The 55,906-nt window shown below is 34.6% G+C and overlaps 5 protein-coding genes and 1 pseudogene across 6 annotated transcripts; 5 read left to right on the top strand and 1 right to left on the bottom strand.

Moving 5' to 3' along the window:
• The first annotated feature begins 15,748 nt into the window (after positions 1 to 15,748).
• LOC130722504 (probable indole-3-pyruvate monooxygenase YUCCA10) lies at positions 15,749 to 17,790 on the top strand. The gene is made up of 4 exons (XM_057573248.1): positions 15,749 to 16,360; positions 16,807 to 17,040; positions 17,249 to 17,374; positions 17,601 to 17,790. The coding sequence occupies exons 1-4, from the start codon at positions 15,749 to 15,751 to the stop codon at positions 17,775 to 17,777; spliced, it is 1,149 nt and encodes a 382-aa protein (XP_057429231.1). The 3' UTR covers positions 17,778 to 17,790.
• Positions 17,791 to 20,253: 2,463 nt separating this feature from the next.
• Positions 20,254 to 28,114, top strand: LOC130724445 (eukaryotic translation initiation factor 2 subunit beta-like). Its single transcript, XM_057575672.1, has 10 exons — positions 20,254 to 20,393; positions 20,998 to 21,054; positions 21,273 to 21,381; positions 21,489 to 21,544; positions 21,669 to 21,723; positions 21,865 to 21,953; positions 26,834 to 26,979; positions 27,094 to 27,236; positions 27,328 to 27,413; positions 27,876 to 28,114. The coding sequence occupies exons 2-10, from the start codon at positions 21,010 to 21,012 to the stop codon at positions 27,951 to 27,953; spliced, it is 807 nt and encodes a 268-aa protein (XP_057431655.1). The 5' UTR covers positions 20,254 to 20,393; positions 20,998 to 21,009; the 3' UTR covers positions 27,954 to 28,114.
• A 2,417-nt stretch (positions 28,115 to 30,531) lies between these two features.
• LOC130724598 (eukaryotic translation initiation factor 2 subunit beta-like) lies at positions 30,532 to 32,582 on the top strand (annotated as a pseudogene).
• A 1,456-nt stretch (positions 32,583 to 34,038) lies between these two features.
• LOC130722440 (protein NETWORKED 4A) lies at positions 34,039 to 36,308 on the top strand. Its single transcript, XM_057573163.1, is given in 1 exon segment — positions 34,039 to 36,308. A coding segment is annotated over 1 exon segment (1,692 nt). The 5' UTR covers positions 34,039 to 34,227; the 3' UTR covers positions 35,920 to 36,308.
• A 528-nt stretch (positions 36,309 to 36,836) lies between these two features.
• LOC130722441 (DEAD-box ATP-dependent RNA helicase 20-like) lies at positions 36,837 to 43,901 on the bottom strand. Of its 2 annotated transcripts, XM_057573165.1 has the most exons (15): positions 43,468 to 43,897; positions 42,578 to 42,670; positions 42,284 to 42,448; positions 42,052 to 42,147; positions 41,787 to 41,861; positions 41,208 to 41,369; positions 40,514 to 40,594; positions 39,977 to 40,075; positions 39,436 to 39,531; positions 39,062 to 39,193; positions 38,453 to 38,527; positions 38,130 to 38,219; positions 37,967 to 38,041; positions 37,381 to 37,612; positions 36,837 to 37,087 (listed from the first exon to the last, which is right to left on the bottom strand). In XM_057573165.1, the coding sequence occupies exons 1-14, from the start codon at positions 43,714 to 43,716 to the stop codon at positions 37,436 to 37,438; spliced, it is 1,665 nt and encodes a 554-aa protein (XP_057429148.1). In that variant the 5' UTR covers positions 43,717 to 43,897; the 3' UTR covers positions 36,837 to 37,087; positions 37,381 to 37,435. The 2 variants fall into 2 exon arrangements, with proteins under 2 accessions (XP_057429148.1, XP_057429149.1); XM_057573166.1 differs by lacking the exons at positions 36,837 to 37,087; positions 37,381 to 37,612; positions 37,967 to 38,041 and having other exon boundaries at positions 38,124 to 38,246; positions 43,468 to 43,901.
• Positions 43,902 to 46,972: 3,071 nt separating this feature from the next.
• LOC130722603 (trans-cinnamate 4-monooxygenase) lies at positions 46,973 to 51,849 on the top strand. Its single transcript, XM_057573381.1, has 3 exons — positions 46,973 to 47,895; positions 48,092 to 48,225; positions 51,044 to 51,849. The coding sequence occupies exons 1-3, from the start codon at positions 47,111 to 47,113 to the stop codon at positions 51,640 to 51,642; spliced, it is 1,518 nt and encodes a 505-aa protein (XP_057429364.1). The 5' UTR covers positions 46,973 to 47,110; the 3' UTR covers positions 51,643 to 51,849.
• Positions 51,850 to 55,906: the final 4,057 nt, after the last annotated feature.

Here is a 55,906-nt window from a genome sequence, read left to right as displayed (position 1 = left end):
AAGGATTGGTAGTATTGTTGCAAGCCAAAGCGTTGTTAGCTATAGGTAGAAGGCTGAAGATAATTAGAATTGTGAAAACATGGGGTAGTGGTGAAAATGCAAAAGTATTGGAACCCATTGTTTTTTCTTGAAAATATTGTGAGTGTCCTCGTAATTTTTTTTAAATGAATTATTATTACACGTGGACGCTATGTCAGTTAATGAAGGGAGAACCGTTTGGTCAACTGACAGAACCAAACAGTTATTGACGGAAGGGCATCAATGTCACAGTTTAGATACATAAGGGAGCTTGACCGCACATTTTAGATACGGGGGGTGCAGATCGCACATTCCTGAAACCTCAGGGATCCAAATTGGAATTAAGCCTAAAAAATAAATAATTCATAGTTTTTAATTTATTTGGTTACAAATAATTCATAATTTCTTCATATTAAACCTATTATAAAATAGGATGAAATCAAGTTAAACCCGTCTAAATAAAATTTCCACAATCTAAGTAAATTTAGACCTTCCCACTTTTTTTAGAAAAAAATCAGAGAAGTAGTAAGCTATAAATACTTATTTGTCAAAAAGGACATCTAAAAGTTAATTCAGAAGAAAGCTTGCATATATGCAATAGGCATTTTGGGGATTGTGAGTGTCTGTGGCTATTGAGGAGAACGATGCAATGCAGAGTACAATAATGAAGAATGGAAAAAATAGTAAAAATCAACATGGTATTAGGGTAATCCATTTAAGGAAGCAATGTTAGAGGTAAGTCATATGGATTATTGTTGTTTAGAAGATGCAATTAGTTGTCTTGTGGTATTATATGTCATTTCTTTTAAAAAATAAATTAGCACTATAAACCTTGATTTCTTCAGGGATGATCGACTACATGAAAATGATGTCAACTATATTAAATAGTACAAAATCATATTTTGCTGTAGGAGTAGTGTCACTTGTAGACTCTTCAGTTTTTGAGATGCCCATTTAAGTAATCTTGTATTTGTGCTTTGTAAATCTAAATTTCCTAGTAGATGCTTGAACCATAAAATTCTGAATCGCATAAACTTGTCTTACACATAGTGTGTCACTAAACTGTGGCATTTGACTCCGGTTAATGGTTGCATGGATCTTCAATTGTGTTTTATTTTCAAAATGAAAAACTACAATTTAAAAAATTCACGTTTGTTATGGTAACAATAGATAGTTTGAATTCGGTACCATGAAAGTGGGGAAAACAAAGAAAGAAAAATACATGTTCAAAAAGTTGAGCAAATCAAAGAGAAAATAATTTTTTAGGTGTTTCAATTTTACATGATGAAATCAAGTTGAAGATCATCATGAAATAAAAAACATGTTATAACATATGTCTAGTACATCAATAATTAGTCGTTGGATATATGTTCTTGGGAAAATGTCTTGAAGCTTGAGCCTTTGAGAAAATAAAAGCAAATACCTCAACAAAGCATATGTAACACATGTTGAATGAGTATTGACACTTATTTATATAGTTGCAGGCAAAAAGGTTAGTTATAATTTTTTTTTCTTTTGGTAAGATCTTATTTAGTATTCAGCATACCTTTTTGAATTTCATAACTTATATAAAATAAATAATAATAAATTTATTTATAATAATTTTGAATTAATAGTAGAAGTCTATAGAATGACATTGATGAAGGAAGTTCAAAATGAAAAGATATGAGTTTTTTTATTGAGTGTCTTTAACTTTTAAAGTTTATTATTAATATTAATTATTGGTTGATTAATATTTCAACAAATCTGAACCAATAATTTGTGTCTTATGGAATTCACAACTAATATCATATTTAATATTAATTTTGACCTATGACATTCCATGACTCATATAAATTGAATAATAATAAATTTATGGCTTAAAGGGTCCAAAGGCCTCTGAGATTACAAAGGGAATCAAATCCAGGACCTAGAAAATTATTTCATCAAATTGGGTCCCTAAAAAAATTTTTAATTTAATTAAGGCCAAATGTTGCCACAACTCAATTTTGTCCTAGTCACCTTTACCATGTGGCTTTTTTGATTTTTTTTTAATTAGAAAAATTATTTTAAAATCCAACTCAATTATATAAGCAGAAAAAAATTAAAAAGCTTAATAAAATCTCTAATCTAAACAAATCCCTAAACTAAATTCAAACTAAACACATAATCTTCATCACTCTTCTTCAATCTCCATCTCAAGAACAAAATCCAAATAAAATGGTCTTCATCTTCTTCACTAATCTTCAGCCTCTTCTTCTTCTTTTCTTAACCCCAACATCTTCTTCCCCCACACTGCCATTCTTCACCACCACAACACCACCAACACGAGAAAACAAGAAAACAAAAAAAAAACAGAGGAAACAACCCCGGATGAGTTCCAAAAAAAAACAACCCCAAATATACGATTACCCAAAACCAGCAAGAAGCACCCACAATACACTCAATTTACCCAGCCACATTGATGCTCAAATCCTAAATCAAGAAGTGTGAAAACAAGGTACATATTCTCAACACGCACAACATGAGTCTCTGCACACAATTCAAGCACATCAAAGGTCTGCTCTATTTTCCCATCAAAATTTGTGGAATCCAAATCATCTTTGTTGGCCATGATCTTTCTTCCATGTTTTCTCAACACGCACAACATGGAGAAGGCACCATTTTCCACTTCAAAATCCCATGGTCATAATTTATGACCCACTTGCATTATAATTCTACTCACCTGCGGGTTGTTTCTGCTCTGCAAGCTTCACTTGAAATGCAGTGGGCTAGAAGAGCCATGTCGTTGCTGCGCTTGCTCAGATGCACAATGACCAGCAGAATGGGAATCACCCAGATCCAAAAAGGACCCAATAACCTAAGAAGAAGGAGCAGTCGTGATTCCATGGAGAGGCAATGGTTGTTTGGTAGCGAGAGAGTTAGCGGCGTGTGTTGAGAGATTTTTCTACACTGATACTACTTTCAAAATCCTCAAGATTCAATTGTAGTATAGCATAGGGTTTTGTCGTATCCGCAGGGAATTGCTAACACAAATGTCGTTCTTTAGTAAAATTACCCAAGCAATAGATTTTCAAAAGGTTGATAATTATTTCGGTGACCAAAGCACATTCAAATTAAACAAAGCGAGAGTAAAACGATTGATATCAAGAGAGAAAGCTGTTGGAATTGGAGTTCACCGTTTAACTATTAGTGTCCTATGATTCTATATGAATATTCATTCCTATCCATGATTCATCTACACCATTTCTACCCTACTTCATTGATTCCTCACATGAGTGGATATCTATAACTTACTTTCCTAAACATTGATTCCTCACATGCATAGAAAAGCTAAGTTATCTTTAAGCTCAGATGTTTAAGGGACTAACAAACCTAACTCTATTCCTAGCAATTAGATTTATTAGATGGTTAACTATAGGTCGGACTCTAGACGCCGTAGCTTCCGCTCTTACGCCGAATCAATCGATATGTTCTAGGTGCGCAAACTAAAACATAGCATTAAGAACAAGAGAAAACCATTGAATCATGTAATAGAAATTATATTTTCATATAGAAATCAAGAAGAACAAATCATGGTTAAAGGCTACATCCAAATCCAACAAAGAAACTTAGCAACCCATATCCATGGATTGCTTACAAAGCTTACAAGAGGAAACTAAGGTGAAAGCGCTGACCCGTGCCGTCCTTGGTGTGTCTCCAGCACGATGGATGGTGGATCAAAGCTCCCAAAGTTCCTTTCCTCCTTCTCTCTGCAATTTTCTCTCTAAGAGGTCCAAAATATGTCAAGAGATCATCCAATTCTGATTTGGTTGAGCTTTTTATAAAACAGGACAGCAATCTCGCTTAAGCTGATAAAGATGTCGCTTAAGCGAGCAGGTTTCTTCACGTTCAGGTAAGGTCTTTGGCTTAAGCGAGACCATTTCTCGCTTAAGCCGAATTGTCTTCCAGAACCACTGCTACTGCCATGTAATTTGGCTTAAGCGAGGCAACATTTGGCTTAAGCGAACTTCAATATATCTGCCACTGCTACTGCCATGTAGTTTGGCTTAAGCGAGCCAACTTTTGGCTTAAGCGAACTTCAATATTTTTAGCCCCTTTTGATCTTCAAATAGTTGGATCTTCTTGACTTTTCTCCTACAATAAAAACCAAAGAGTCTAAATGATAAAACTAACACATCTTACATAATATCTATATATAAACTATCTACTTACTAAATTAACCTATTTGAGGGATAATTTGAAATATAACTTACACATTTAGAACAGATAAGTACCCAAATTAATATAGAAAATCAGGTAAATTTGGCACTTATCAGCGTGGCGACGACACGGTGGTGCACAACGGTAAAGGTGGTCCAAAACAGAAATTGATTGAGGGCTTTTGTTCTCCTTGTGGCAAGGATCATCGTGGTCCAACTCGTTTTCCCATTGATGGCCGGATTTGGCCGGAAAACGCCCTTGAAAGCGGCGGAGAGAGGGTGGTGGCGGTGACACTTCATTCTTTGCATGGTGGCTGCCATTTGGAGAGAAAGAAAGAAGATGATCTTAAATTTAGGGTTTAGTTTAGGTTAGAGATTAATTAGATAATGGATTTTATTTAAATTAGTTTTTGTTTAGGTTATTATTAGATTAGGGATTTTATTATGTTTTTTTCTATTTAAATAAATGATTTGGAATTAAATTTTTTTTAATTAATTTTTCTAATTAAAAAAATTAAAAAAGCCACGTGGTAAAGGTGACTAGGAAAAAATTGAGCTCTGGCACACTTTGATCTTAATTGAATTAAAAAAAAAAATTCTAGGGACCCAATTTGATGCAAACAATTTCTAGGTCCTGGATTTGATTCCCTTTGTAATTTCAGGGGCCTTTGTGTTGGGGGAGACAGGGGAGCCCATGGGCCGAGGAGCAAGACACCAAGAGATCTCGACGCCACATCTTAACCCAAAACCTTAAGGCATTAGGTTTATGGGTCACATCTCTTATAAACTCTTCTCATCACCCAAACTTAACCAATGTGAGACTCCAACTCCGCACTTGAATTCTCAACAATCTCCCCCTCAAGTGCGAGTCACCTCCACATTATCATGGACCCCCTCCGCGGAAACTTATCCACTCTTGCACCGCCGTTCGCTTCACCGCGTCAACGGAACCCGCCGCCTAACCACACCGCTAGGAAGACTTTCGACACAAGAAGCCGTAACTATGGCTACACCAACCATCGGCTCTAATACCACTTGTTGGGGGAGACAGGGGAGCCCATGGGCCGAGGAGCAAGACACCAAGAGATCTCGACGCCACATCTTAACCCAAAACCTTAAGGCATTAGGTTTATGGGTCCATCTTCTTATAAAGTCTTCTCCTCACCCAAACTTAACCAATGTGGGACTCCAACTCCGCACTTGAATTCTCAACACTTTGGACCCTTTAAGCCTAAATTTATTTAAAATAATTTTGAGCTTAATAGTATAAAGTTATAGACTAACATTGATGAAGGAAGTTCAAGGGAAATATTGAACGACTAAGATTAAAAGTCTGTTGAGGATCCAACGGTTCTGAAAAATCACATATGAAATAATATGTATAAAATTGTAAATACCCCCTTGTTCATACTACCCTTCTGATACACAATTGAATGTAAAAAAAATAATTTTTGCATATTGAACTCGAAGTGTCATGCTATTATTACTTAATATTCATACGGCGCAGGCACAGTCTTTCATTTTTTTCTCAGAAAAAAAAAAGAATTACTGGCACCAAGCATGAGGGAATGCTAGACATTTGGTAATTTTTCCGGATGCCAAAATAAAAGATCTCATTGAAGCGGTTAATCCCATGCACATTGTCTGTACAAATTACATAGTATCATAAATAGCTATTCCGGAGATTACCCATCTTTCGAAAGAATTAGTGAACAGATTCAAATGAAACTTTTCTAACTTTCCTCACTCGCTTCAAATTGCCAGTGTATCTTTTATAAGAAAAAAAAAACCATGAAGAACAACCCCATTTATAAGCAATTTAATTTTAAAAAAGTCATAATTTAAACATAGTATCCAGCTATGGGCTCACATATTATTTGATGAACTCACCAACTGAAAGAAAATGACTCAACAAATTTCTCAGAAAATTGTTGCACAAAAACGGTTGTAACTATCCTCAAGCAATTTTTTTTCTTAAAACACAACTGTGAATTTGAGCTTTTTTCTCCCACCTGGGATTACATGGATCCTTCTTTGCAAAATACTTCTTCACCTACAATATCATAATCTGACATTCAATTTAAAAAATGAACTCAGAATCAATTAAACCAATCTGAATAAAACAAAAATGAAAGAAAACCATAATCACTTGAAAATATGAATAAAAAAAATGAAACAAAATGACCGAATAATCAAATGACTGAAGCAAAGTGACTGAGTCATACCTTTATGTCGAAATCGGCTCAGGTTTGGGGAGGGCTGGTAGAATTGTGTTTCTCTGTTGTGCGTATGCTTTGATGTGAGGAAAGCTTGTTGAAGAGATTTTATAGGGTGATAGTTGAAGTTGAAGAGGTAGGTGATAAATGATCAGGTGGAACTTGAGAAGGTGGAAAAGGAAGAAACAATGCCAACCTATTTGATCTTAGGAATGCTCATTAAATAAAAGTAAATTCGTTGGATGGTGGAAAGATTGTTGAAGCTCAAAAGGTTGATGACAATGTGTAACTGTTGAATGTGGAAGAGGAAGAAGCTAGGAAGAGGAATTAAATTGTCAAGATTGAAAGTAATAGATAGCCAAGATTTCATCTTTGATTATTATACCGAGATTTACTGAAATATCCATGGGTAAACTCTAGTTCATGTACAATGATTTATTGAATTCTTGTTTTACCCTCCAAGTTGCCAAAACTTTCCCTTTATATATAGTATAGTATAGATAGATAGATAGATTAATCTAAATTATAAAACTAAAAATATAAAAAAAGAAAAAGTTATAAATTATGATTTGCAAAGTAAAAAACAAAAAATACATCAGAATATTATTAAATAAGTCTTAAAATTTAAAATTGTGAAGGTCGTAGAAATTAATATATATATATATATTGATTATAATATATAAAATTAAAAATATAATCATATAAATTATAGTTATATAGTAGAAGCTCAAAAGGTAAAAATCTTAAGGATTGAATTTAAATCCAACTTGAAAGTGCTTAATCATGACACAATTCAACAAATAAATTCATGAGGTAAAAACTTTTCCACTTCTACAATTTCATTTACATGTGCTTACAATTATATGTAATTTATAAAATTAAAAATTACCCTTACCATGGTACTTCATTTTATTTGTGAATTAAAAAATAAAATTGAACAATAAATTAATTTCAAATTTTAATTTAAAATTAAAAATAGCTAGAAATGTTTTTGAAATTCATCTAAAAAATATATATTGGCTACACATCATTATCATAAACATAAATAAGTTTTCTTTACTTTGCCCACAAAAAAAGAGTGGTTACATATTATGAACTAAGGGTGCACGGGCCGGCTATAGGGGAAGTTCTCGGGTCCCTTTTCTTCTACTTCTGATGAGTTCTGTTGTCTGGTCCATGTCAATGGTTGTGTGCAAAGGACTCCTGTGGATTTCCTTTTTCCAGAGATCGTCCCTTTGCTTCTTGGTTCAGAGGAGGAGAGTTCCCCTGCATCTTCCTCTATGTGGTGCTCTCTCCCTTCTGTTGATGCTCACGAGGATGGAGCGTTTGATGCTGGAGCCAGTCTTGGGGAGGAGATGGAGGATACCTTTCCTGGTCAAGAGGGGGCGGCTTTGCTATTGCCTTGGGGGCGGGGGCGACCCAAAAGTTTGATTTGCAAAGCCCGGTTGAAGATGATTGTTGGCTGTGCAGATGGTGATCGAGGACCAGAGTCGAAGAGTGCCCGTCGTCGAGGTCGGCCTAGGAAGGGTGAGATCAGAGACAAAGAGTTGAGCACGAGCACAACCTCTTTTAGCTTGCCTCCAGAGGACTCATCTGAAGGGCGCCAATTGATGCTTTTGCTGGCGGAATTTTTAGAACCGCGAGGCGTTATGACTAGGGCAAGGAGTGTCATTTTGATGGGGAAACGGTTGGGGCCTTGTATACTCTTGTTCTGATGACGTGACCTTGAATCAGATTGCGGCTTAGATTTCGGCGCGTGGAGAATCATAGAGCTAGCTTTCTTGGTAGGTGATTGCTTGTTTGTTTGGTGCGGTTCTTATGATTGGATGGGTGTTTCTATGGGGTTTTGAGGGTAAAGAGGTTGTTGCTATTTTGAGCCTTGTTCATTTCCATTTGCTTACTATATAAATGACTGTGATTGTTCATCCATCTCAATGTACGTATGAATTCCGTGCTATCTAAAAAAAAATTATCTCACATAAACTATGTATCAATCCAACATCTTCATCAAAATTTGACATTATTTCTTAGCCTTTAACGTTGTTGCATGTGCCCAAATTTCAAAAAGATATTTTACATTGTTTAAGGAAGATGACTTAAAGATAAAGCTTGCACGCATAATCCATTTAGTCGTGATCTTCTTCCAACCACACAAGTAAGTTTAGTTCATATCAATATTAAATTTCACATTTCAAATTATCAATTGCAATATTTCAAAATTCACCATTTTGACATAACATACAATTCTATCTGAGAATCAAATCCTTGAAGCAAAGGAGCCTCTACAAGCAGTGACGGATCCAGAAAATTTATGTTGTGGGGGCAATACATAAATAATTTTATAATATTGTAGGTTCCACCCAAAATATATTAAATTATTATGAAAAATTTATATATATATATATATATATTTTGCAATAGTAAAATTCTTGCACATTTCAAGACCAATTTAAACTACTTAATTATTAATCCACTAGGGTGCTGGGTGCATGCAGAGTGCAGACTTTGCCATGGCATCATGATCAAGGTAATTCTCATCACTTGGAGTCCGTTTGGTAGCTATTTAAAAAAAAATCAATTTAGAACGCATTATTTTCTTATTTTTATACTTTCTAACGATAAACCAAATTAATTTTATGTGATAGTATACAAGCACAAATCCCATGGCAAAACCAAGAGTTGCTCATCCAAGACTTTTTTCAAATATTTTTGTTTCATAAATATATAAAAACTAACATTATATGTATATTAAACAAATGTATAGCATAGTATAACATTTCACTAGTGTTTTTTACCCGCGCGTAGCACGGGGAATTTGTCTATCGTATTTGATACATCGATTAATATTTTAAACTATAAAAAATTTAAGATACTAAGAATGTAAAAACAATCATAATAAAGATGCAGATATTTAAAGAGCATAAATTCAGACACTCAATTCTAGTGTTTTGTAAGCATACACTGAATTAACTAATATAAAGATTTTGAAAAACAAAGGAGTTAATAGGCCAAAATCTTTAAGATTTTGGCATACGTGAGGTATAACTAAATTTTGTTTGTGAAGATGTATACCTGGCATATAGAGTATTGTTTTTGTGGTTTAAATATGTAACAATACATAAATATGTAATCATTGTTTACATTATTAAAAATACACTTAAGTTATAGGAAAATGAAATTTTATTTTTTTTAATTCGGACAAATTTTCATTTTTCATGTAAAATGCTCCTCCCTGTGACATCTCGTAACTCTAATGTGTTAGCACTAATAAATTTAGGTCATAAATTTATGACATTATAATGTCATTAATTAACTTAAGCAGGAGAGATAGCACCCAAGTTATGAAAAGTAAATAAAAAATCAAATTAATGACATTATATTGATTTTTTATTTACAACTCAGAGGAATTAGATTTCGACCTATGAGTTCAAACAATCACTTTTTATCCGTGCGTTGCACGATGAACTTTCTCTTGTGCTTAAGACATATTCAATACCATACTTTAGCAAAATTTTCAAATACTAAAGGACATACTTAATGAGAGATATATAATGTTACATAATGCGTCCCTCTAATTTGATTTCCCTCTATTTATAGCTCATCTCGTCCTAGTACTACGTAACTACTATAATAACATCTAACTAACCTTACAGTCCCAGATTAATTTCCCCTTATGTTACATCATGAGTTTAAATTTAAGTAAACACACTTTTCTTAAGTGATAAATGGAAACATTATAGAAACAACCGCAGTACGCAGCTAATGAGAAATTATGCCAAATTCACCTAGCAACCATCAAATCTCTGCGTGTCCATGGTAGCTCTGTGGACCCTCAACATCAGATCAATTCTCTTTTCCTGGAATTAACATTAAATAAAAATAAGACAAATTAAGAAAAAATCAAGAAATAGACAACCTAAATCCTAATCAAATCTAAAATTTAAAAATGTACTAATTAAAGATAGATAAAACTACCAAAATCTAGCAAATTACAATAAAAACTCATAAAATCATGAATTAAATAAAAATTCAAAAATTTAATAAAAATACCATAAAAATTATTTAATACTCTCAAAATAAATAAATAAAAAAGACCCAAGATAAAATCAAGAAATAAACAACCTAAATCCTAATCAAATATAAAATTTAAAAGGTACTAATTAAAGATAGATAAAAACTACCAAAATCTAGCAAATCACACTAAAAACTCATAAAATCCTGAATTAAATAAAAATCCAAAAATTCAATAAAAATATCATAAAAATTAATCAATACTCTAAAAATAAATAAAATAAAAGACCCACAGATAAAATCAAGAAATAAACAACATAAATCCTAATCAAATCTAAAATTTAAAAAGGTGCTAATTAAGGATAGATAAAAACTACCAAAATCTAGCAAATCAAAAATAAAAATTCATAAAATCCTGAATTAAATAAAAATATGAAAATTCAATAAAAATATCATAAAAATTAATTAATAATCTAAAAATAAAATAAAAAACTCACAACAGAAGAGAAAACCAGACATAAATTCTTCCTTTAGATTCAATACAAAATTGTTGGATGAAAAATTAACTTTAATTTTTTGTTTGAATTAAAAAAAAATTGAAAGTTATTTTTTTTTAATTTAAAATTATTTTTCATAGGGAAATAATGCATTCAATGTGTTGAAGAAAACCCAGTAAGAATGCAAGAAAAATATCAAAAAATCATCCAAAAACACAGCAATATGGTTGGTATTTCATCTATGTTCTACCAAATAACAACATCGGTGTTCTACATTAAGTCTAAGCCTACAATCTGAATCAGACACCCATCATATAGTAGGACATATGTTACATTAGCACCCATAATTACTAACTAAACACTTTGCAGACTGTTTATAGAAGATGCATAGAAAGGAACATACAATCAATCAATATAAATGTGGCCAGAAACATAGAAAAAAAATGCCTATAAATGGATCTCAAAACTTTCAGATGAATGAGAAGTATAAGTATCCTTCATCCCCCAACATAAGAATCAATAATAACAATTTCAATAGGAACTGAAAGATCAGATCGTTGCTACACAAATGTTAGACAATTGGACACATGAAAACATGAGACAAACAACGAAATTAAGCAATCAACTATATATTCTTCTTCTTATGCATCAAACTTTCAAATTAACTTCATTGAGAAGCTAACAATATAGACTTTTTCTACTTGATAATCATGTTATTCTTTGAGAAACATATAAGGAGTGATAAGTTTTTCTTTTTAGATACTACAGTCAAACAGATAGGGGAATGAAAGAAGGGAAACAGATAAGCATAATCCAGAAACCCAAATCAAATTCTCTCTCACATGTCCTAAGGAGATTACTACTTTTAAGGCATGACATGAATCTAAAAACTAAATAATAAATGTCATCTAAACCCCAAACCTTTCAATGATAGCATCCCATGCTCCTTCTTCTAGATATCCCCATCAACCTTGACCTGTCTTTGAGCCATCAAAAAAAATTGAAAATAGAAAGAGAAAATGATATCACTTTCCAGAACCATAAATCTAAAAAAAGAGAAAAAATAATAAATGATGAGAATCCAAACATCAATTTTTCCATCATAGATCGTAGCATCAACCTGAGCAATATCGTGAGTCTCAAAGGTAATCACACCGCTCTGTCATGGGATTAACCCCGTCATTACGAATACTTTCTTCAACCTACAAATCAAGGAGAAAAAATCACAAATGTTTTTTAACCCAGAAGTCCTGAAAATGCATAGAAGCCAAAGATATATAAGGACCCTATTAAATATCTGTTAAGATTTAGTTTATTATTAATCTAACAAAGGGATAAAAAGAAATTAAATCTATCTAAACCTATCTCTATTTAAATAGATATTATTTTATGAGAATTAACTTGAGAAATCAAAAATAAATTAAGATAAAATCAAGAAATAATCAACCTAAATCCTAATCAAATCTAAAATTTAAAAATGTATTTTTTTATGAGAATTAACCTGAGAATGACACGTGGAATTTTTTTATGAGAATTAACGTGAGAACGACACGTCACTAAGAATTAACGACCTAAATCCTAATCAAATCTAAAATTTAAAAATGTATTTTTTTATGAGAATTAACCTGAGAATGACACATGAATTTTTTTTATGAGAATTAACGTGAGAACGACACGTCACTAAGAATTAACGTGAGAACGACACGTCACTAAATCAGCTTGATGAGAGTTCTTCTTTTCTAATATATATTGATGTGCGGGTGAGGGGATTCTAATATTATCTACTGCATACTATTGAGCTTTTGCTACCATTGTGCGGTATTGTAGTTGAGTAACAAGGACTACACTTGTTGGGGGCAATTGAAAAATTGTAATAAAACCGTAAAGGCAATCTGGCTAAACACCTATAATATTAAAGAAGTTCCAATATTTGGTGGGGGCAAATGCCCCAATGTAGTTGTACATGGGTCCGTCCCTGTCTACAAGCATTCAACAAATTAATATTACTAATGGTATGTTTCAAATAAAAAATCATCAAATTAAATTTTAGTTATATTATGCCAGAATTCAATTAATTATATTGTTTTTGTATATAATATTTTTAGGAAACACGAGAGGGGATCAAAACACACAAGGGCGTGTCTCTCATGTAAAGGTTTAGGAGAACGTAGTCTGACAACTTGAAGGGTATAGTAGTCATTCAGCTAACTACGGGTAATGAATGTATTTTTTACCATGGTCTGTGTAGATTTTTTTTATAGGAGATCAATCATGATTGTTTGTTAGTTTACATCTTTGTCGTTCTTTGTAACCTTTTAGGAGCTCTATAAAAAAACGTTTAGGATTTAAATAGAAATTAATAAATTTGTAACCTTCAAGAATGAATATAAATCTCACTTCAAAGTACCTAATCACAAAAAAAAAATTAAATTCATAAGGCAAAAAACTTTTCACATCTGTAACTCTATATAACATGTGTAATATTTACATATATTTAATATCTAAAACAAGGGTTCCATATTATGCATTAATATCATTTAGTAATCATAGACCAAATAGAAAATCATATTTTTATGAGTTTAAAATAAAAAAGATCTAATAAAAAATAAACAATGCCATTTTAAAATTAAAAAAAAAAATTAGAGTGATGTTTTATTTTACAAGACAAAGACTTCTTATGTAACGTGGAGATGAGTGTATTTAAAACAAAGATTATATAAAAGCAACACTATTTAAATTAAAAATTATAGTGCAATAGTTTTCTTACATTACTACTTATAATGCTATTGTAGATTTAAAACTTATTGAGGAGCAAATAAAAAAATTTGTTTTTGCAAAAATAACCACTTTATTGCAAATCAAAAACAAGTCATTAATCGGCTTCCCTCAAATGACTCAAATTGATAGGTACTCAATACCAACTTCTCACAATAAGCTTATTATGCATGAGTTATATTATGATAGACAAGATCTAACAACATAGTATGTACATGTTCTATCTAACATGACACCGGAATAAAAAAAATGTTTATGATACGATCATGTCAGCAATTAATTATGATAAGCGAGTATAGTTTTTTTTATGGTTATGGAGGAACAAAGAAAACTTTCACTTGGGGAGTATTAACAACAACTATAATATTTACTAATAAGCACAATTTCAACCAACCTTCTGGAGAAGAAGTTGTGTTAGGTGGAAAAGTTGCAGTTGTGAAATGACAAGAGCAACTGGAAGTTTCAACCTCCATGAAAATATTGTATCACAATTTTCAAGAAAAAAATTAATTCAAAACAAAAAGCTTAAACCAACTCAACTAGATGACGAAACATAAACATAAAATTGACCTTCACCACATCTGGAGGAGGTCAAGCCTTGCCCGGAGGAAACTCCTAGAGGTTGGGCGCATATGAGGTATTTGTCGTCATTAAAAATGGATGCAATGCAGTAGCATGTCACAACAAAGAACCCAATGAAGCGGCAAGATGATGACAGAATATATTATTTTAACCTCTCGAATGGATTGGAAACTATACATGAGGACACTTGCACTACCAACATCAGCCAAGGTAAAAAAAAATCACAAAATCCTGCATATAAGTAATACAATCCATTATATTGACAAGGCAACACGCAAATGACAAGGGTTGTAAAACAAGACAAGTTAAAAGTGTGTGGTGTGTCGTCTCAAGGGAGAAAGAACACCGCAGACACACTAAATCCATCAACATGCCACGACAACAAAAACACCTTTATCACAAAACAAAACTTAAAAAATTTTAATATAAAAATAATTTATTAATACAAAATATATTTTAAAAAATAACGCAAAAATCATAAAAACACACAAAATAAATAAAAATGAATATCCCCGTGCATTGCACGAGTAAAATAGTAGCTCAAGTGGTAAGAACCGGTGACATATGAGTTGGGGATGGGGAATTCCAGGGATCAATTCCTAGAGGGTGTCATTTATTTTTCCGATGTAAAAAAAAATTGTTTAGATCAGATATATCTTTGACAAAACTCCTGTATTTATCACACCATAATTTGGACCAACTTACTCATAGTCTTTTTAAAAAAAAAACCATAAGTATCATCCGCCGGTAAGAATTGCATTTACAGGGACTCAAAACTAAGATATTTGTCTAAGTTAGAACAATCATGTGTCAGTTGATCTACATGCTCCTAGTTGATTTGCCGAACCGATGTTTACTTTTTTTTTAAAACTTAAACTATACAAACAAAAATAATTTTACATACAAACTTTGAGATTATCTTTTTTATTAGTTTTTTTTAAGGAAAGAGATTGACTATATTTTATCTTGAGTATTGAAGATAAGGGTCACAAGTTCAATTCACTGAATTCAGCCAAATAACTCATATGTTGATCTTATTATTTCCTTACCATCTATAATATCAATAATACATATTTAGCACATATAGCATATTTTTTTTAAAAAAAATACCAAAAAATTTAAAAAACAAATTAGCATATGGTAATGCACTTAACACACATGATCAACCCAAAAAATATCATCATTGTTCATGAACCGATACATAGTTATCAATTAACACTTGACATATTGCATTTTTATTTTTATTTTTTGCTTTAAAAAAAATTAGCATATGGTAATTCACTAAACACACATGATTAACCCAAAAAATATCATCATCGTTCATGAACTTAGACATAGTTATCACCTTCCTGACGGGTATATATAAATCTATCCAATCTTGGTCTCAAAATTCACAATCAAACACATTTTTTCATTTTTGGCCTTAGTACTGAATCTCCTCATTATTGTCATCACCAACAAACATAACATGGAGGAAACCACAGTGTTAATTGTAGGTGCTGGTCCTTCAGGCCTTGCAATTTCAGCATGCCTCACACAAAACTCTATTTCTCATATAATCCTTGAGAAAGAGGATTGCTCTGCTTCTCTTTGGAGAAAAAACACTTATGATCGTTTAAAACTCCATCTTGCTAAGGAGTTTTGCTTTCTACCATTCATGCCTCACCCACCTTCAAGCCCAACATTTCTCTCCAAAGCAGACTTTGTTAAGTACATTGACAGATATGTCGAGCATTTCGACATCAACCCTCGCTATTGTCGTTCGGTGGAGTCTGCTTCTTATGAGGAAGGTGGAAACAAGTGGAGGGTTGAGGCAAACAACACGAGGCAAGGGAAAATGGAGGTTTACGAGACGAAATTTCTCGTGATTGCACCGGGCGAAAATAGTGAGTGTTACATTCCTAATCTTCCAGGTCTTGGAAGCTTTGAAGGAGAGACTGTACACTCTAAATACTACAAACGTGGTTCAGACTATGAATCCAAGAGAGTTTTGGTTGTTGGGAGTGGTAACTCAGGAATGGAGATTGCTTATGATCTCTGTAACTGGGGTGCCACCACTTCCATTCTCATTCGCAGCCCGGTAATTTATTAATCAAACTTATTTTCAAATTTCCTAATTATTGTTGCACCAACGATATTCATTCACATTTTGAATAATTGTGACGTAACTGCAAGTGTATTCGCAGTAATTTATATAAAGCCATATATACAACTTTCGTCATCATATTTTAATTCCTCATGTTAATGTTAATTTGGATGTTTATTTTTTTAAAGTACAAGGACACATCCTCTTCAGCTTGATGGTTCCTTGTCTTCATTTCTACCTCATCAATTAAAAGTTAACACATCATTTACATTTTTCCACAGCTCTTAATTTTGACCTGCACATGATAAATTTTAATTGAACTACTAATCTTCCTAAGAGGAATGAGCCCAACTTCCCATCAATACGATTTGGATATCTAAGATCTTGTGTTTCTTTACATAATTTTTTTTAATGAAAATAAAAATATTTTTGATTTGTAGATTAATGTGATCTCCAAAGAATTGATCCATCAAGGCATGCGCATGGTGAAATATTTGCCTGTCAAAGTTGTGGATAAAGTCATTACATTCTTGGGAAGCCGAGAATATGGGGATCTAACACAGTTTGGGATTTATCGACCCAAACATGGACCATTATATGTCAAGTACCTTACTGGGAAATCTGCGGTCATTGATGTTGGAACCGTTGGAAAGATTAAAGAGGGAGCAATAAAGGTAGGTTGTCCTATTAATGTTATCTTAACTTAACTAGTTAAGACAGTGTATATCAAGATCTTATGTCCTAATGTCTTAATTTTTTTAGGACAAAGTGCAAAGCAATGTAAGAACAAATAATTAAATATGTTATATTAATGCAAAACTCTAATATATCGATTAATTAATCTAATTCACTATTTTTCTTTTTTTTTTCTTCCATCCCCAGGTCAATCCTTCAAATATAAAGAGAATTGAGAAAAACAAGGTGGTCTTTGCAAACAATATTGAAAAAGAGTTTGATGCGATTGTGTTTGCTACTGGTTATAGAAGTGTAGCTCATAAATGGCTTAAGGTATAAGATAAAAATCTAATTAACTTCTTAATGAACAATGTTTTTACTTATTTTAAAAAATATGTCAATTGCAATATGTTGCTTGTTCTTTAAAATCAATTTGTGAGGAAATCCGTTTATTTTGTGAACTAAATTTTTCTTAGTGCTCGGCGGCTGAAACTTAACTAGCTTTCATTTTGTTTCTTATTTTCAAACATGCAATCTAAACACATTAAATTAATTGCAGGATTACAACCATATTCTAAATGAATATGGGATGCCAAAAAATGATTACCCAAACCACTGGAAGGGAGATCATGGGTTGTACTGTGGAGGATTAGCAAGAAGAGGCTTATGGGGAGTCAAAATGGATGCTGAGGCTATTGCTGAGGACATCACCCAATCTCTGAAGCAAGACCATTGATAAATAATTAATCTGTTGAAAATTAAATCCTCTGACCATAGTTTTTTAGAATTTGGGCTTTTTGTATAATAGTCATTAGTAAAATAAAGACTTCTTAGTACAACCTAAATTACTGACCCCTGGCTCATGTGAGTTGTTAATAGGCCCAACTAATGATCCATATATTTGGATGTGTATCATATGTATGGCCCTCTCGTTAGTTATATGAGAACTATACCCTCAATATTGTAAGTAAACAATACGAGAAGGTATCCAAAAAGTTGAGTTGTTGCTCTTCCATTTTACTTGTGTTCCTCCTTTCCTCTTTTAACTTCTGAGTTATTTCTTGGTGGGATTATTTCTTCCTGCCAATTTGGAGCTTTCAATTCACTCATCACGCCTCCCAAACTAAATTTTACTATTCCTCTTTTACTAGTGGCTCTAGTTTTATTTCTCATCAAATTAGAGGGAGTCATAAAAGTGAATTACCCACATCTTTACTCTATTTGTACTGAAATTATGCTTATAAATAGAGGGTTGCACTCATTCCTCTTATCAAATCAGGTTTCTGCAGTATTTCTTCTGTAAAATAGAACCCCCACTATTTACCTCCACTCTTGGCCAATTGTATGGAGTAAAATGTATTTCTAGGTAACATAGATACCCTACTTTCTTTCATCATGACATCTAACAAATAGACTTCTTACTGCCATCATAATTGACTGTAAATATGATATTTATGATTTGATTTCACATAATTATTTTATTAGATATGATCTGTAAATTTCTTTTGAATGTGAACCTATTAACACACTTCAAAATCTCGCAACCAATTTTTTTGTTATCTAGATACCAGTAAGATTTGAACCCAGAACTTAGGAAATTTTAATCCATGAAGTACCATTTAGGTTATCCATACCGGTAACCAATCTAAATACATACTTTATAATAATGTATTGTTTTAGTTTTCATAACACTGCAACCTTACAGTCTCATGTTACATCTATTTTCCTTTAAAAGAAAAATTGCTTCCATTCTAATGTTATTTTAATACCATGATAAATTGTTATATTTTTTCTATGATATTCTACATAGGTATAACTTGACATTTTTCAATCATTTACACTAAGTTCAAATATAAGTTCCTTTGTTTTCACATCTCTATATCTCTATACAAGTTCTTTTTTTTTTCTATGTATTTTAGTACAAAATAAGTCTTAATTTTTTAATGGAGTTGTATAGGTTTTTTATTTTAACTAATTTAAATATCAAATTTTGAATGATTTATGACCTCATCTTTCTAATTGGAGTAAAAGAGAGAAATGTAACATTAAGCATTGCATGTGATGGTGCCACTTATAGGGACTTGCCACTTTTTGGGTTCAAATTTATTTTATACTTAATAGTATAAAGTAAGATACGATAAGATAAGATAAAGTAAATCAGTCTCAGTTAAACTAAAATGTAATTTTTTTATGCTTCGGAAAATTACAAGAGCAAGAGAAGAAGACTAAGGCATTCCTAAAGAATCCTTAAGCAAAAAACGTCTCCAAGTGTGGATGATGCTGATCATGTATCTGAATCCCAATAACTGTTGATATCTGAATCCCAATAACTGTTGATACAACGTCGTGTTTAGCTAGGAAATCTGCCAAAGCATTGGTCTCACAGGACACCCTTCTCAACTTGACCTCTCAATCCTGACGCACAAGATTCTTAATATCCACTAAGACCGACACAAAACGCAAGCACCACTTTTTTTTACACCGGAAAGTTAAATTGCACCTGTCAGAGATTAATCTCTAGACCTTCTCATCCCTAACTCATATGTCACTCATCACTTACCATTTGAGTTATACGCAAGCACCCTTTGAATAAAAAAATAAAATAAGTAACTATTTTATAATAATAATAATAATAATAATAATAATAATTCTTTCAAAACAATAATAATGATAATAACAATAATAATAAGGTTAAAAAGCACTTTTGGCCCCTGATGTTTCAAGTTCGTGCAAATTCTACCCCTACTCTATTTTTGTTGATGTTTCTACCCCTCATGTTTTCAAATAGTGTACCGTCTACCCCTCCGTCAGTCAGACGTTAAAAACCAAACGGAATGAGTTGATTTGACTTTTTTTTTATATTATTTGGACTTGTCACGTGGAAATTACAAGTGAAATTGAAAAATGGGGCATGAGAGATTCAAACTCAAGACCGGTGAGTAGCAAAACATGCATTTAACCAGTTCAGTTACATACATAATTGATATATACATTAAGTAAATTTAATTTATATCATTTCCTTGATCATCATCAACTTCATATACTCCTCTTCATCTCTCTAATCCACTCAGGAACCTCTTTTGAGAAAGCCTGACTGTCGGAGGGGTAGATGGTGCACTGTTTGAAAACATGAGGGGTAGAAGCGTCGACAAAAATAGAGTAGGGACAGAATTTGCACAAACTTAAAACATCAGGGTGAAAAATGCTTTTTAGCCTAATAATAATAATATGCATTAGCACGCACCGTTTTGAAACGAGAAAGAAAAGGGTTTTTGATTCCAGAAAAACCAGACACAGCGATAGATAACAGTAAACGGATTTCGCTCACTCTCTCCTTCGATCGCTGAATTTCGTATGCATCTTTTCCCTTCTCCACGCCAAAAATCGAATCTTTTCTTCATCATTGTTCAACCCTTTTGATCTTTTGTTCGTGCTGTGCGTATTCATATTTGATTTTTCTAGTTAGTCTCTGATTATGTATTCATACTCACCCTGAGTTTGATGAAGCTCTTCTTCTTTGAAAATAGCAGCATACCATCATGTTTAATCTTAAAAAGTTGGCATTTTTGATTTGTTATTGCTATTAATCTTAACTTTTAGCTCACTGTTGTTTGTTTTTTTTTTTAATGTTGTTGTTCTTGTTGCTATTGAGTTATTGATCAAGAACAATAGGGATTTCAACTTAGAAGAATTAGAGCTATATGGGTTTGGCTATAGGGGATTATTTCTTCACTGCATTTCCTTGATTTTGATATATGAAGCACGGTCCGTGTCTTGCTTTTTGGATTTTAGTCATGTCGCAGTACCGGTGTCGTGTCCGGTGTCCGTGTCAGAGTCCGTGCTTCATAGATTTTGATTAATAATTTATTTTTTGATATCTGCCTTATTGTTCTACATTCATCCTCTAGCTTGCTACTCCCCCAATATTGGAATTTAATAATTTTCGCTTTTCATAGGTTTCAGTAACCATGGCAGATGAAGCACAGGCTGACCTGAAAGAGGAGGTTCCCGAAGTAAGTTTTCGTTCTTTGGTTTCTGTACTTTAATGCAATGTTACACTTGATTGGTTATGAGCCTTTGTAAACAAAGAGTTCTAAGTTATGTTGTATAAATTGCTGTTTTCTGATCATGGCATTTAATGTACAATGTTCCACCAAACTCCTTGATTTATTGGTACTTCTGTATTTTGGAGCTGTACTTCCTTTTTTAATGCATGGATTTCTTATTGCAGATTGTTCCATTTGATCCTACTAAGAAGAAGAAGAAGAAGAAAATCACAATTGTAGATCCTGCTGATGATTCAGTGGACAAGCTGGCTGAGAAGACAGAAAATCTGTCAGGTATCCAAACTGAAATAAGTTAATTTTCTAATGGTTTTTGACTTATCTACATTGCCGTTGCCTGAGGCATCTGTTATTGTTGATTCTAATAAGCGTTTAGATTACAGTTTCTGAAGGGGTTGAGAGCACATTCACTGGTTTAAAAAAGAAGAAGAAGAAGCCGGTAAGCCAATTGACTTTTTGTGGTTAACAATTTTGTATACCTGTTTAATAGCTTAAGTGTTTAAGATAGCTAGTTTTTTTTATTGGTTGGAAGCAACTTCACATACGATGCTTGTTGATTATAGGTTGAAATGAGTGCCTTAAATGATGAAAGTGTAGATGCTGTTGAAGATTTGGATGGTAAGCAGTCGGTTGAGTGCATAAAAATTATTTGCCTGACCTTTTAAAGGCTTGCATGTTAGGTCCACCAAATTAAAATAATGTCTTAACTCTTAAGTGAACTTCATTGAATGCTGAAGATACGATAAATTCTTTGCTTAGGTCCCATTGAAGAAGATGAAGAAGATGCCATACCCTTGCAACCTCGTTATCCTTGGGAAGGCAGTGATCGTGATTATGAATACGAGGAGGTATAAATCATTTTACATGCTTACTCTAAAGTATTCCTCTCCTTAATTTGTCATTGTAAAACTATTTTCTAATGCTCTTATATTCACCAAGTTCCAAAAAGGTTTCTGAACTGATTTTTTCATTTTATGTGATTCTGAATATATGGATTGTAGTTCTTGCGGATCTTCCCTCTTATGTTGCCATATTAATTTTATAGGCTGTACTTGGGATCTACGACTGGGCTGTTGTTTTAGAATCTTTTGCATGCTTGAGATTTTTTGAACTTGAAAGCTTGTTAGCAATTGGTTTACACCCACCTCAAGTTTACATTTGATTTTATGGAGTCTAAATTAATTAATTTTAAGTGTTATTTATCCCTTGTTAGAAATCATAAGTTAGAACCACACAACACCACAAAACCTTAGGCTTAAGGCAATGGGTGTGTGTGTTCTTTATTATATATGCACTTGTGCACTTGCCAATCTAGGCAATGTAAGACTTCTTTGAGTCACCACTTTATTATCTCTATTACTCCCCCTCAATTGGGACTCCATTTTTTTTTTTGCCTGTGCCTTGCACTCCAGCGGGAACATCAGTGGTTGTTGGACTTGTGCTCCTTCGTTGAGTCTGCCTTTCGACTTTCTTTGTCTGGGCTAGTACTCTAGCGGGAACATCGAAGTTCCTTGGACTTGTGCTCCTTCGTCTGAGTCTGAGGCCTTGGCTTGCGCAAATGGGACTGCCATTTTTGCTTTTTTTTTTTAATTTTTTTTCCGGATTTTTTTTTCATTTTTTTTTGGGAAGCGGAAGTCATGGCTTGCACCTAAGATACCCAGATTGAACCAGATTATTTCCAACTTTACTGCTCACTCAAGCTGAACCAGCTACCACCAAGCAAGCTCTCAAAGATCCTAAGTGGTTAGCTGCAATGAAGGCTGAATATGATGCATTGCTTGCTAACAATACATGGACATTGGTTCCACTTCCCAGGGATAGGAAGCCAATTGGTTGTAAATGGGTTTTTAGGGTGAAGGAAAATGCAGATGGCACCATCAATAGGTATAAGGCCAGACTTGTGGCCAAAGGTTACCATCAAGTCAAGGGGTTTGATTATTCAGAAACCTTTTCCCCTGTGGTGAAGCCTATAACTATTAGGCTAATTCTTTCCCTGGCTATTACTAAGAGTTGGCATATTCATCAACTTGATGTGAATAATGCCTTTTTAAATGGAGCACTTCAAGAGGAGGTATACATGCAGCAACCAAGTGGATTTCAGCATGAAGACAAATCTCTTGTTTGCAGACTTAACAAAGCTCTTTATGGCCTTAAACAGGCCCCAAGAACTTGGTTTGACAGGTTGAAGTCAGCCCTTGTGAAGTATGGTTTTAAACCAAGTAGATGTGATCCATCTCTCTTCACTTTCTACACTCCAACTTGCTGCATCTACATATTAGTCTATGTAGATGATATTATCATTACAGGCAATTCCTTGCCTCTGGTTCAGAAAGTAGTGCAGAACCTCAACTCTGAATTTTCCTTGAAGCAATTAGGCCAACTTGACTACTTTCTTGGTGTTCAAGTGCATCACCTCAGGACAGGTCCTTGCTTTTGACACAAACTAAATATATAACTGACCTTCTTGAAAGGGCAGAAATGGGAGAGGCCAAGGGGATCTCCACTCCCATGGTTAGTGGAGCAAAACTCAGCAAATATGGAGCAGATTACTTTGCTGATCCAACTCTCTATATATCAATAGTTGGTGCTCTCCAATATGCAACTTTAACAAGACCTGAGATCAGCTTTGCAGTTAACAAGGTCTGTCAGTTTCTAAGTCAGCCTCTAGAAGAGCATTGGAAGGCTGTTAAAAGGATCCTAAGATACCTTAAGGGTACTCTCTTTCATGGCCTGCACCTCAAGCCTTGTAGTTTGCACACTCCAGTCTCTCTTGTGGCCTTTTGTGATGCAGATTGGGGATCAGATCCTGATGACAGGAGATCCACCTCAGGCTCTTGTGTCTTTTTTGGTCCAAACCTTGTCTCTTGGAGCTCAAAGAAGCAAACCCTGGTGGCTAGATCGAGTACTGAAGCAGAATACAGGAGCCTAGCTAATACCTCTGCTGAACTGTTGTGGGTTCAGTCCCTTTTGCAGGAGTTGCAGATTCCTTTTCCTCCTCCTAGGGTGTTTTGTGATAACATGGGTGCAGTGGCTTTGACTCATAACCCAGTTCTTCACACTCGCACTAAACATATGGAGCTTGACATCTTCTTTGTGAGAGAAAAAGTTCTCAACAAGTCTCTTTTTGTGCATCACATTCCTTCTGTTGATCAGCTGGCAGATTTGTTTACCAAGGCTCTATCACCACTTCGTTTTGAAACTCTTCGTGACAAACTCAATGTGATTGAGAAATCTCTTTCTCCCCCACCTTGAGTTTGAGGGGGCCTATTAGAGTAATATAGTTACTGCTATATTAGTGTTACTGTTAAGTGTCATTAGGTAAATGCTGACTGTGTTATGTTCAGTTAGTTGTGCCTAGCTGGCAGGTTTGAGGGGGCTTATTAGAGTAATATAGTTACTGCTATATTAGTGTTACTGTTAAGTGTCATTAGGTAAATGCTGACTGTGTTCTGTTCAGTTAGTTGTGCCTAGCTGGCAGGTTTGTTAGAGAGTTAGTTACATGCTTAGCTGTCAAAGCTTAGCTGTCAAGGTTAGTTAGAGTTAGCTTCTTCTGCAAGCTAACAAATCTCATAGTATAAATACTGTAATCTCTCTTGTATTCATCACCTTTTTCAATCAATGAAATTCAGTTGAAGATTTTCAACACTGTTGGTTGGTTCAGGAAGAGTCTTTTTTGTCTCACTTTATATCCAATTTTGTCAAAATCAAGATTTTACTTAGGTTTGTTTATGTGGGTGAAAACTAGTAAATCGCAGGATTATAACATGTACATGTGCATAAAAAATAACTTCGATAAGGAAAATAACCTTTTAATCACCTCATAAAACTAAATTAAAATTTCATTAGCATAAGCTTAAATGCAACTCATTATAGTCATATATAACTCATGTTCTTCATAATAATAAGTAACAAAAGTTCATAACAAATCTTAAGCTCAAGAAAATAATCAACTGTCCAACTCTACTAGAGTAGACTACTACTCTATAATCTAAAATTGTAGATATCTAGCCTAGTATATCTGGGAAGCAAGCCCCAATCAGGATAGTCATTATCCACCTGCTCATCCTTATCAATGGCATCCGCATCTACATCTTCACCTTCATCTACGAACATCCATATGGTCTACAGTTTCACTTGCACCACCAACACTACCACTAGATTCCTCTCTTTCTTCTCCAACTTGAATGTCTTCATCCAAATCCAAATTTGGATTTTTATCATTCTTCTACCCCTATACCTCACCAGAAGCTCAGTATAATGCTCCTCCTATCACTCCATCCATGCCTCATTGCCATTTCTTCCAATAAGCTTTGTGATCATCCAGAATCTGTTTTTTCGTTTCAACTTTTTTTTCAAATATTTAACCTGAATCTCATGGTAGGATGGTGTTTTAAATCCTATACCATGTCGGGCAAATAAGTCACACTGACATGTGTCCTGGAACTCTTCACTTTTTGCCACCTGAAAAGGGACAACATTGTTAAAAAAAAGGAGGCAATTTTTAAGCATGCATCTTCCCTCTAACTCTTTTTGAAATGGAGTTGATGGCAGCTTGAGAGCTCACTCCCCTTTTATTGAAAAGGGTTGCTGGACTCTCAATTTCCTTCCTATCTTGTTTCTTGATTCACCATTAGTCATACCACTGGCAGGTCCTTCACCCTCTTTTGTGTCTGACTTCTCTACGAATTTGTATTGTAACCCAACAACAATGTCCCACATTTGCTTCCTAACATCATAAGGAACAACTGGGCATGCTCCAACGTCTTTCTTAGTTTCTGCTAAGTGATCTTATGATGTATTGATTGTATTCACTCTCCTATATAAACCTTCTCACAGTATTTGCTTTTTATTTTTTTCTCGCATCCCCATTCCCCATCAATAGATACCCCATGGTTCCAGGCCACAACAGTTGTGATTCTGGCGGCATTCTTGTGAATGTTAGATCCTCCTCCAATGGACCCAACCACAGACCCACTACCAGCAGCACTTGAGGACATGATTTCTCCTAAGATAAAAGAAAAAAGCACAAAAGAAAGGCAAACGAAGAGCACAATTTAGAAGCAAAGAGAGATGAAAGAGGTGCAAATATGAAGAGTAAGAATCATATAATTTTGCAAAGCAGAGGAGTAAGGATTATACCAACATGATCTGCGAAACAGAGCACCAAAGAGAACCACGAACTTGTGCGTCAAAGTTGAACCAGAAACTGGGCAGAGCTTTGAACCACTTATGGCTGAGATTAAGGCTTTGAAATTGGGGAACGAGAGTTTCACTTTGTGCAAATGGGAGGGAAGGGGGGAAAGGGAGAAATAGTGAAAAATAATTAGGGATCTAGCAAACAGGGTTGTGACACATCCATCAAGATCGTGTTCCCATGATCACAAAATGAAGATCGCATTGCTGAAGTGATCTGCGGAGGTTGTGATTCCACCTTCGATCCAGCTAGGAGTCTGGCAATAAAAGTGGGATCGTGCGATCTCACAATCAATTGATCTTGACAATATTGTTCAAATCAATATTATGTGTTGAATGGTGTCATATAGTTTATATTTGTTCTTTACAATAGCTTCCTGAATTATTACCTAAACTATTTTTACTTTCTCTAGTTCTAGTTCTGCTTCTGCTTGGTCAAAACAATTTGCAATATCTTCTGATGTCTCCTCTAATATTGTGATATTTTTCTGCCTGTTAATTTTTCCCTTCTGCATTATAATGTTTTCCTGTACAGCTTCTTGGCAGGGTGTTTAACATTCTACGTGAGAATAATCCAGAGCTTGCTGGAGACAGACGGAGGACTGTTATGAGGCCTCCGCAAGTTCTACGTGAGGGAACCAAGAAAACTGTTTTTGTGAATTTTATGGATCTATGCAAAACGTATGTTAATAGTATTATGCACCTGTTGACATATTTTTCTATGTTGCATCAAAACTATTTTTTTCTGGCTTCAAACCTCTCCTTTTGCTGATGTATTGCTGTCTGATCTTTTAGGATGCATCGGCAGCCAGACCATGTCATGGCTTTCTTGCTTGCTGAACTGGGTACAAGTGGCTCCCTAGATGGACAGCAGAGGTTGGTAGTGAAGGGAAGATTTGCGCCAAAGAACTTTGAAGGAATCCTGCGGCGATACATCAGTAAGTATCTGGATGTTATTTGCATTGCTGTGTATGAACTATCAATATCAAGCCATAGGGGTAAATGTTGATCTATATTCTGTTTTTTCAGATGAATATGTCATTTGCTTTGGATGCAAAAGTCCTGACACTATACTTTCTAAGGAGAACCGTTTGTTCTTTCTCCGGTGTGAAAAGGTGAAATTTCTATGTGCCCATAGCCCCTCTTTCTTTCTCTCACTTCTAGGCTCTGAGCCTACACTATTTGCCCCATCCCCAGTCAAAGTAAGACGAAGGTTTCTGGCTTGGTGGTAATTTTACCAAGGTGCCTTCGCTGATTTGAAGGCTTTTGGTTCAATGGTGAATTAGTTTTGGTTCAGCTTCTCTAAATAATGTTTTATGTAATTTTATTCACCAACTTGAATTTTTATCACTCAGACTTAGTCTAGTTCTTAAAGCTTTTAGATACATGGAGTTCTTTCTTACATCTTTTTGTTACAAATAAGAAATACACACAGGAGGTAAATCTAATTATGGAAACTAGTGTGAAAGTGCTTCTAATTTTATCAAATCTCTAGATAGGTCAAAGTAATTGGCCTTCTGATGTAGGTCATTGTAAGTACTCTTGGATATTTTATAATTTTGATTTGTTGCTTGCAGTGTGGATCAGGAAGATCAGTGGCTCCAATCAAAGCTGGTTTTGTTGCGCGTGTTGGCCGTAGGAACGCCGGGACATGATTTTATCTCTTTTTGTTGTTTTTATCTGAACATGTAGACTGGCTGGGGGAATGAACCATGTCCCAAAAAAGTTTAGCCTATGATGCATACGTACTTCAGTTGAGTTTATTTCGGTACATTTTTTGTTTGCTTTCAGTTTACATGATGATTTTCCTTTGAGACGTGTTGGTTATAAAAAATAAAAGACAACTCAGGTTTAATTAATTAAACTAAATCAATTAGCCTTTTGTCTTAAACTAAATTGAAATCTGTAGTACAAACTCAGAAGCATGATGGAGACAGACAGACAGTGAGGTGCTTGGTGATGGTAATTTGGAACTTAGGGACGACACACAGGATAGGGCTATGTTTCTAATGTTTGTAGCTAGGGTCAAGAATAGAGAATTGAACGTCAAAAAATATTAAGAATTGAGGAGTATGTTTCAATATGGCACCCCATTTCTAAGTATGGAGTCTATAAAATTCTTCATTTATACTTCAACTAAAATTCAATTTTATTATTGAAATGAAAATAATTATTCTAGACTAAATTTCCAAATAACGTTCTTTTTTGGTACATTGAAAAGATAAATTGCACCCTACAGGGATAGATCTCTATGCCTGAATATTCCGATCCTAACTCATATGTCACATAGCTCTTACCACTTGAGCTATTATTTGTAACGTTCTTACAAGCTTTAGAAGCGTTTATCATTTTCCTCCATAATGTTTTGCATGCTTATTAATAAAATTAGTGCATGAGCGTTTTACAAGCTTTAGAAGCGTATAAACTAATAATATTATTGTTCGTTTATCAAATTCAAAAAATACAAAAAATTAATTAAAAAAAATCAAGAATTGAAAACCAAAATAATGAGAAGATGATTTTATAAAATAATTTAAAGATGATTCTAGTAAATAATTATAAGATTCTAGAAAATAATAAAATATTTTAGAAAATAATAATCACTTTAAAATTTGAAAACTAACTAAATCCAGAAAGATATATAGAGATGAATCTTATGAGATTTCATCATAAAATTAATTAAAAAAATCAAAATCTTATAAAGTTTCATCACAAAATTCAAAAATAAATCTGAATCTTATCAAATTAGGGAAAAACCAATTTAGGAGAACAATTATAAGGAAAAAAATGCAAGTTATCAACCTTGAAGTTTGACTCACGTGCGACTTACTCTCTAACATTTAAAAAGGTGTATTTATCTTCTTTAACTTACTAAAATGTAAAAAACATTATATCAGTTTTTTCATTACTTTTAAAGAGTTCATGACATGATATGCACATAAAATCTTTTTTCCCTAAATTACCTACCATCTCTCCTAACTTTTCAGTTTTCATGTGCCGTGCCAATGCAATTTCTGTTTTCCTATTCCCTTTCCTTCCAAGCGAGACACAGAAAGAACAAGCCAAGCTCAACTTATTATTGAGGAAATTTTATGACATTTCAACTGGGCAAAAGATCGGAAACTCTTTTTTGTGGTATTGGGAAACTATTTTCTATTAAAAGGCGAGTTTAATTTATCTCTTTATAATTCTAGCGGATAGTTTTTTTTTTTGAGAAAACATCACAACATATCTAAAATTCATAAAAACCAATAATTATATAAGATTCTACAAAATAATAATAGATTTTGGAAAATAATAATTCGTTTGAAATTAGAAATTAACTGAATCCATATCAATAAGAAATTAACTGAATCCAATAGGATATAGAGATGAATCTTATCAAATTTCATCATAAATTCTAAAATAAATTAAAATCATATCAAATTTCATCATAAAATTTAAATGAAATTCAAATCTTATCAAGTTAGAGAACAATAAATCCTAGGAGAACCACTTTAAATAAATAAATAGAGGAGGATTAGAGGTGGAAAAACACGTTAAGATTGTTAGAGTTGGAAACCTCAACTCTGAGAGTAGCGCATAAAGTGAGAATAGGAGCATTCGTCAAGCATACAAAACAAAACTCTAAAGAAGTTTTCTACAACCAAGTAATTATTCATTTTTTCTTTCACTCCTTTATTATTTTAGCTGAATGAACATCACTTGAATGAACTCTTAAGCATGTTACTAGTGTTGTGTTGTTACTGGCGTATGATGAATGGTGTGTTTTCTTCATTATTATTCCTCCCTTTTGATGTTTTGTTCATGTTGTGCGTAATAATTATATTTTCTATTCTTCTAGTCTCTGATTATGTGTTTCTATGAACTACTCGTTCTTCTTCTTTGAAAATAGCATCCAATTATGTTTAATCTTAAAAAGTTGGCATCTTGATTTGTTTTTGGCTATCCTTAACTTTTAGCTTTCTGTTTTTTGCTTTTTGTTTTTTTTTAATATTGTTGTTCTTGTTGCTATTGAGTTATTGATCAAGAGCAATAGGGATTTAAACTTAATTAGAGGTTTATGGGTTTGACTATATGGGATTATTTTTCTCCATTCACATCCTTGACATTGATTATTAATTTATTTTTTTGATATCTGCCTTATTGTTCTACATTCATTCTCTTGCTACTATTTTTTTCCCCTCAATATTGTAATTTAATAATTTTCATCTTACATAGGTTTCAGTAACCATGGAAGATGAACAAAATGATCTGAAGGAGGAGGTTCCTGAAGTAAGTTTTCATTCTTTGGTTTTTGTACTTCAATGCAATGTTTTCCCTATATATGTTACACTTGATTGGTTATGAGCCTTTGTAAACAAAGGCTCTTAAGTTATGTTGTAAAAATTGCTATTTCTGATCATGGCATTTAATGTCCAGTATTCCGCCAAACTCCTTGATTTATTTGGTACTTCAGTTTTTTGGATCTGTACTTCCTTTTTTAATGCCTGAATTTCATATTGCAGATTGTTCCATTTGATCTTACTAAGAAGAAGAAAAAGAAAAAGAACATCACAATTGTAGATCCTGCTGATGAAAATGAAAATCAGCCTGTAAGTCAATTGATTTTTTGTGGTTAACAATTTTTTGTACCTGTTCAATAGCTTAAGTGTTAAGGTAGCTAGTTTTTGTTGTTCTTGTTGGAATCAATTTCACATGATGCTTGTTGATTATAGGTTGAAATGGGTGCTTTAAATGATGAAAGTGGAGATGCTGTTGAAGATTTGGATGGTAAGCAGTCAGTTGAGTGCATAGCCTGACCTTTCAAGGATTGCATGTTAGTTCTACCAAATTAAAATAATGTCTTAAGGGAACTTCATTGAATGCTGATAAATTCTTGGTTAGGTCTCGCTGAAGAAGATGCTATACCCTTGCAACCTCATTATCCTTGGGACGGCAGTGATCGTGATTATGAATACGAGGAGGTATAAATCATTTTAAAGCATAATATTGTAATATATTTCTGGGTGGAGATTTTTTCCCCGTTGTATTGACATGTTTTCCTGTGCGGATTCTTGGTAGGGTGTTTAACACTCTACGTGAGTATAATCCAGAACTTGCTGGAAACCAGAGGAGGACTCTTGTTATGAGGCCTCCACAAGTTCTACGTGAGGGCACAAAGAAAACTATTTTTGTGAATTTTATGGAATTATGCAACACGTATGTTAATAATATTATTCCCAACTAATTTTTTCTGGCTTCATTCCTCTCCTTTTGTTGATGTATTGCTTGCTATCTGATCTTTTAGGATGCATCGGCAGCCAGACCATGTCATGGAATACTTGTTTGCTGAACTGGGTACAAGTGGCTCCCGAGATGGACAGCAGAGATTGGTAGTGAAGGGAAGGTTTGCACCAAAGAACTTTGAATCACTCCTGGGGAAATATAGCAGTAAGTATCTTGTAGTTATTTGTATGAACTATCAAGCCGTAGGGGTAAATGTTGATCTATATTCTGTTTTTTCAGATGAATATGTCAAATGCTTTGGGTGCAGAAGTTCTGACACAATACTTTCTAAGGAGAATCGTTTGTCCTTTCTCCGATGTGAACAGGTGAAATTTCAATGTGCCCATTGCCCCTCTTTTTTTCTCTCTCACTTCTAGGTTCTTAGCCTACACTATTTGCTCTCTCCTCTCAAAGTATGAAGGTTCTGGCTTCATGGTAATTCATCCATTGAATTTATGGTCAACTATTTTGCCAAGTGGCCTTTGGTCATCTGAAGGTTTTTGGTAATTAGATGGTGATTTATTTTATGTTCAGCTTCTCTACATAATGTCTGATGCACATTTTTTCCCTGGTAAATTTAGTGATCTTTATCTTTGACTTTGAGTCAATGAAAATAGTCATACTAGGTTTTCTTCTAGTTTTAAATCTTTCTTGCACTATCACTAACTTGAATTTTCATCAGTATAATATCTTGTTGCATAAGTTTCTTGAGTGAAATTTTTTGGATTGACATAGGTCATTGTAAGTACTCCTGGATATCCTATAATTTTGATTTGTTGCTTGCAGTGTGGATCATCAAGATCAGTGGCTACAATCAAAGCTGGTTTTGTTGCTCGTGTTGGCCGTAGGAACGCCGGGACTTGATTTTATCTTTTTTGTTTTGTTTTTATTTAAGACTGACTGGGGAAATGATCGAACCATTTCCAGAAAAATTAGCTTATGATGTATACTGGTACTAAGTTGGGTTTATTTTAGTACTTTTCGGCTTGCATTCAGTTTACATGATGATTTTCCTTTAAAACGGGTTGGTTATAAAAAAATAAAAAACAACTCAGGTTTAATAAATTAAAGTAAATCTAGTAACCTTTGTCTCAATCTAAATCGAAATCTGTAGTACAAACTCAGAAGGATGATGGAGACAGTGAGGTGCTTGGTGTTGGTAAGGAGGGCGGATCTACATTGAGGCCAGGTGTGGCTTTAGCCACACTGGTTTTTTTATTTTTATTTTTTAGAAAAAATTTATATACCATGGAGTGTCGTGTTGCAAAATAACAAACCCAAATTCTATGTCACTAGAATTGGACAAAAAAGGCTATTAAAGCTCATATCCAATCGTTCTAATGTCTCCAATTTACCAATACTTGCCGGAATTGCTCCATTTAATTTACCAATACTTGCCGGAATTGCTCCATTTAATTGATTATTTTTCAGTGCGAGAAAGCTAAGCTTCCTTAATTTTCCCAGTTCAGTAGGTATACTCCCAGTAAGCTCGTTATAATTAAGTTGCAAAACCGTATCACTTAACAGATTAAAACAATTTTGAACTATCTAATCTATAAAACAAAGAAAGGAAGAAAGAAGTTCAAGACTGTACTTTTACAACTTGCAAAAAATGAGACAATCGAATATTCACATGACAAGAAAAAATAGTAATGCATCAAACTAGAGCTTAAAACGATGGTAAATGAAAATAATTATTAATACACGCTGAAAAGGGGAAGAACATGAGAATTTGGGTTTGTTATTAATTATTTTTCACTTTGCTTCTTTTATTATATTTCGTTGTAAGCCTAGTCCTTCTTGGAACCTAGTCCTTATTGGACTGTAAACTCTTATATTTCCATGAGAAACTTTCTCTCATGGTTTTATTTATAATATTTCTCTTTTTTGAAAAAAAATATTTTCAATACATTTTAGTCTATAATTTCTTTTATATTTAGCCACACTGGTATGTAAGGTCTGGATCCGCCCAAGGACACATAGGATGTGAGATGTTTGTACTGAAGTCTTGAATTTTTTTATCTTAACCACACTTGGAACTTCTGTTAACAATGTTATGGATACCAACAACACATATTGGTTCAGTTAATAAGGACATATCACTTCCACTTAGAAGGTTGTGTTATTGATCCCCGTTGTTGATGTGAGAGTTGTGTTAGTGAACAATTTGTAAATACCTCTGTAAGCGACTTATGGTTTTAAAGGCATGCCCTGATCTGTGGTGATAATTAGATCAAGTCGAACTCATAAAAAAAAGTTTAACAAAGAAAAAGTTGTGGGTAGTTACGCGTTCTAAAAAAAAAGAAAGGTTAAAACAGGTAAAAAATCAACATTGTAACTCCTATTAATGAAGTTTTATCATCTGTTATCTTAACGGCAATTGTAGCTTCAGTCAACAAAATTATGGGTAGTTCCACGTTCTAAACAAGGAAAGGTTAAAACAAGTAAACAAATTAACACTGGTGTTATATTAAGTTATCAACAATCCTTTCAAAACAAAACATAAAAAGTTGTTAACAACATCTTGTCTCATCCTTGAATCAATATACTGGGAAAAGGATTAACCATTCCCAACTTTGCAAAAGTTGGGAAAGGTGATTATTTTCTTTTCATTTCTTCTATTCAAAAGTAATTCACAGGCAATAACCTTTTTTCATCACAATGAAGAAATTGACAAAACGATCTATAACCTTTGAGATGGACCGTAACGTGAGGCAAATGTTGAAGCTGATTGAAGATGATGGAGATTCATTTGCCCAAAAAGCTGAGATGTATTACCAGAAGAGGCCAGAATTGATTTCTCTGGTTGAAGAGTTCTACCGTGGTTATAGATTTTTGGCTGAACGTTACGAACACGCGACAGGTGAATTGGGGAAGAACATGCACTCTGATAGCCAATCCCAAGCTTCATGTATTTCAGACACCGGTTCTGAACCACCCTCTTCTTGGCCATCTCCTTCTCCTAGAAAAGTGGGGCGTCGCATATCTAGCAACCGCGCTGCAGGCTTTGATTTCTTCCTTGGTTCTGGTGGGAACAACAATGCTTATGATTCTGCATCTCAAAAAGATGGAGATGTGTCTTCTACTTTGACAGATTCTGATGAGGAATTTGATGATGCTTCATCTTTTAATAGTTGTTCAGGTTTCTTTGCGAATGCAAGCGAGCACAGCATGAACAGAAGGGTGATGGAATTGGAGATTGAGCTGCGTGAGATGAAAGAAAAGTTATGCATCCGTGAGGAGGAACGTGTGGATGCTTCTTGTAGAGGGGGAAGAATTGAGAATGCTGAAAATAATGTCCGGGCCAAAATTAATGCATATGAACAAGAACTGAGGTATGTGAATGATAAGTTAAGACTCTCGGAGAAGGAAATCTCTAAATTGAAGGCTGAGCTTGAAAAATGGAGAGCAATGGAACCAGATCAGTTTCATACTGCTGGTGCTGAATTACCATCAACTGAAGAAGAATTTGAGATGGAGCTAAGATTCACAAAAGAAAAACTTGAGTCTTCGGAAACTGAAATTGCTTCATTGAAATTTGAGGCAAGTAAATCATCTGAAAGTATTCAGCAATTGCAGGATCAACTTAACTTGGCTCAGAAGGAAAGTGCTAGTTGGAAAACGAAATTCAACTCTGAGAAAAGAGAGAGCACTAAACTCCAAGAAACGCTCGCGAAGTTGAAAACTAGCCTAGTAGACCGAGATCATGACATCAGGGATTTAAAAAGTGCTTTAACTGATGCAGAGCAAAAAATCTTCTGTGAGAAAGCTCAGGTAAAGTCTGAAATGTCCAAATTGATGGAGAAACAGACTCATATGGAAGAGAAGGTCAGAGAATGGGAAATTCATTGTCAATCTTTGCAAGAGAAGATAAGAAAGATCTATTCTGAAAAAATAGAGATGGAAGAGATACTCAAAGGAGAAATTGAGCAATTAAAGGAAGACAATAGCTGCATGAAGAACAGCATAAAAGATCTCAATGAGAGCATTGATGCTTTAACATTAGAGAGAGATGATCTCAATGCAGAAGGAGGTTCACTTAAGGAAGTTTTAAATTCCAGAGATAATCAGATTGAACAAATGGACATGAATTTGAAGCAGTTACACATGGAGCATGTGCAACTAATTGCTGGAATGGAAGAGGCACAAAGACAGGTGAGAGAGCTAAAAGCAAGATCTAAGGAACTAGAGGAAGAGATTGAGAGACAAAGGGTTGAGATCTTAGAAGGTGCTGAAGAGAAACGTGAGGCCATAAGGCAGCTATGCTTCTCACTTGAACACTACAGAAATGGGTATAACAAGCTTCGTGAGGCTTTCATATGACACAAGAGGCTCCCAGTTTTGGCAACCTAATACATCTGCATGATTACATGTGATCTTGTAAAATCTACTAGAATAACCCTACCCTTCTTTCCCCTTGTATTCTTTTTTCTTTCCCTCACCCTAACTCCTGTGTCTGAGATGTCTTTCTTATACTTTGGTGTGTAATGTATATAACCCAAGGTCATGAGAAAGTAGAACTTAGATACGGTAGCCATAGTTTCATGATTTGAATGACAAACCTGTTTATATATGTTGGTTCTAAGTCTCATCCGTTCAGTTAGGAAACTCTGCATATTGAGGAGAACTCATAAATGTGGACCAGTTGATATCTGTATCCCCACTTTTTCTGTTGAGTCAAGGAAGTCGATTTTCTGTTGCAGTGCATGCAAAATTCTGTGGTGGATTCGGTTTCAAGTTTTCCATTCTTCAACTTCTGCAAGAGGGTAGACTTTATGCCTTAGAAACACTTTCTATCCACTTTTTTTTAAGAAGATAACACTTACTATCCATGAGTTATAGGTGATTGACTCTTTGGATGATACTATAATTTTTTTCAATAATCCACCCAATTATCGATAATAAGGTATATTACACATACTAGTTTTGCTATTTATTAAAATATAATGGTAAACTAATGACTTGACCCAAGAAAAGTATTACTTAAAATAATTGCTCAATTTGTAGCATCTAAGGTGTATAAACTTACAACTGAGTGACACAAGCACAAAGGACGGCCACCAAAATAAAAGAGCAAACGATAGCTGAAGTTGTAATCGAAAAAGCATAATTGCCTTGTTTTCATGGGTTAAATGCTTAAAAGTCTTAAAATGCATGTTTGGATACACGGCGAAAAATCGGTGGACAGCTACAAAACCCAAGAGAATTGCTTCTATCCACCCCAGTTTTCACTCACCGTGGTTTTGCACATTGTACTCAAACATGCAAAGTAACAAACAAAATATGGGAGTGGAATACACCGCACGGGATATACATAATTCTGAGATAATTACAATGAGGAAATAAATGTATATTTGAAGCAACAGAAATTTAAACAGAACTATTGTTCCTAAGATTACATAAGATGCATCACCTAAATGACAAACTCTACAGTGTGTGTCTAGCAAGTGTGAAACAATACGTAGACTCGCAAACTTAACAAGAAACTTGCCCGTTCTCCAGCATCTTCGAAGCAACAAACCTATAGATGCACTAAGTCCAAGTCAGCAGAGCATATCAAATAAGTATTAGGTGGAGGGGGAAAGTCCGAAAGAGTAAGTGAGATGCAGCAGGAAGATCCATCATAAATAAGTTATAGGAATACAAGCCAGCAACACTTCTTTATTGGGTGAAATTCAGGTAAGATATACTAAATCATGTGGATCTTACTCCTAATTTGATGGGTCTAGATGAGATGCACATAAAGTTCACATTATAATGAAGTATTGAAAAGAAAAAGGAAAAAGCCAAGAAAAAAAAGGGCCAATTACCAACCTTGAAGGCTTTAGCAATTGCCGTCAACCAAATATGGGAAGCACCAGATACTTCATTAATCATCCCAGGCACTATCTGCTGCTCCGTCTCCTTTAATGTTTGAGGCAGTCATCATAAATTTGAACTTATCTTCAATGTTAACTGAAGCAGCTCCCGATCCAATGTGTTTGGATAAAACAATATTTGCCTCTCTTTGTGCAGCTGCTGCTTCTTTCTCCTTTCTTCTAGCAACCTGGAGGCCAACAGCACAAGGTTGAAACAACATCCTGAATTGACAGTGCTTGGGCAAAATTGAGCATAAAGGACAGAAACCTAGCACACCTATTTATACCACTAATCTAAGGGCAAGTACTAGCATAATATAAGTCCATGCCCAGCCCAGTAAAACAACCAACACCATAAGAGTTCTGAAATACTAATTTCCCATGTAGAATACCTTTAAAATATGGGTAAAAAAATTCATGGATGAGACTCCTGTAAAATTATATTGAAAACTCACTCCTTAATTTTTCATTTACAATTTTAAGAGTTATACCAAATGGACCATGATAGGGGTCCTAATATTCAAGCAGAATAAACACTGTACCTTTCCAGTTGCAAATGCCACAGTATTTCCAGATTCAGCATCAGCTATTGCTTTCTTTATATTTGCCACAAGGAACTAGAGCAGAATTATATTAAAGTTAAAATCAAGAGAAAAATGTACAATTCAATTTCTTTAATTGAAAGAAAAGGAGGATAGAAAGTACCATGTCACGATCAGTATAAAATGAGGTAGATAGGCCGGTTGATCCTGCACGCCCCGTCCTTCCAATCCGGTGTACATAATCTTCCATGGTCTATAATTGAGGCAGCCATAACTGAAGCTTCAGGTGTGCAATTCTCAAGAAAATTAAATTGGACAGAAAAATACCAGGCAAATGAGATGCCAACATAGCAGTAGCAGAATGGCAACCCACTAACTGCCATAAGCCCATAACCCCATACTTTTTCAGATAACCTTAGCCAAGCGGTTTACAGATAAGAATCAGTCATCAAGTAGTTTTTGTTAGGAGTAGAATTGCATAAATACCTTTGGAAGATCTAGATTGATGACATGTGATACTCCTGTGACATCCAGTCCACGAGATGCAACATCAGTGGCAACCTGCATAATAAAGTATAAAATGGTTAGTAGATAAAAAAATCCCAAACTGTTGCAATGTAGTTATGCAAAAATGGCAGAGCATTCAAAATTCTAGCTAGAATTGTCTGAAGGATAAAGGAATGTACAATATGAATATCAAAGGTAAGTGTTTTAGCATGCAGAAAGTGCAGTGCATGGTACTTTAATCAGTTCAGAAAACTGAAATAGAAGGACAATACTTTTAGAAAATTCAGATTATAAAAAAGATCATTAAGCCCATGCATTCTTCTTTTCCCATGTTGATACAAGGAATTTCATTTAGCGAAGGGAACACAACAAGCCAAGGCTGCTTCACTATATTTTGGCAAGTGACACCTAGCTTCATTATATTTCTCAACAATATATTCATAACCTTAGATATCTATTCAAAACTATTAGCTGCTAGGAGTGGTGAGACACATGACCAAATCTTTAAAGAGAATCACAGAATATAGGAAGAAAATGGTGAAGTGATAAAGCTAGGGTATTGTGCTCCAGTAATGTAGGAGAGAGTACCAAAATGCTGGTAGAGCCACTCCGAAAATCACGCAAGGCAGCCTCTCTTTCACTCTGAGTGCGACCACCATGAAGAGAAACAGCAGATAATCCTTGAGCTACCAATGCTTCAGAAACATCATCACACCTTGTCTATATGCACATAAAAATAATTGAACAAGTAAGGACAAACTCCCACTGTTCCAATTTTGAACTAATATACTCAAACTCCCAATTTCTAGCAAATAACCCCATTAGGAAGATACTTCTAACAACTAATATAAATATTCAAGCATTTAACTTTTACTTTTTGCATGTAAAATATACAATAGACAATAAAAATATAAATATGATACTGATACTGATACATAGCATGAACACAGAACACAGTTTACCTTTCTCTCAACAAACACAATTGTTAATGGGAATGGATGACCACACTTTTCAGCCTGTGATGCCTCCTCTACAAGCAAACCTAGAAGCCTATCAATCTACAACAGCATAATAAGATTTCAGAGAAGAAACCAAAAGAGTCAGATTGAAAAAGAGTAACAAAAAAATAAAAAGTTGAAGAGAAAGAATTACACATTTTAAAAATTTCAAGGTAAAAATGTAAATAAATTAAATAGATTATCCAACTTCTTTCTCCACTGTCCTCACTCCTCACCTTCTCCTCATCCTTAGCTCTATAACTTTTTCTCACTCTCATCCCATTCTCTCCCACTTCACTAATATGCACACACACACATCATGTCAAGTATTCCAGAAGCGTTTTCTCCAGAAACAAGGGGAACCAAAACAAGAAACCGAAAGAAACTAATAACAATCTTTGAGGATTAATGATGGCCAATATTCTATGAAAAAACATGAAACTAAATTGATAATTTTTAATCCAGCTCATAACAAAATTGCACTTTGTCAGCTAAGTATATGTACCTTTTCATTTTCAGAAACCTTCACAAGGTTTTGCGAAACATTAGTTGTTGGGCTACTGACTTTTCCCACCTTAACTTGGACAGGACTGGTTAAGTACTCCTGAAATTTAACAGAAGATTGGTAAACGTCAAAAAAAAAAATCTTTCAGCAATTTACAAAGAAATACCTTAATGAAAAAGATTAATGCATCAAAAGGATATTTTAGGGATAACATTCAATAGTGAAGAGAAAAAAAAAAACAGGAAACAGATAAAATAAATAAAGAAGAAACAAAGATATTTCAAATGTCAAACTTAATCTACAATTGAAGATGCTACTATACTTTATGATCAAGCAGCAAGACTACTCATAAAGTAATTTTAGTGAAGCAAATGGTAATTTCTAGAATTGTTTCATAATTCATCTCGGCATATGCATTGCAAACAAAAAAGTCACTTAAGAATATCAGAATAGCACCACTCATTATTTTTACATAGCTCAAAGGAGAAAATAACAATGATAAAGAAACCATGGTGTTAAGAACAAAGGAAACCTGACCTTCGATAATTCTTCAATCTCAACAGGCATAGTCGCACTAAACAGCAGTGTTTGATGCTTCTCTGGAAGATTTCTCATTATCTGGGTATAATATTAGAAAATGTATGTTTCTTTAGTAATCTAGATGAACATCTATTAAGTGAACATAAGAATGTTATATAGTAACAGAATAAAAAGGTAATTTAATGCTGAAAACCCCCTTTACATGAGATCATATATGCAATAATAAGGCACAAAACTTCCAAGCAAGGCCATAATAGTTATGTCAGGAAAATCCAACTCATGTTAAGAACAGTGTACATACAAATGAAACAGGCTAAAAGCTTAAATCTGGAAATGAAAATTAAATTTTTACCCAGATAATGCATAATTTTTATTGCTGAATTTTGCTTTGAAAATGGTAACCTCCTTTGGTTTTATTTTCTAAGGAGATCTCCTGAAATTTTCTTGAAGAAATTTGACTGTCATGTCTTAAGTCAAACACCTTGTTTGAGGTCCAGGTTTCATAATGGCAAAAGTTGAATTGAAGAGGAGAACAGTTACACGGAATCAACTGAATTTGGAAACATTGTAAAGGAAATCAAAAACACTACAATGAAGAAGAAGCCACACTATCTTACAATAAGAATGGAATTGTCATTAAAAAACAAAAGGAAAATCTTACACACAGTAAAAAGGCACCAACAAAACTAACCTCTCTGATCTGTGGTTCAAAACCCATATCAAGCATTCTATCGGCCTCATCGAGAACAACAAAAGAAATTCTCGAGAGGGAAGTGTTGCCTTGTTGTAAGTGGTCAATAAATCTTCCAGGAGTGGCAACCACAATTTCAACTCCTGCTCTTAGTTCAGACCTCTATCATAGAACACAGAAAGAGAACGCACACAAGATCATTTACCATTATGTGGAACAGAAATAAATTTAAAATAAAAAACGGTCCTCCTTGTGCCTGAAACTCAGTACTTATGAAATACTATTACACTGTGTTTGGCATGTTTCCAACAACCCTTGACACATAACGCATGTATCAGCCTATCAGGAAAACTAGCTACGTGAAAACATACATTTAACTTATGTCCGAGGCAAACACAAAATGATATCAAAATTTGCAATGGTTTGAACATATTTAATATACAGGACATGTATGCTGCTCCTTGACCATACTTAAAAGAATTTTGTGTTGCCAACAAAACAATAGGCATCATTTGTTTTTTACCAAAGTCTCACAAAAACAGGCAGAAGCAGAGAACTATTATGTCAACATTTGATTACCTGCTTTTCAATGTTAGTTCCACCAACAACTATAGCAGTTTTAAATGACTCAAGAGATCTGCTGAAAGCTTTAACCTGCCAATAAAAAAAATTAATGCCTCAAGCACCATGTGAATTAAGGTAGATGAAAAACTTGGAGATAGTCCTGAAATTTTTTAGAGCTTACAAAGAAAATTGTCAACTAGAAGTCTAGAACCCAAGAAATAAACAAGGAATTATTCCTCAGATAACCTACAATTCATCCAAGTAAAATTACATATATCACCTCTTTTTCTATTTGTTGAGCAAGTTCTCTTGTAGGAGCCAAAACTAATGCCAGGGGACCATCACCGCGCCGAATTGGAGGTTGGGCCAAGCAATGCTAAAAATAGAAAGGAAAAAATCACAAGGAAAGGACGATAGTTTATAATTCACTTGTTTTTTATTTTTCATCAAAAAGTATCTAAGGATATCATTACAAAGACCAGTCAAACCTGTCATGTCTAATAAGTTCAGACCTGTATCATAGGAATTGTGAAAGCTGCAGTCTTCCCGCTACCAGTTTCAGCACAACCAAGCAGATCCCTTCCGCTAAGAGCAATCGGCATGGCCTGTGCCTGAATAGAAGTTGGTCTGGTGTATTCGTGATAAGCAATATCCTTCATGATACTTGGGTGCAAACACTGAAACAAAGAAATTCACAATTTTACATGTATTTGCAATAATGAAGCAATTCATTTTCAGGGCACAGGTAGCTCATAAGTACCAATAAGAAATATGAATATGATTAAAAAAGTAATAAAATCAAGTACCATATCAGTAAACGTTTCTATAGGTGTAGGAGCATCAGGAGAGCCAGATGGAGCAGTAACATCAAGATTAAGCCGTATGCGGACCTCTTCAATCTGGATATAGCAAGCACTAGAAATCAGCAACCAATACTTGCTAACATGGTTATAAATAAAAACAAGAGATAGGTAACATACTAACATCAGCTAATAATAACATTCAAAGATAGAAGGTAGCTTAGTTTAATCTTAAAAAAGAGGAAATGAAATAGTCATGAGTCATGACTCTATTAAATGTACCCTAAAGGAGAGACCGTAGAGAAAGCCAAAGCACGAGAGAATAAGAGATTGTTGAGAGTTGAGACCAAGTGAAAAGGACAGATTAAGCAAGAGATGAAAAAAAAAAACAGCCGGGTTCAGGATGTTGAAGAAAAAGCTAACAGCCCTTGATAAACCACAAAGTTGAATCCAACTTCATCACAAACTTAACAAAAAGTCAATTTGCATCCTCCAAGGTAAAATGGCAAATTTTATAGCCCCTTCTTTGACCAAAACTCACTTCTACAGTTCTACCCATTTTACTCACTTTAAAAGCCTGTCCCCGAAGGTTAGCTCAAGTCGTAAGAGCTAGGGGACATAAGGGTTTGGGAGGGTGAAGGGTCCAAGGTTCGAACCCTGAGGAGTCACTACAAGCAAAATGTCAGTATACACCATATCGCCATTCGAAACCAAACAAAACCTCAACCATGCCTTGATGAATATCTTAGCTTAAACTACCAAGTCTATAACATTAACATATGCATCACTCGCTAAGATTCAAAAACACCAAAAAAGTGTTCATCACTGAAACAGACGAAAATAAAATCAGCTCAAAGAAAAACCCTAGAGTGGCGTATAAAATTGAAAACAGTTACCTGCTGGGGATTCATGCGGGAAACGCGTTCGGAGGGTTGCCAGAGAGGGAAGAGAGGATCAGGGAGGGCGGAGGTGCGGCGAGGGCCATTGGAGAGGGACGAGTTGTTGTTGTTGTTGTTGGAGTGTGAGGAGGAGAATGCGAGCTTGGTGTGGTGGTGGTTGTCTAGGGTTGCGGAGGAGGAGGGTCTGGTGGTGGTGGCGACGGTGGTTGAGGTCGCGCTTCTCAGGTGTGGAGGCACATACGACATCGTTTTGGTTTATCAACGACGACGCAGAGAGTAGAGTGGAAGAGGGAGTGAAGTGAAATGAGTGAGTTATGAGGAAATGAGCGTTTGTTGTTGTGAATGTGATAATGATACTGATATTGATAACGACGACGAAGATGAATACCGAGAATCGGTGAATCTTCACTCTATTCGCCTAGAACCTAGAATGCTAACAGAGCTTCTTTTTTTGCTTTCTTTTTATGGGCTTGACCCAATCATATGGCCCATTGTAACTAACCTTCTATTCTTCTTACATTTGCAACACTCCTTATTCTGTTTTTCTTTTTTTCATTGCAACACTCAATAACTAGAATGAAAATGCTATTCTGCTACTATATTTTTTTAAATCATTGTCGAAAAGGAAATCTCATGTGATGACAAATACAAATCTCATTTTTACCAAACGTGGCTATAAGAAAAAACGTGGAAAGAAATCAAACATCTATTCATTTAGAGGGGTGATTTAGGGAGAAAAAAAGTCATGTGACAAACTCTATTAAAATTTAATATAAATGTTAACAAAAAGTTAATTTTGCACACTTATAAAAGTTTATGGTTATAAATATACATTTTAAAATGTGAGGGTTTAAGTTGCACATAAGCTAAATTTCAGGGTATTAATTTACATTTTTCCCTCTAATAAATTTACTCTCATTTATCACCTTCCGTATTAATCAACCACAATTATTTTCTATTAACTACATTTTTCTCTATCCAAGTAGAATTTAATAGTTGCACATAGTACTAGTAAAATTAAATAAAAGTACTTTAGTAAAATTATATACTGGCTTAATACATCAGAAAGCCCCTGAAATTGTAAAGGGAATCAGTTCCAGGGCCTGTAAAATTTCCGCATCAAATTGGGTCCCTAAGAAATTTTTTTTAATTCAATTAAAGCCAAATGTTGCCAGACCTCAATTTTGTCCTAGTCATCAATTACACGTGGCTTTTATAATTTTTTTTAATTAAAAAATTTAAAAAAAAATTGATTCCAACTCAATATTTAATCAAAAAAAAAAATTAAAAACTTAATAAAAACCTAATCTAATAATCCCTTAACTAAACAATCTAATAATCTAAATAATAAACTAACCTAATAATCTAATTATAACCAATCCATAATTAAACCCTTTCATCTCCAAATTGAACCCAATTACAAATCTTCCCCATCCCCAAATTGAACCTAGACAAGAAACCAAGCTCTCCTTCCTCCTCCATCACCAAGAACAAGAAATTGGATATTGGTAGGGTTTGGTACGGTTTTGGGTTTGGTACGATTTGAGGGTAGTGTTGGATTTGGCTGCAGTGAGGCTTTACGGTGGTTGAAATGGAGATTGTGAAAGGTGGGTAGTTCGAATCAACGAGTGGGGTTTTGGCCGGGTGTGTGTAGCTGCTGTGTGATGTGGGTGTAGAGATTCAATGGTGGTTTTTGATTTTGGTGGCGGCTGGTTGCGGAGGAAAGGCTTGAGGGTTGTTCTTGCTTTGATGGTGTAGTAGCTTAGTTTCCTTGCTTTCTATCTTTTATGTAATTTATCTATCAAGCCTAATGCGTTGCTTGTAATCTTTTTTCATGGAAATACATTCAGCTTTCTAAAAAAATGAATGGAGTTTATGTGGTTGTTGAGTGTTGGCTTGTGAAGGAGATGAGATGAGGTTCAATGGAGGAGTGAGCGAGGGAGACGTTTTAGAGATTGAAGGAGAGATTGAGCTAGGTAGGAGGTTGAAGAAGGCTGAAGAATATTGTTCTATCCCAGATCTGTTTTTTTCTTTTCTTTTCAGAATCCTGTTCTGGTTTGGGGTTGAACACAATGATGGGTTTTACTAGGTTAATGAAAATTAACATGAGTTTGGTTTTGATGAAGATGATTTGGGGTTAATTTGAGAGGGTTTGGAATTAAAAAATTAAGTTTTAAAATTTTTCAATTAAAAAATATTTCCAAATGCCACGTGGAAAAGCTGAGTAGGCTAAAATTGAAGTCACTTTAGCATCAGACACACTTTGTCCTTAATTGAATTAAAAAAAAATCTTAGGGACCCAATTTGATGCAAAAATTTTACAGGCTCTGAAACTGATTCCCTTTACAATTTCAGGGGCCTTCTGATGTATTAAGCCTTATATACTATCAATAATTATTATCTTACTCTTTATGTCACAACTTTAAACAATAATCTTTGTGAAAGAGATAGTATATTAATTATTCCTTAAACTCATACCACATATTTTAATGTGGCTAATATTTATAATTCTAAAAGACTAAAGTAGACTTAAGTATTAATAATGACTTAGGCCCAGTTTGAAAGAACTTATTTGAGCTTATATGATAGCATAAACGCTTATGCCAGTGTTTGAGAGGTCATAAGCTGTTTTGAGCTTATTTTCATAAGCTATCTGGATAGCTTATGAAAAAGAGTTTATATTTATATATATAGTTTATTTTCAATTTATTTCAATAAACTTTTTAAAATAGCTTATGAATAAGCGCTTAATTAAGCTGTTTTCTCAAACAAGGCCTTAATGTGAGAGTGTGAACGAAACTTAGCTAAAAATAATGACACTGTGCATTTGCCACATAAAAATTTGCTAAGCACTAGCTGCCAGAGCATATGAAAATTTGTTAAGGACTTACACTATGTTTGGTTTTGGAGAGATAGGAGAGAGAGAGATGCAAGGGAGAGAGATAGAAGAGAGATTGATGATCCACCCTTGTTTGGTTCTCATCTACTGTTGGTGAGAGAGAGATAGAGGGTGTGGTTTTTGCACTTTTTCTCCTCTTGGTGAGAGAGAGATAGAGGGTGTGGTTTTTGCACTTTTTCTCCTCTTCTCAATTTGAGAAGAAATGCTGCCACATCCGTTTTTTATTTTATTTTTTGTATTATGTGCAATCACTATATGCACTTACTACACTTTTTACATTAAAAATGATTTTTTAAACAAAAGTTACTTTTTTCTCTCTCTTCCACCTCATTCTTTCTCTTCTATCTCTCTTATCTTTCTACCATACCAAACAACCTATCAAATTTACTCTATTTCTCACATATTTCTCTCCACTCAACTTCTCTCTACTCTATCTCTCTCTACCCTACCAAACAGAGTGTTAAGGTCATTATTAGTCTTCTATTTATTTATATTTATTTAAAAAAAGACCTAGTTTCTTCCATCACCAACCCCCGCGCACGTCACCTACCGCATCACGCGCACTCTCATACAATCACACTCTCCTTTCTTCTCCACCAAAACCACACTCCCTCAACAACCTCACTCTTCCCCATTCCTCTATAAAACCCCCCCAAACCTCACTCCATTCCTCAACAAACACACCAAACCAAAAACATTTCCCATAAAATCCCCAATTTACCCTCTGTAACCGTCATCATCATGGATCTAATCTTCCTCGAGAAGGCACTCACCGCGCTATTCGTAGCCGCGGTTATCGCCATCGCCGCCGCCAAGCTCCGCGGCAAGCGCTTCAAACTCCCGCCAGGTCCCCTCCCGGTGCCGATCTTCGGGAACTGGCTCCAAGTCGGCGACGACCTCAACCACCGCAACCTCACCGACCTCGCGAAGAAATTCGGCGACATTTTCCTCCTCCGAATGGGGCAGCGCAACCTCGTGGTAGTCTCCTCACCGGAGCTAGCCAAGGAGGTGCTCCACACGCAGGGAGTGGAATTCGGCTCGCGCACTCGCAACGTCGTGTTCGACATCTTCACCGGCGAGGGACAGGACATGGTGTTCACTGTCTACGGCGAGCATTGGCGGAAGATGCGGCGGATCATGACGGTGCCGTTTTTCACTAACAAGGTGGTGCAGCAGTACCGTTACGGGTGGGAGGACGAGGCGGCGCACGTCGTGGAGGATGTGCGTCGGAACCCTGACGCCGCCGTGAACGGCGTCGTTTTGAGGCGGAGGTTGCAGTTGATGATGTACAATAACATGTACAGGATTATGTTTGATAGAAGGTTTGAGAGTGAGGAGGACCCGTTGTTTCAGAAGTTGAAGGCGTTGAATGGTGAGAGGAGTCGTTTGGCTCAGAGCTTTGATTATAACTATGGCGATTTCATCCCTATCTTGAGACCCTTCTTGCGTGGTTACTTGAAAATCTGTAAGGAGGTTAAGGATCGAAGGTTGCAACTCTTCAAGGACTATTTCGTTGAAGACAGAAAGTAATTTTTACTTTATTTTCTCCCTTCTTATTAACATTAATAATAATAATTATTATTTATCAACAAAATGGTAGTCGTAAACAAGTTAGACCACATAAGAAGACGAGAGCGCAAGTTCAAATCCTTAAGTGAGAAATGCATTTATTTAGTTTAATGATTTGTGTGTTAATGATTTGGAATGTGAATTATGTGACAGGAGTATTGGAAGCACTAAGAGAATGGATAATGAAGGACTCAAGTGTGCTATCGATCACATTTTGGATGCCCAGAGAAAGGGGGAGATTAATGAGGACAATGTTCTTTACATTGTTGAGAACATTAACGTTGCAGGTAATTTTTTTATTTTTCTCTCTTAATGTTCTGGAAATATGTGTGTCAAGTTAATTAGTTTATTTGTCTTTGCCAACACCCTTTTACTTTAGATTTTGTACATGGAAAAAGATTAAAAAATGTTGGGTCAAAAAAGGACATATATAGCACTTGTTAACATATAGTACAAAATAGTAGGATCACAATCGGTTTGGTTTAGTAAGTACTAGAGATTATAAAGTTTTATATAATTGCATTTTATTGTTCATGTAATATTAATACAATTACATGCCATTTACATTTATGGGGGAGGAATGAGCAAAAGTAAAGTAATAAAACAGAGCACAATAATAAGTTTTGTGAAATGTTTGGTATACCGTGTAGAAATCCAGGAGTGAAAAGAAAGATAAGAGAGAATTAATGAATTCAAATTTTGGAGTATGATGTAATAGGATAAAAAGTGAGAGAGTTAGAGAGAAAAATTAACTTTGATGTGCTAGGGTTTGTTGATGATCTACATGTGATAACTCATAAATTTGAGGGTCTACATGTGATAACATACGTTTTCTTTACGTATTATAAGACGGGAAAGGATTACACATGTAGATGACGATATCATTGAATGAAGGCTTTAGGTGAGCGGATAGCCAAGTCTACGTTAATTAGTAGTGTAGGGATCCACTCATCCACCTAATATTTATGTAGAAAAAAAATTCCTATCGAAATAGCCTTCTGAAATAAAATTGATGAGTTCTCTGATTAATTCCAGATTTATCTTGAATAAAATCATGATAGCTTATGTGGTTTAAATATTTAGTAATTTCTTAGGTACCCCATTTAATATATTTTTTTTCTCTTATGTCATAATATATTTTTTATAATTTACAATCTAGTCCTCAATAATTAAAAAATACTAAATCTATTTTAGATTGAAAGGTACCATACCCCCTCTATTTTTATAAGGGTACAGGACGTGCGACTTATAAAATTTTAGTTCATGACATATATTATGATATCATTTTGCTACATAATACTAGTGTGATTTTATTAAATATTTATATTGAGTGATTTAGACAACATTTATATGATCATTTACGAGAGGATATTAAATTTCATATAGATTATAATTAATCGGGAGAAAGCTCCCTTAGAGGAAAAAGAAAAATAGCTTTTCAAGTGATTTACTTAATTTTTTCTTTCTTAACCAATTATGACATATATTTTTATATTAAAATATTGTATTTCTTTCTAAGGATTATTAATTAATAGAGATGGACGATCCTATTCCCACTTTCCAGTTTTCACAAATTCAGCTTTGGTCACAAGAGTTTGGTGACCATATTATGTCTCGTAGTTGATAATGATAGTGTCCATTTTTATTCTCTAAATTATTATTAAATATATTTATATTGAGTGATTTAGACAACATTCGCATAATATTTTTGAGAGGGTGTTAAATTTCATATAGACTATAAGCAAAAAGCTCATTTAGGTTATGTTTGGCATGTCATTTCAGCTAGCTTATAGCTTATTTGACTAGCTTAAAGCTTATTTGACTAGCTTAAAAGCTCTATAAAAATGTTTGGTGAATGAGCTTATTTTAGTAGCTTAAAGCTTTAAGCTATAAGCTATCTCAGGTAGCTTAAAGCTTATAGCTTATTAAATATATTCTCATTTTTATCCTTATTATTTTATCAAAGTTTCACCTTTAGCCTTATATGTTTTTTACTAAACCTATTTACCTACTCATTTTTCGATGTACAAAAAAAAACTTATTTATTTATCAGTTATCACACTTGTCTCATATGTACATCGTTCCCGCACAGAAATAATTACTACTTCATAATAAAATAAATAATTTTATATTACAAATTACAAATTATTTGTTTTATTCTATTTAATTTAATAAAAATATAAAAAATTAAATAACTAAAAATTAATATTATATTTTTAAGATGATAAATAATTTGAGTGAAATTAAAATATTTATAATAATTTTAATATTAATATCATATAGGTATTAATGTGAAAATAAAGTAATGTTAAATATAAAAAAATTATACAAGTATGTCTTTTTATGTCATTTTACAATTTCAGCTTGTTCAACAACTAGTTTTACCAAACACTTTTGTTCAAATTACGTAGTTTTTCAGCTATCAGTTTTCAGCTAGCTTATCAGCTTTCAGCTATCAGCTAGTTTTTCAGCTTTCAGCTAGCTTATCAGCTAAACGTGCCAAACATAGCCTTAGAGAAAAATGAGAAATAGCTTTTCAAGTAATTTACTTACTTTTTTATTTCTAAAACCAATTATGAGATATATTTTTAGAATTAAATGTTGTATTTCTTTCTAAGGATTATTAATTAATGGAGCCGAGACGATCCTATTCCCACTTTTCAATTTTCACAAATTCAGCTATGATCACAAGAGTTTGGTGACCATATTATGTCTCGTAGTTGGTAATGATAGTGACCATTTTCAGTTGGTTCAACAACATCACCAGCATAATGTTGACCATAAAGAAAAAGAAAACACTAATAACACTGGATTGAACTGAAAATAATTAAACTAAATTAAAGTCATCTTGAATGCTTTCTTAGTGGGTAGAGGCGCTTAAAAATGATATTCAAAAGGCAAAGTAGGGGAAAGATGAGGAATTTCAATTGCATAGATGTCTTCGGTGGCTTTTTTCACTCAAAATCATTTTAATGCTTAATTTTTTTTACCCAGAAGTCCAGAACTGATTTTGGATTTAAATACAATTGTAGAATGATTTTCAAACATAGATTTAGTTTAGGAATATAAGATATCTGATGTACCAATTTTTTTGCTTGAGAGCAGCAATTGAGACAACTCTATGGTCAATTGAATGGGGCATTGCTGAGCTTGTGAACCACCCAGAGATCCAGAACAAGGTTAGAGATGAAATTGACAGAGTTCTTGGACCAGGACACCAGGTCACAGAGCCAGACACCCACAAGCTCCCATACCTAGAGGCTGTGATCAAGGAAACTCTTCGCCTCCGAATGGCGATTCCCCTCCTCGTCCCACACATGAACCTCCACGACGCGAAGCTCGGTGGCTTCGACATCCCTGCAGAGAGCAAGATCCTTGTGAATGCATGGTGGCTCGCCAACAACCCTGCTCATTGGAAGAACCCTGAAGAGTTCAGGCCTGAGAGGTTCTTGGAGGAGGAGTCCAAAGTGGAGGCTAATGGGAATGACTTCAGGTACCTTCCGTTCGGTGTTGGGAGGAGGAGCTGCCCTGGAATCATCCTTGCTTTGCCTCTGCTTGGCATCACTTTGGGGCGTTTGGTGCAGAATTTTGAGCTCTTGCCGCCTCCCGGACAGTCCAAGCTTGATACTACAGAGAAAGGAGGGCAGTTTAGTTTGCACATACTGAAACATTCAACTATTGTTGCAAAACCAAGATCATTTTAAGTGTTAGGATTTCAGATCAGATGAATCAACCCCCTAATTCTTTTAGTGTATTATCAATGCTGAAGTGTTTGGAAATGGGGATATATAGTGTTAAAATATCAGTATGGGTGCATTATTCTGTGCACGCCTCCCTGTAAATCTCTAAACTTGCAATGATGGTTTTGAGAACATTTTGAAATAAAATCTTCACTTCCAATTGTATGGTAATCCCATCTTGGCCATTAGACATTTGATTCTTTTGAAACGTGGCGGAGCAAATATATATAGGTGAATTATGTAGTATCCGCAATTTTTTCGGGTGCAATACCCACATTAGGTAGTCTAATAGATTAATAATGTGTAATTGAAATTATAATTCTCAAAGTTATAATTTTGGTGCAATAGTGCTCTCGTTCACTGAGAGCAACACAACTTTTCCCCGACGACCTTTGTTGGGGTCTACCGCGACCTTGAAGTTGTTGTCGTGCATCTCAATCTTAGCATTAGGTATGAGCGACATGGTTTCGATCAAGGGAGAAGCCTTAGATTCTTTTGAAACTAGTTGTGAAGCTTGAAGTAAAAATTTGTGAGCTGAAAAAAAAACTTATTTTCTAATTAAATTAGTTTATTCAAAATATGTATTAGAATTTTTCTTACTCTAAATGAAAAATCATAAAAAAAAATTAAAGTTCTAACTAATAATTTCAAATATTCCCAGTTTTTCTAACAAGTCCTCGTTCCAAAAAACAAAAAAAATTAAAATTAACAATACAATTGAATTCCCCAACTTGCATAGTTTAATAAATTTACATTTTTACTTTTCACAATAGTTTAAAAATATAATAAAAAAATGTTTCCAAAAATTTACGTAATAATTTTCAATTTTTATTCTTACTCTATAATAAATTGAGATAAATTTCTATGCACTTACAATCTAAATAAATTTTACACCATCATTCAATCACATCCCTTCATTTTACTATTTCATAATTAATTTTGAATTTAATAATATTTGAAATAGAAAATGGAAGGTTATGATTGAATGATTGTATAAAACTTATTGTATTAGAAAAATTTGTAGGAAAATTAACCTATTGTATTGGAAAAACAATAACTATACATAATAATTGTTCCATATTACTATCTTTGTTCTTCATTAACTGTCAACTTTAAAGAAAAAAACTATTTTTCTATATATATTCACTTACCATTTCAAGAAAGCATTAAATGATGTTTTTCAAAGTAAATGAGAAAAAAACTTATATGTCCTTCTGAGAACAATAAATGAGAAAAAAAATACATTCTAAAGGGAAAAATAGGAAAATAGGAACAGAGGTAAAATTATATTTTTTTGTTACAGGAGGAAAATTAAACAGAAACAAAACACTACGCACACGCGTCTAGGTACATTGATTCATATAGAAAAGATGGAGGTTGTCCCCAAATTTGCTTTGGCGTTCCCTCCCGAAACGATTTCTCGCAAAGAAATCCGCCGCATTATTCTTCTCACGCGGGACATGGATGATCGATAACTTTTGGGATCAGTGGTTATTTTTATGGTTTTATATTATATTCTAACACACCAATCTTTCTCCCACCAAGCCAGCACCTCTTTAATCACGAGCCCTCCATAATAATAGTCACAAATTAATCCAAATACATGTTTAGGCAAAAGAATAAAAAAACTAAAAAATACATGTTGCTGAAGCGCATGTTATCAAAAGTAAAAAATATTGGGTAAATAGTCAAGTTCGTCCCTGAATGTGTCCACCGCCTTCAACTTAGTCCCTAAACTTTAAAAATGTCGCCTGCGGTCCTTGGATGTGGCAAAACTCATTCACGTTAGTCCGTGGGTTAAAAAAAGTTGACGGACATTAACAGAAGTAGTGATGTGGATTTTTTTTTCTATTCTGGATCGCTGACATGGAAATTACTTTTTTCCCCCCCAAAACTGAAACTCTCAGGGCTCAAATGGTAGTCAAATTGGTCCTTCCCCAACCTTCATCTTCTTCCTCCCAACCCAACCTTCAAAAATCAGAAACTCAACACCATTGAAGCCACACCAACAACCACCACCACCACCAAATCCCCCTCTCACCCAACACCACCACCACTGAAACCCTCTTCCACCAACACCAACCTCCCTCAGCCTTCCTCTTCTTCCACCATATCTGAGAATCTGCAAACAACCTCTATAATGGCAATTTGAGCTTAACAAGTTTTAACAATAATGAAAATTTTGCTCTGTGCCAACACTCCAAACACAAGGCTCAAGAATGTGTTGCAATCACAAAATAGGGACAAAAAAAAATAGAAAAGAAAAGTTAAGACGCAAAACAAAGGAAACGAGAGTTAGATTGCTGGGTTATGCATTCCTAGCCAATATCTTTATGTTAACGCAAACGAATTGCAAACTCCCTAAGTCATACCATAAGCAGCAAAAATCTCATATATCAAGCAATGATACAATGCTCAAGAAATTTTGCTGGGGATCAAATCAAAAGCAAGAGGAAATTAGCATAAATAAGGGGATTCAACACAGTGCAAAGGAGCTTCACGAACACCCTCCTTCTTTTTGTCTTCTTCCACCATCAAAAGGCATGACAGTACCATTCCTCACCTTCAAACCACCATGAAACTTCTCCATTTCCCTCCATAGCCATGACCAAACACCACCTTCACTAACACATAAAAAACAGCACCACCACCATCTCCTTCCTCCGTTAAATGACAGGCAGCTTCCATGAACCCATACAGAAAAAATACCGAGCCAAGTTCTTCACACCATAATACGCTTTCTACAAGCCCCACACTCTCAACCATAGCCACTGTGAAATCAATCTTTCTCCTCAACCTATGACCTCAACCCTGTCACTGAACTGAACCACCAAAGCCTTCCACCCTCACAACAAGCCATCACAATTTACAACACCAAATCTCAGCCAGGGGAAAAGATGGAAGAGAGCCCAAACCTCCATCGGCCAACAACTACCTTCACCGGAACCCAACCCTCACCGCTGTCACCTTCAAACCTCCGCGCCAGAGCCCTTGCTCCACCGCCAGGGCCCACACGCTCATCACCTTCATTCCTCGCCGGTACGTAGTCGCTCTCCTTCTATCTTCGTCTCCCTGTTCCTCATCTTCAATTGCTTCCTCTCTCAGATTTCACGATCTCTCTTCCCTCTGCAAGTGTGTCATGGATCCTTTGGCCCAATCGGTTGATGTGGGTATTTTGTGGGTTTTTCTGGAGCAAAAACTATCTTTCTTATTAATGCTAGCCCAATGGTAAAGGGAATGGTATGCTGTAAATATTTTGTAGGCAAATAAGCAATTAACATCTTCCACCAAGTTCGCCAACGGCAACACCCTTAACCTGCGAATCTGAGATCTGATTTGGTGGAAGAAGATAAAGGTTGAGGAAGGTTGGCGTTGGTGGAAGAGGGTTTCGGTGGGGGTGGTGGAAGTGGTGGTTGGTGGGGCTTCAATGGTGTTGGGTTTCTGATTTTCAAGGTTGGGTTGGGAGGAAGAAGATGAAGGTTGAGAAGGGACCAATTTGACCACTATTTGAACCAATCAGCATATGACATGTGTCCTGAGAGTTTCATTTTTGGGGGGAAAGTAAGTAATTTCCACGTCAGCACTCCAGAATGGAAAAAAAAATCCACATCACTACTTCCGTTAACGTCCGTCAACTTTTTTTTAACCCAGGGACTAACGTGAATGAGTTTTGCCACATCCAGGGACCGCATGTGACATTTTTAAAATTTAGGGACTAAGTTGAAGGCGGTGGACACATTCAGGGACGAACTTGGCTATTTACCCAAAAGATATTGCATTGCAGTTGCCAAACTTTTTATTTTTTTTAAGATCAAAGTTAAATTGCATCACCGGCCAAGGATTGATCTAAACATTTCCCTCCCAACTCATATGTCACCCAGCTATTACCACTTGAGCTATCATTCGGGAACTGTAGTAAATATACATTGACACTGAGAAGTTACTAGGAGACATAAATGAATACAGATGTAGCAATTAGTAATGGAACAGAACAAAACATGATAGAGCGGAACAAAACAGCGGAACAAAAGAGATGGGGTTGCATATACGTTAATGAACATGCCCAATATATCCCAATAATAAAACTTCACTCTTAAGTCTTAACTCATTAGTAAAATTAATTTCCAAAACTAATTATATCTGACAACTCAAATTGGTCAATATACTATTATAAAAAGGATTAATAAAAATGTAATAGAAGCATAACAAGCACCGTAATAAAAAAGCA

Source organism: Lotus japonicus, chromosome 6 (assembly GCF_012489685.1).
Source record: "Lotus japonicus ecotype B-129 chromosome 6, LjGifu_v1.2".
NCBI lineage: Eukaryota > Viridiplantae > Streptophyta > Magnoliopsida > Fabales > Fabaceae > Lotus > Lotus japonicus.
Note: the sequence above shows the minus strand (reverse complement) of the source record. Positions and strands in the feature narration are given on the sequence as shown.

Coding starts and splice junctions, on each gene's coding strand:
- LOC130722504 (XM_057573248.1), top strand. CDS start 15,749: ATGGAGGAAACCACAGTGTTAATTGTAGGTGCTGGTCCTTCAGGCCTT. Junction 17,041..17,248: donor TTAAAGAGGGAGCAATAAAG/GTAGGTTGTCCT, acceptor TTCCATCCCCAG/GTCAATCCTTCAAATATAAA. Junction 17,375..17,600: donor TAGCTCATAAATGGCTTAAG/GTATAAGATAAA, acceptor AATTAATTGCAG/GATTACAACCATATTCTAAA.
- LOC130724445 (XM_057575672.1), top strand. CDS start 21,010: ATGGCAGATGAAGCACAGGCTGACCTGAAAGAGGAGGTTCCCGAA. Junction 21,545..21,668: donor AAAAGAAGAAGAAGAAGCCG/GTAAGCCAATTG, acceptor TGTTGATTATAG/GTTGAAATGAGTGCCTTAAA. Junction 21,724..21,864: donor TGCTGTTGAAGATTTGGATG/GTAAGCAGTCGG, acceptor TTCTTTGCTTAG/GTCCCATTGAAGAAGATGAA.
- LOC130722441 (XM_057573165.1), bottom strand. CDS start 43,716: ATGTCGTATGTGCCTCCACACCTGAGAAGCGCGACCTCAACCACCGTC. Junction 40,076..40,513: donor AGATTGAAGAATTATCGAAG/GTCAGGTTTCCT, acceptor GTTAAATTTCAG/GAGTACTTAACCAGTCCTGT. Junction 39,532..39,976: donor AGGTTTCTGAAAATGAAAAG/GTACATATACTT, acceptor ATGCTGTTGTAG/ATTGATAGGCTTCTAGGTTT.
- LOC130722603 (XM_057573381.1), top strand. CDS start 47,111: ATGGATCTAATCTTCCTCGAGAAGGCACTCACCGCGCTATTCGTAGCC. Junction 47,896..48,091: donor TATTTCGTTGAAGACAGAAA/GTAATTTTTACT, acceptor ATTATGTGACAG/GAGTATTGGAAGCACTAAGA. Junction 48,226..51,043: donor TGAGAACATTAACGTTGCAG/GTAATTTTTTTA, acceptor GCTTGAGAGCAG/CAATTGAGACAACTCTATGG.